Below are 72,089 nucleotides of genomic sequence, written 5' to 3' on the forward strand. Positions count from 1 at the left end.
CCCTTGTCCTGCTGTCACCATAGTTACCCAGTGCCCAGTCAGCGACATGTAACGCCCCTGTCCATGCCTACTCGTCCAAGTGTCTGTGGTGAAATGTACCCTGTCACACACAGAGTTTCTCAAAGAAGCGGTGATGTTGTGTGCGACATGCTGGTGGAGCGCAGGCACACCTTTCTTTGAGAAGTAGTGCCGACTGGGCATCTGGTACTGGGGCACTGCGACTGACATAAGGTCTCGAAAATCCTCTGTGTCCACCAGGCGGAAAGGCAGCATTTCTGTAGCCAAGATCTTGCAGATGGTGAAATTCAACCTCTTAGCTTTCTCATGGCTAGGAGGAAATGGTCTTTTACTTGTCCACATCTGAGGGACCGAGGGCTGGCTGTTGTGCTTAGACGGGGTTGAGAAGGGTGTCCCCGGCAAACTGCCGGTCTGTGAGGACGATGCAGGCGGACATGTTAGGTTGCCTTGATCCAAAGGTGGTGCTATCGATGTCGGACAGCGCTCAACACCAGCTGGTGTTACCACCTCCAAAGAAAATGATGACCTGCCAATCACGCTGGCTGTTGCGGGTAAAGAGGTGGCAGGTCTGCATCCCAAAACAGGTGTGACTGCTGTCCTCCCAGTCACAGAGGATGAAGAGGCCGCAGATGCACAAGATGGGGCAGACAGTGGTCGGCCCGGCCGGCTAGGCCGCATTGTAGCACAGTGAGCTTCCCACTGCAACTTATGCTTCATGTCCATGTGCCGGTTCATGCATGAAGTTCTCAAACTATGTATTTTGTTTCCTCTACTTAGCTTTTGTTGACAAATGTTACAGATAACACGAGTTGGGTCATCTTTATCGATCTGAAAAAATGCCCAGGCTATGCAAGGCTTAGCACCCATGCGACCTGAAGAGCCACCACGACTTGTGGTCAGAGGCAGAGTTGTGTTTGAGGATGCAGTTGTTGACGTGCTTCCAGTGCTACGTCTCTGTCCAGGAAGGCACAACCTGACCTCGTCGTCACTAGCATCCTCCTTCACCTCCTCTGCTGACCTCATCTCTTGGCTGACTGTGGGTTGACAGTAAGTGGGATCTCCAACCTCATCATCATCACCCTGTGTGTTATCACACCCGTCGTCCTCAGAGCCAACCTGTTCCTGCCCTGACAAAAAACTAAAGTTGTCGCTCCAATCAGGTATTTGAGTCTCATCATCGTCTTCCTCATTGTCTCCACCAACAGGAGTTACAGTTTTGGAATGAGGGTCTACATTATGGTCAGAACCTTCTGCGTCTGGTCCTGGATCTGACTCATAAAGATTCTGGGCATCAGTGCAGATCATTTCCTCGTCTGGATTCACAGAAGCGCTGGAGCCGACTTCTGATTCCCAGGCTATAGTATGAGTAAACAGCTCTGCAGACTCAACCATCTGTTCTACCTCATACTCAGACGGGCAGCTGGAGATTTGGGAGCTGTGAGGAAGCAAGTGCGATTGGAGTGACACCTCTGAGGACTGGAGTATTTGTGATGTTGAAGTTGATGTGGAGGAGAGCCCACTTAAAGGAGCACTTGATATCCATTGAAGCACCTGCTGTTTTTGTGCCTCATCTGGAATTTGTAGCGATTGGCGTGGCCATAAGAAAGGGATCTTATCACATTGTCCGCTAAAAGAAGTAGACATTTTAGTTTGGCTGGAAGATGGTCTTTCTTCTGCAGATGTTACTGTTGCTTTAACACGTACCCCACGGACACAACCTTTTTTCCCCTTCCCAACATGCCTATTCATCCTTTCCACCAGCAGCAGGCCTTTTTCCACTCATTTTGGTGGTTAACTAATTCACAACTCTGGAGTTGTTTGCACAAAAAAACAATGGATGGGAACCGAGCAGAGCTGAGTGGCCAAACTGTGGTATTAGGCCAAAACTATTGTCTGGGTTAGATGCAGAAAAAAATTATATTCAATTTGCAATCTGATGGAGGTCAGTATAGATGGACTAATAGAACAAGTCCCACACACTGCTAGAAGGCCAAATATTTTTTCAGAGCTAGATGTATATAAAATTATTTTTAATTTGCAACCTGATGGAGGTCAGTATAGATGGACTAATAGAACAAGTCCCACACACTGCTAGAAGGCCAAATATTTGTTCAGAGCTAGATGCAGAAAAAAATTATATTCAATTTGCAACCTGATGGAGGTCAGTATAGATGGACTAATAGAACAAGTCCCACACACAGCTAGAAGCCCAAATATTTTTTCAGAGCTAGATGCAGATAAAAATTATTTTTAATTTGCAACCTGATGGAGGTCAGTATAGATGGACTAATAGAACAAGTCCCACACACTGCTAGAAGGCCAAATATTTTTTCAGAGCTAGATGCAGATAAAAATTATTTTTAATTTGCAACCTGATGGAGGTCAGTATAGATGGACTAATAGAATGATGCTATGGCCAAAAGGTTTTACTTCACTAGGTGCAGTAAAAAAATTGGTATTCTATACACAGGTGGTGTAGCTTGCAACACAGATAGGCTACTCCACTGACTAACACACTCTGCAATAGGCCAAAATGGATTAGCTTTGCTAGATTTAGCCAAATGCTGTGAAAAAAACTTGCACAGCACTGGCACAGACCTGCCTGGCAAAAACTGATAGGAACTGATCTAACTTAGTCCTGAAAAGGACTGCAATTACAATTAGTCTTTACTCCCAACCTATCTATTTAAGAGCACAGACCTGCCTGATAAAAGTCATAGGAAATGCTGTAATCTAGTCCTTAAAAGGACTGCAATCACAACTATTCCCTACTCCCGAGCTATCTGTAGATTTGTGCGAAAATTGGCTTTAAATTAACAAGGTATAGCTCACACAGCAACAGCTGTGCCGTCTAACATGCAACTACAGCAGTGAGAAAATGGTGGCGACGGGGAAAATGGCTGGGTCTTATAGGGCAAGGACATGTGACATACACTGCCAATGACACATGCCCTTGCTTGTGTGAAAAAAAGCACTTCGCTCCGTGTGTGTGCTGCTGATAGGCTGACAGACTGCAACTCCCCACTGTTAATGCGGGAAAGAGAAAAAAAAATGGAGATCTTCTTTATTCCTGCAGAGATCCATCCTCTGCCCCTCCCCCCGCCCCACTGTACACTCAAACTGCGTATTAACATTAATTTTCAGCATTACTGAGAAAAAATCCAGTTATGATTTTGGTGCACGAACAGTTATCGAACATAACCTCGAACAGCCGAATTTTTTTCAAATCGTTCGTGTTCGCCGAACGGCTCGAACACTGCCCAAAACAGCTCGAATTTGAGATTGGCGAACAGTTCGAATCGAACAACGCTCATCTCTAGTGGTGGCTTAAAAACATTTTTGGCCAAAACAAAAGCTGCTGGCTATGTAGGTGATCTGGTATTCAATGGAACTGTTAATGTGTAATTGGTGAGGATGTGGTGCAGAAAGTGTAGTTTTTCCAAGAGTGAGCGGTGGAACTGTGGAAGGTTTGAGGGGTGGTGGTGGAGCTGGGGTGGAGGCAGAGATGGGGTGGAGCCTCGGGCGAAGTCTCAGGGGGGCCCGAAAATTTTAGCTGTATGGGGCCCTAAAATTCATGGTGGCAGCCCTGCAATGCAGTCAGGCAGGTCACATTCTCCTAGCATTCACCAAACCTAGAGCCATCCATCAGATGCAGGGCTGCCACCAGTAATTTCGGGGCCCCATACTGGCAACATTTTTGGGCCCCCTTGAAACTCCACCCCAGCTCCATCTTCACCCCAGCTCTGTCTCCATCCCTCGAACGTTCCACCGTCCCACCACCCACTCCAGGAAAAACTCTACTTTCTGCACCACATCTTCACCAATCACACATTAATAGTTCCCATCTTACAGCAGATCACATATATAGCCAGCAGCTTTTGTTTTGGCCAAAAGATATTTTAAGTCGCCACCACGACAAGGAGACTCTTCTGGCCGGGCCATACTCTACTCTAACCTATTAACAGTTTCTTATAATATCCAATATACTTTTTAGGTATATTTTTATTTATGGAATGTGTTACATATATTTTTTAAAATGACCAATAATACCACGCATAAGGGACAAATACCATCACACCATGACCAGATCACATAATACAACCACATAGTGACCGAATAATACCACATACAAGGTAAAAAAAATACCACCACACTATGACCAGATCACATATTACCACCACATAGTGACCGAATTCTACAATACTGATTATTAATAAAAAAAAGAAAACTAATAATACCATAAGTACCATTATACACAGGAGCTCTGTACAAAGTATACAGTGTATAGTGTAAGTGTACAGATAACACACTGACTCACCGATGACATCTCTAGTTGAAGTCCTTCATCTTTGCTTTTCCTCTTCATCCAGCGCAGACTGCCATCACTTCTGTCAGCCAGGACTCGTCTCTGCATAAGATAACACAGTTATCAAGAACAACTTCCAGAGCACATTCCCCAATTTTTCCCAAGCTTCCACACTACACAAGATAAAGAAAATAAAGCGACCTAGTGTCGCCTTGCACTGTAACAGGACCCCCCCTCACTGAAAACAGTATCCTCAAAAATAAAATACATCACAGGAGTAAAAATATCCTTTAATTAGCCCCTTCAGTAATAATTTCCTACATCCTGCCCCCATTGTCTCCATCCTGCCCCCATTTTCTCCATCCTGCCCCCCATTGTCTCTATTCTGCCCCCATTGTCTCCATTCTGCCCCCATGTTTCCATTTTGCCTCCATGCCTCCATTCTGCCCACATGTCTCCATTTTCCCCATGTCTTCATTCTGCCCCCCATGTCTCCATCCTGTCCCCCATGTCTCCATCCTGCCCCCCATGTCTCCATCTTGCTCCCCATGTCTCCATTCTGCCTCTCATGTCTCCATTCTGCCCCCCAAGTCTCCATCTTGCCCCCCATGTCTCCATTCTGCCCCCCATGTCTTCATCCTGCCCCCATGTCTCCATCCTGCTCCCCATGTCTCCATTTTGCCTCTATGCCTCCATTCTGCCCCCCATGTCTACATCCTGTCCCCCATGTCTAAATCCTGCTCCCCATGCCTCCATCCTGCCCCCCATGTCTCCATCCTGTCCCCCATGTCTCCATCCTGCCCCCCATGTGTCCATCCTGCTCCCTATATCTCCATTTTGCCACCATTCCTCCATTCTGGCCCCCCTTTGTCAAGGTATCCCCGTGACAGTAACCCCCCCTTCTAAGAGGAATCTTCGGAACTTCAGAGCCATGCATGTTTTTCTGGTGAGCCGCGTGAAAAGACTGGACTGACCTGATTGCATGAACGTCAGATGCTGGTACCTACATTCTCTCTTCAGGACCGTAACCCTTCCAGTGTACCAGATACTGAAGAGACCAATGAACCAAACGACAATTGATTATCTTAGCCATCTGAAATTCCAGATTCCCATCAATAATGACTGGGGAAGGTGGAGGTGGAGATGGTTCGGAGGAAGCAATGTATTTTTTGAGTAGAGATCGGTGAAACACATTATGAATCCTAATAGTGGGTGGCAAAGCAAGGGGAAATAATACTGGATTCACAATTTTATTGGGACCGATGAACCTGGGTCCCAATTTCCAAGAAGCAGCCTTCAACTTAATTTCATCAAGGACAACCACACCGAATCACCAACACACAGGTTCGGACCCACCAAACATCTCCGATCAACCACACTCTTATATTTGGACCCCATCTTCTTCAAATTATCAAGAACACCTTGCCTCACTGATGCAATAAATGAAGAAAACCTCTGAAGAAATATTCCTATTGAAATATCAGAATTGAGGATGAAATTTGTTTGCCCGAAGAACGGGGACTTTCTAGTAGACTCAACGGTTATTCACAGCGAATTCAGCTAGAGGTAAGTAAGAAACCCAATCCTCCTGATTCTCAGACACAAAGCACCTAAGATATGCCCATTAGACTGTGGATGAAAGGAGGAAGAAAATGAAAGATGGACCCCCAAACAAGCACAAAATGCTTTCCAAAGTTTGGAAATAAATTGCACTCTCTGATCAGAAACAATATCAGCAGGAATCCCATGTAACTTCACAATTTTTTTGATAAAAATTAGCGCCAATGTCTTGGCATTAGGAAAAGCGGTTAGCGCAATGAAATGTGACATCTTGCTGAATCTGTCCATCACTACCAATATAACAATATTACCTGTCGACACAGGTAGATCAGTGATGTATTCTACCAACAAATGAGCCCAAGGTCTACAGGGAATTGCCAAAGGTTGAAGAGCCCCAGACGGATGATTATGTGGGGTCCGTCAGCGGTTTGGCTACTACCGAAAAGTTCTTGATGAAGTTCTTGATGAATGGTAGTAATTGGTGAAACCTAAAAACCTTTGTAAAGCTTTTAAGTCTTCAGGATGATCCCAATTCAGTACCAATACCGCCCAAATTTTCGCCGGATTCATGTGAAAACCTGTGGATGATAAGTAATAACCCAGAAAAAGGATCTCCTGGACCGAGAGCATATATTTCTCTGGTTTGACAAATTATTTATTGTCTCTGAGTATCTGTAAGACCTTCCTAACATGTACCTGATGTGACTCGAGGTCAGGAAAAAAAATCATTATGTCATCAAGATAAACCACCATAAATCTACCTGCCAGGTGACTAAAAATGTCATTTACAAAGTGCTGAAAGACGTTAGTCAACCTAAATGACATCACAAGGTTTTCATAGTGTTCTTCAGGTGTATTAAAGGCTGTCTTTCACTCATCCCCCTTCTTAAATCGAATGAGATTATATGCCCCCCTGAGGTCCAGTTTAGAAAATCCTTTTGTCCCGACTATCTGGTTAAAGAGGTCTGGAATAAGAGGGATAGGATATGGATCCCGGATCGTGATCTGATTAGGTTTGCGGAAATCTAGGCAGGGGCGTAACCCCCTCCATCTTTCTTTTTAGCAAAAAAAATTCTTGTGGCTGCGGGAGATCTGATATGGCCCTTTGCCAGACTTTCTGCAATATAGTCCTTCATGGCCTGCCTCTCCGTACCAGAAATATTATATAACCTGCTCTTAGGCTGCTTGGCCCCAACAATAAGATTAACGGCTCAATCTTAGGGACGATGAGAAGTTCTTGTAACCCCTGTTCCAAAAACACATCCCCGAAGTCAGACAGGCATTCCGGCAGAGACCGGGTAACCACCCTGGCTAACCGGGTGCCCAAGCAGTGTTCTTGTCCAATACGGCAGGATTCTCCAACTCCAGTCCTCAAGGCCCAACAACAGGCCATGTTTTCAGGATTTCCTTAATATTGCTTAGATGATAAGTGCATCACCTACTCATGAAATAATTTCATCACCTGTGTAATAGTTAGGAAATCCTGAAAACATGATCTGTTGGCTGGCTTTGAGGACTGGAGTTGGGGAACACTGCACTATGGGATTGTGCAAAGTAAGCCAAGGTAGTCCAAGAACCACAGGAGAGGGCAAGCCCTCTAGCACAAAACAATCAATTAATTCTGAGAACATGGCCCCCTACCTGCAGGTGTATCACTCGAATGACCTGAGTAAAATACCCCTGGCTCAACGGTGCAGAATCAATGGCGATTTATGCGCATCGATCTAGACAGTTTATGTGGCTTGAGACCCTGGTCCTGGACGAACTGGGTGTCAATTAGATTAAACCTCGCCCCACTGTCCAGAAAGGCTGAAGTAACCAACTGACTTTTCCCAACATGGATCTCAGCTGGTAAAAATAATTGTGACTTACCCAAAGAGGATATATGTACACCGTTATGATGCTAACTAGAGATGAGCGTTGTTCTACTCGAACTGTTCGCCAATCTCAAATTCGAGCTGTTTTGGGCGGTGTTCGAGCCGGTCGGCGAACACGAACAATTTGAGAAAAATTCGGCTGTTCGAGGTTATGTTCGATAACTGTTCGTGCACCAAAATCATAACTGGATTTTTTCTCAGTAATGATGAAAATTAATGTTAATACGCAGTTTGAGTGTACAGCGGGGCGGGGGGAGGGGCAGGGGATGGATCTCTGCAGGAACAATGAAGATCTCCATTTTTTTTTCTCTTTCCCGCATTTGCAGTGGGGAGGTGCAATCTGTCAGCCTATCAGCAGCGCACACACGGAGCGAAGTGCTTTTTTTCACACAAGCAAGGGCATGTGTGATTGGCAGTGTATGTCACATGTCCTTGCCCTATAAGACCAAGCCATTTTCCCCGTCACCACCATTTTCTCACTGCTGCAGCTGCGTGTTAGACGGCACCGCTGTTGCTGTGTGCGCTATACCTTGTTAATTTCAAGCCAATTTTCGCACAAATATACAGATAGCTTGGGAGTAGGGAATAGTTGTGATTGCAGTCCTTTTAAGGACTAGGTTACAGCATTTCCTACGACTTTTATCAGGCAGGTCTGTGCTCTTAAATAGATAGATTGTGGGAGTAAAGACTAATTGTAATTGGAGTCCTTTTCAGGACTAGGTTACATCAGTTCCTATCAGTTTTTGCCAGGCAGGTCTGTGCCAGTGCTGTGCAAGTTTTTTTCACAGCATTTGGCTGAATCTAGCAAAGCTAATCCTTTTTGGCCTATTGCAGAGTGTGTTAGTCAGTGGAGTAGCCTATCTGTGTTGCAAGATATACCACCTGTGTATAGAATACCAATTTTTTTACTGCACCTAGTGAAGTAAAATCTTTTGGGCATAGCATCATTCTATTAGTCCATCTATACTGACCTCCATCAGGTTGCAAACTGAATATAATTTTTTTCTGCATCTAGCTCTGAAAAAATATTTGGGCTTCTAGCGGTGTGTGGGACTTGGTCTATTAGTCCATCTATACTGACCTCCATCAGGTTGCAAATTAAAAATAATTTTTTTCTGCATCTAGCTCTGAAAAAATATTTGGGCTTCTAGCAGCGTGTGGGACTTGTTCTATTAGTCCATCTATACTGATCTCCATCAGGTTGCAAATTAAAAATAATTTTTTTCTGCATCTAGCTCTGAAAAAATATTTGGGCTTCTAGCAGTGTGTGGGACTTGGTCTATTAGTCCATCTATACTGACCTCCATCAGGTTGCAAATTAAAAATAATTTTTTTCTTCATTTAGCTCTGAAAAAATATTTGAGCTTCTAGCAGTGTGTGGGACTTGTTCTATTAGTCCTTCTATACTGACGTCCAGCAGGTTGCAAATTGAATATAATTTTTTTCTGCATCTAGCTCTGAAAAAATATTTGGGCTTCTAGCGGTGTGTGGGACTTGGTCTATTAGTCCATCTATACTGACCTCCATCAGGTTGCAAATTAAAAATAATTTTTTTCTGCATCTAGCTCTGAAAAAATATTTGGGCTTCTAGCAGTGTGTGGGACTTGGTCTATTAGTCCATCTATACTGACCTCCATCAGGTTGCAAATTAAAAATATTTTTTTTCTTCATTTATCTCTGAAAAAATATTTGGGCTTCTAGCAGCGTGTGGGACTTGTTCTATTAGTCCATCTATACTGACCTCCATCAGGTTGCAAATTAAAAATAATTTTTTTCTGCATCTAGCTCTGAAAAAATATTTGGGCTTCTAGCAGTGTGTGGGACTTGGTCTATTAGTCCATCTATACTGACGTCCAGCAGGTTGCAAATTGAATATAATTTTTTTCTGCATCTAGCTCTGAAAAAATATTTGGGCTTCTAGCGGTGTGTGGGACTTGGTCTATTAGTCCATCTATACTGACCTCCATCAGGTTGCAAATTAAAAATAATTTTTTTCTGCATCTAGCTCTGAAAAAATATTTGGGCTTCTAGCGGTGTGTGGGACTTGGTCTATTAGTCCATCTATACTGACCTCCATCAGGTTGCAAATTAAAAATAATTTTTTTCTGCATCTAGCTCTGAAAAAATATTTGGGCTTCTAGCAGTGTGTGGGACTTGGTCTATTAGTCCATCTATACTGACCTCCATCAGGTTGCAAATTAAAAATAATTTTTTTCTGCATCTAACCCAGCCAATAGTTTTGGCCTAATACCACAGTTTGGCCACTCAGCTCTGCTCGGTTACCATCCATTGTTTTTTTGTGCAAACAACTCCAGAGTTGTGAATTAGTTAACCACCAAAATGAGTGGAAAAAGGCCTGCTGCTGGTGGAAAGTGGAATAGGCGTGTTGGGAAGGGGAAAAAAGGTTGTGTCCGTGGGGTAGGTGCAGAAGAAAGACCATCTTCCAGCCAAACTAAAATGTCTACTTCTTTTAGCGGACAATGTGATAAGATCCCTTTCTTACGGCCACGCCAATCGCTACAAATTCCAGATGAGGCACAAAAACAGCAGGTGCTTCAACGGATATCAAGTGCTCCTTTAAGTGGGCTCTCCTCCACATCAACTTCAACATCACAAATACTCCAGTCCTCAAAGGTGTCACCCAAATCGCACTTGCTTCCTCACAGCTCCCAAATCTCCAGCTGCCCGTCTGAGTATGAGGTAGAACAGATGGTTGAGTCTGCAGAGCTGTTTACTCATACTATAGCCTGGGAATCAGAGGTCGACTCCAGCGCTTCTGTGAATCCAGACGAGGAAATGATCTGCACTGATGCCCAGAATCTTTATGAGTCGGATCCAGGACCAGACGCAGAAGGTTCTGACCATAATGTAGACAATCATTCCCAAACTGTAACTCCTGTTGGTGGAGACAATGAGGAAGACGATGATAAGACTCAAATACCTGATTGGAGCGACAACTTTAGTTTTTTGTCAGGGCAGGAACAGGTTGGCTCTGAGGACGACGGGTGTGATAACGCACAGGGTGATGATGATGAGGTCGGAGATCCCACTTACTGTCAACCCACAGTCAGCCAAGAGATGAGGTCAGCAGAGGAGGTGGAGGAAGATGCTAGTGACGACGAGGTCAGGTTGCGCCTTCCTGGACAGAGACGTAGTACTGGAAGCACGTCAACAACTGCATCCTCAAACACAACTCTGCCTCTCACCACAAGTCGTGGTGGCTCTTCAGGTCGCATGGGTGCTAAGCCTTGCATAGCCTGGGCATTTTTTCAGATCGATAAAGATGACCCAACTCGTGTTATCTGTAACATTTGTCAGCAAAAGCTAAGTAGAGGCCAAAAAATACATAGTTTGAGTACTTCATGCATGAACCGGCACATGGACATGAAGCATAAGTTGCAGTGGGAAGCTCAGTGTGCTACAATGCGGTCTAGCCGGCCGGGCCAACCACCGTCTGCCATATCTTGTGCATCCGCGGCCTCTTCATCCTCTGTGACTGGGGGGACAGCTGTCACACCTGTTTTGGGGCGCAGACCTGCCACCTCTTTACCCGCAACAGCCAGCGTGATTGGCAGGTCATCATTTTCTTTGGAGGTGGTAACACCAGCTGGTCTTGAGCGCTGTCCGACATCGATAGCACCACCTTTGGATCAAGGCAACCTAACATGTCCGCCTGCATCTTCCTCACAGACCGGCAGTTTGCCGGGGACACCCTTATCAACCCCGTCTAAGCACAATAGCCAGCCCTCGGTCCCTCAGATGTGGACAAGTAAAAGACCATTTCCTCCTAGCCATGAGAAAGCTAAGAGGTTGAATTTCACCATCTGCAAGCTCTTGGCTACAGAAATGCTGCCTTTCCGCCTGGTGGACACAGAGGATTTTCGAGACCTTATGTCCGTCGCAGTGCCCCAGTACCAGATGCCCAGTCGGCACTACTTCTCAAAGAAAGGTGTGCCTGCGCTCCACCAGCATGTCGCACACAACATCACCGCTTCTTTGAGAAACTCTGTGTGTGACAGGGTGCATTTCACCACAGACACTTGGACGAGTAGGCATGGACAGGGGCGTTACATGTCGCTGACTGGGCACTGGGTAACTATGGTGACAGCAGGACAAGGGGCTGCTGTCCAAGTCTTGCCGTCCCCAAGAGTTGTGCGTCAATCCTCTTTATGTCATTATTCCTCCACTGCTTCTGCCTCCTCAACCTCCTCTCGGTCTTCCACCTGCACCCAAAGCCTGTCTGGTCATGCCACAAGCTTTCTAACTGCGCAGAAGGGATCCTGCACACCTCCTTACTATGCTGGCAGTAGGGCTCAACGTCATCAGGCGGTTTTTACATTGAAATGTCTGGGAAATGTGAGTCACACAGCTGAGGAGTTGTGGTCAGCTCTGGAGAACCAATTTCATGAATGGTTGTCTCCACTGGACCTGAAACCAGGGAAGGCCGTGTGCGACAATGCTGCAAACCTGGGTGCGGCCCTTCGCCGGGGCAATGTCACACACGTGCCTTGTATGGCTCACGTGTTGAACCTGGTTGTCCAGCAATTTTTAGCCCACTATCCCAGACTAGATGGCCTTCTGCAGAGGGCACGGTCGCTGTGTGCTCACTTCCGCCGTTCGCATCCCGCAGCTCAGCGACTTACATCTCTACAGAAGTCGTTGGGCCTGCCACTTCACCGGCTAAAATGCGATGTGCCTACCCGGTGGAATTCAACTCTGCACATGTTGCAGCGACTGTGGCAGCACCGACAAGCCCTGGTGCAATACGTTCTGACGTATAGCCTGGGCCAACGAGATTCAGAGGTGGGGCAAATCACGCTTAAGGAGTGGTCTCAGATCAGGGACCTATGCACCCTTCTGCACAGTTTTGAAATGGCGACAAAGATGTTTAGTGCTGACGATGCCATTATCAGCATGACTATTCCGGTGATTTACATGCTGGAGCACATGTTAAACAGAATTCGGAGTCAGGTGGTGGCACAAGAGGAGGTGGAGGAAGTAGAGGAGGAGGAGTTGTATGCGGAACGGCTAACATCTGCAAGGTCCAGACGGTCGGCAGCACCAAGGCGGCAGGCATGTGAGGGTGGGGGAGATGGTTTTACCAGGGCGCATGGTAGCAGCCAAACTAGTGAGGAAGGTGCAGGAGCCCAGGAAGAAGTGGAGGACGAACTGATGGAAGACTCATCAGATGAGGGAGACCTTGATCACATTTCTGTTGTGCGAGGTTGGGGGGAGAGGACAGAGGAAGGAAGCATGATTGTTACCTCGCCACCAACACAACAGGGACTTGGTGCTCCTGGATGCGCAACACACATGAGTGCCTTCTTGCTGCACTACCTGCAACATGACCCTCGAATTGTGAGAATTAGAAATAATCCTGACTACTGGGTTGCCACACTGTTAGATCCCCGGTACAAAAGTAAATTTGCAGAAATTATTCCTGCCATAGAAAGGGATGCACGCATGCAGGAGTATCAGCAGAGACTGTTGCAGAATCTTACATGTGCTTTTCCACAAAATACCAGTGGTGCACGTAGTGAATCTCACAGTTCCAACTTGCCAACCGTGGGACCGTCAAGTGTTCAGCACTCAAACCGTAACAGAACCACAGTATCTGCTGGTAACATCAATTTTGCGGAATCATTTCACCACTTTTTTAGCCCATCCTTTGCAAGGCCACAGGAGACAAGAAGTCTGACACATAGTCAACGCCTAGAGACGATGGTACAGGAGTATCTCCAAGTAAACATTGAAGCCACGACTGTGTCACTGGACCCTTGCTCTTTTTGGGCTTCCAATCTGGATAAATGGCCGGAGCTAGCCACTTACGCCTTGGAGATCTTGTCATGCCCCGCAGCCAGCGTTCTGTCTGAACGTGTGTTCAGCGCTGCTGGTGGTGTGCTGACAGATAAGCGCACGCGGCTCTCCACTGATAATGTAGACAGACTCACGTTCATAAAGATGAACAAATCATGGATCCGAAACGACTTTTCTACCCCTGTGTCATCCTGGGGAGAGTAAAAGCTTGATGATTGGTTAAAATCACCCTACCAACCGTTTTAAGCTTTCAAATTACTAATCATGTTTATCTGTATCTTGACTGGAAAATAATTTGGGCTTTGTAGCAGTGTGCAGCACTGATCCTATTAGGCCATCTATAATAAGCTTCACCAGATTTAAAATTAAAAATAATTTTTAGCTGCATCTAGCCCGGAAAATAATTTTGGGGCTCCGAGATGCGCAAGACACATAAGTGCCTTCTTGCTGCACTACCTGCAGCATGACCCTCATATTGTCAGAATTCGAAGTAATCATGACTACTGGGTTGCCACACTCTTAGATCCCCCAAACTTTTCGATCAACCTTTTCATTTTAATAAAGACCAAAAAAATGGTCATTTTTGAAATTATAAGCATTAGCAGGTTGTTAGAAACTGAAATCAAACAGTTTTCAACTCAAAACTTTATTCTAGGTGATGTTACATTTTCACATAGGACCCCTTGTTCGAAAGGAGCTTCTGAACTCTCTCGTCCATTGAATTTGTCAGGTTTTGGATGGTTTCTGCTTCAATTGTTTTGCATGAGGACAGAATACCCTCCCAGAGCTGTTGCTTAGATGTGAACTGCCTCCCGCCATCATAGACACTCCTTTTAATGATGCTCCAAAGGTTCTGAATGGGGTAGAGGTCAGGGGAGCATGGGGGTCACACCATAAGTTTGTCCCCTTTTATGCCCATATCAGCCAGAGATGCAGATGTTTTATGTGCAGCATGAGATGGTGCATTATCATGCAGAAAAATGATCTTGCTGTGAAATACACGGTTCTTCTTCTTGAACCATGGCAGGAAGTGCTGTTTGAGAAAATCCACATACATTATGGAGTTCATCTTTAGCGCCTTCAGGGATCCTAAAGGGGCCGACAATCTCTCTCCCCATGATTCCAGCCCAAAACATTACTCCACCTCCTCCTTGTTGGCGCTGTAGCCGTGTTTGCGTGGGGTGTCCATCAACCAGCCATCCTCCACTCCATTCATCTGGACCATCGAGCGCTGCACGGCACTCATCCGTGAACAAAACAGTTTTGAAATCAGTCTTCATGTAATGTTTGGCCCACTGGAGCCGTTTCTGCTTGTGTGAAGTGGATAGAGGAGGTCGACAGGATGGCGTATGCACAGCTGCAAACCTCTGAAGGACCCTGCATCTTTTTGTTCGGGGGACGTTGGAGGCACAAGCAGCTTCAAAAACTTGTCTGCTGCTATGACAAGGCTTTTTTGCCGCTGCTCTTTCAACCTGACGTAATTGCCTGTAGGAAAGAGTCCTCAATTTGCCCTTATCAGCACGCACACGTGTGTACTGTGAATCAGCTACATACTTCTTGATTGCCAAGACACTTCATCCTGATCATCGCACAATGTTGATTGTAGTCATGCCTTGACCTAAACACTCCACAATTTGTTGCTTCTCAGCAGCCGACACATCCTTTTTCTTTCCCATTTTGGCAGAAAATGTAGGCTGCTTAATAATGTGAGAGAGCCTTCTTAAGTAGTCTTGCCTTTCATTGGACACACCTGCCAAACTAATTAGCACAGGTGTCTGCAATTGCTTACAGTGATATAAAGAGCCCTGACACACATCACCATCAATGAGTTTAACTGACAAACAAACAAATTCTTCCCTTATCACTCCTAAACACTTTTTGCATAATAATTTGGAACGCGGTGTACATGTGCTTTTCCACAAAACACCAGTGGTTCACGTAGTGAATCTTACAGTTCTAACTTGCCAACCGTGGTCTGTATGGAATTGTTCAATAAAGGGCCCAAAATTAAGATAACATAGATGGGAGAGGTCTCTATGAATAGGAATTCCTAAGTATTTGATACCCTGTGAGGGCCAGGCAAAGGGAAAGTTGGACTGGATGGAATCCTATATGGATTTAGGGAGGGAGACATCGAGGGCCTCAGACTTCGCTGCATTGATTTTAAAATTTTACCATGTAACAAAGTGATCTATTTCAGCCATAACAGCAGGGATAGATATATGTGATTGAGTGATATATACTAGGACATCATCAGCAAATAGAGAGCACTTGTACTCGGTGCCTCCCACCTCAATCCACCTAATATTGGGGTTATGGCGAATTGATGAGAGCAGGTGCTCCGTCACTAGGATGTATAAGAGAGGGGACAGAGGACATCCCTGCCTTGTCCCATTGGTGATTGTGAAAGGTGATGAAAATGTTCTGACGCACCCCCTGGGCCTTGGGACACCCGGAGCCGGACCCTTTTTGGTGGATGCTGGTGGTTGTAGTCTTCGTGGCGGCGATCCGGTTCCGTGGCTCAGGGCGGTCAAACCAGTGGCGGAACTATTTATGTGGTTTTGATGTTTAAATGTCCGACTACGCCACCCGTGGATTGCGGTCAGAGTGAACCGCCGCTACAGGGCAGACCGCTAAGGCTGGTGTTGTGGGTGCAGCAGAGCGTAGCATAACTCCCCACGGGAGGAGTATAGCCTCAGGGCAGTGTATGCGGAGGATGGGGGTGATGGTGCAGGGCAGCAGCAGTAACGACACGGAGTCAGTGATGCAGTTTAGGGCCTTTACTCACAGTTCTTATTATCCAGACCACGTCTGCAGGTAACGGCTGCCCACGTCGTACTGTGCTCACCAGGTGAGGGGCTCAGACAACTCCCAGATAACTTTGGAGCGCTTCACAGGACCCCCTTTGTGTGTCCTTTGTCTGGCCTTTCTTACCAACACTTCTGTCCGGCTGCCTCGGGCCTCCTCTTGGTAAACTTGGCGCCAGTTTCCCTGACCCTATGTGGTGCCTTCCTAGCGGGTGGAGCAAGGGGCCTCGCCACATAAAATGTCAGAGCCTCCGGTTTCTAGCTGAGGGTCGTTTCCTGCCTCCACTAGTTCGGGGACTGGTCTCCCCCTTTGGCCTGACCCCTCCACGCAGGTGGATTCGGGCGTGCGGTGGCGACTCGCCCGTCCGCACCCCTGGGATCCCTTCATTCCTCGTTCCTGGAGCCTTCTCCGCTCCTCTTCCTTCCTTCTCCCTCTTGCAGGCCTGGGCCTCTGTTACTAGGCCCGCCTCCGGAGCAGAGCTCATGCAGAGCCCCTGCTCCCTGCCACTTCTGCTCAGACTTCTCTGCACTGAACTAAGATGGTGCCCACCTTTTATACTCCCTTCTCAATGCACCCAGGAACTGCTTCCTCCCTGCTCCTGCACTGCAGGGTTCCCCTTTCTCAGTGTTCCCTCCCCCCACTCCAGCCAGGGACAGGGACTGTCGTGCCCATCTCAGGGGCATATTGGTCGCCCTGCCCCACGGCAATGTGGTGTAATGCATGCAGGTGTCGGGTCCTGATCCACACTCCATCCTTATCTGAGAGTGAGATATCACACCTCTGGGTGAGGTGCAATACGTCTGTAGCAACCGAGCCCTCGGTGCTACAGTTCCATTTATCTTCAGCCTAGGTGACGTATTGTGATACAGGGCCGTGATTTTGGCTATAAAAGGGTCCCCTAGACCCCTACCCCAAGCTTTTTAAGAGAATCATATATGGCGTGCCAGGAGACTCTATGGAATGCTTTCTCAGCATCCAACGAGAGTATCTAATTACAAATTTTTAACTGCATCTAGCCCAGGAAATACTTTGTGCCTAGTAGCAGTGTCTGCTAGTCAGCGGATTATCCCGGCTGTTAAGCAAGCTACACCACCTGTAGTTTGGACACTTAATTTTTTCAAAGGAAATGCTTCGGGACCACGGGATACTTAGTGAAGAGCATCAGGAGGCACCCCAAGGCATAGGGGCTGCGACTGGCACTAGGATGCCTTGCGGTGGACAGCCGAGCTCGATCCTTATAAAAGCTTTTTAACTGCAGCAGCTTTAGTGGACGCTACTGGAGCTGGAATTACGCGGCTGCTGGCATGAGACTTGCCCTCCAATAGATCCTTGTAAATGGATTTAAAGTGTATTCATTCAAATTAGAGGGACAATTTAAATTAAAAAGCTTAAAGCTGCCTCCACCACAGGGGGGCTCTCTCGACCCACCAGAGGACAGGCACCAGTATTGGGAGAGGGGGGCTGGCCGTCAGGGTTCACCGCGGCTCTGGCACAAACCCGGCGACACGGAGGTGGCACGGGCAGGAGCGGACTGGCCGTCTCGGCTTCTCACTTTTTGGATTTTAGAAGGGCATGACATGCCTATATCTGTGTCTCCCCCTCCTTTTACTCCTCCACCTCTTTTCTTTTCGCATGACTATATGTACTTGTCACTTTTCCATGTGTTAGTTGTGTCTTCTGAGCAGTTTGTCAGCTTTTGGACACCTTTGAAGGTGTTTTCTATGTGTTTCTATGTGTTTTTGTTTGCCTGCCATTGGTTTTAACGGTGTTCGAAGGTGTTCGACGAACAGTTCGACGAACTGTTCGGCGAACACACGGGTGTTCGACGAACCGAACCGAACTCGAACACTACTGATTCACAGTACACACGTGTGCGTGCTGATAAGGGCAAATTGAGGACTCTTTCCTACAGGCAATTACGTCAGGTTGAAAGAGCAGCGGCAAAAAAGCCTTGTCATAGCAGCAGACAAGTTTTTGAAGCTGCTGGTGCCTCCAACGTCCCCCGAACAACAAGATGCAGGGTCCTTCAGAGGTTTGCAGCTGTGCATACGCCATCCTGTCGACCTCCTCTATCCACTTCACACAAGCAGAAACGGCTCCAGTGGGCCAAACATTACATGAAGACTGATTTCAAAACTGTTTTGTTCACGGATGAGTGCCGTGCAGCGCTCGATGGTCCAGATGGATGGAGTGGAGGATGGCTGGTTGATGGACACCCCACGCAAACACGGCTACAGCGCCAACAAGGAGGAGGTGGTTTTGGGCTTGAATCATGGGGAGAGAGATTGTCAGCCCCTTTAGGATCCCTGAAGGCGCTAAAGATGAACTCCATAATGTATGTGATTTTCTCAAACAGCACTTCCTGCCATGGTTCAAGAAGAAGAACCGTGTATTTCACAGCAAGATCATTTTTTTGCATGATAATGCACCATCTCATGCTGCACATAAAACATCTGCATCTCTGGCTGATATGGGCATAAAAGGGGACAAACTTATGGTGTGACCCCCATGCTCCCCTGACCTCTACCCCATTCAGAACCATTGGAGCATCATTAAAAGGAGTGTCTATGATGGCGGGAGGCAGTTCACATCTAAGCAACAGCTCTGGGAGGGTATTCTGTCCTCATGCAAAACAATTGAAGCAGAAACCATCCAAAACCTGACAAATTCAATGGACGAGAGAGTTCAGAAGCTCCTTTCGAACAAGGGGTCCTATGTGAAAATGTAACATCACCTAGAATAAAGTTTTGAGTTGAAAACTGTTTGATTTCAGTTTCTAACAACCTGCTAATGCTTATAATTTCAAAAATGACCATTTTTTTGGTCTTTATTAAAATGAAAAGGTTGATCGAAAAGTTTGGGGGATCTAAGAGTGTGGCAACCCAGTAGTCATGATTACTTCGAATTCTGACAATATGAGGGTCATGCTGCAGGTAGTGCAGCAAGAAGGCACTTATGTGTCTTGCGCATCTCGGAGCCCCAAAATTATTTTCCGGGCTAGATGCAGCTAAAAATTATTATTAATTTTAAATCTGGTGAAGCTTTAGTATAGATCGCCTAATAGGATCAGTGCTGCACACTGCTACAAAGCCCAAATTATTTTCCAGTCAAGATACAGATAAACATGATTAGTAATTTTAAATCTGGTGGAGCTTATTATAGATGGCCTAATGGAATCAGTGCTGCACACTGCTACAAAGCCCAAATTATTTTCCAGCCAAGATACAGATAAACATGATTAGTAATTTGAAAGCTTAAAACGGTTGGTAGGGTGATTTTAACCAATCATCAAGCTTTTACTCTCCCCAGGATGACACAGGGGTAGAAAAGTCGTTTCGGATCCATGATTTGTTCATCTTTATGAACTTGAGTCTGTCTACATTATCAGTGGAGAGCCGCGTGCGCTTATCTGTCAGCACACCACCAGCAGCGCTGAACACACGTTCAGACAGAACGCTGGCTGCGGGGCATGACAAGATCTCCAAGGCGTAAGTGGCTAGCTCCGGCCATTTATCCAGATTGGAAGCCCAAAAAAAGCAAGGGTCCAGTGACACAGTCATGGCTTCAATGTTTACTTGGAGATACTCCTGTACCATCGTCTCTAGGCGTTGACTATGTGTCAGACTTCTTGTCTCCTGTGGCCTTGCAAAGAATGGGCTAAAAAAGTGGTGAAATGATTCCGCAAAATTGATGTTACCAGCAGATACTGTGGTTCTGTTACGGTTTGAGTGCTGAACACTTGACGGTCCCACGGTTGGCAAGTTGGAACTGTGAGATTCACTACGTGCACCACTGGTATTTTGTGGAAAAGCACATGTAAGATTCTGCAACAGTCTCTGCTGATACTCCTGCATGCGTGCATCCCTTTCTATGGCAGGAATAATTTCTGCAAATTTACTTTTGTACCGGGGATCTAACAGTGTGGCAACCCAGTAGTCAGGATTATTTCTAATTCTCACAATTCGAGGGTCATGTTGCAGGTAGTGCAGCAAGAAGGCACTCATGTGTGTTGCGCATCCAGGAGCACCAAGTCCCTGTTGTGTTGGTGGCGAGGTAACAATCATGCTTCCTTCCTCTGTCCTCTCCCCCCAACCTCGCACAACAGAAATGTGATCAAGGTCTCCCTCATCTGATGAGTCTTCCATCAGTTCATCCTCCACTTCTTCCTGGGCTCCTGCACCTTCCTCACTAGTTTGGCTGCTACCATGCGCCCTGGTAAAACCATCTCCCCCACCCTCACATGCCTGCCGCCTTGGTGCTGCCGACCGTCTGGACCTTGCAGATGTTAGCCCTTCCGCATACAACTCCTCCTCCTCTACTTCCTCCACCTCCTCTTGTGCCACCACCTGACTCGGAATTCTGTTTAACATGTGCTCCAGCATGTAAATCACCGGAATAGTCATGCTGATAATGGCATCGTCAGCACTAAACATCTTCGTCGCCATTTCAAAACTGTGCAGAAGGGTGCATAGGTCCCTGATCTGAGACCACTCCTCCAGCGTGATTTGCCCCACCTCTGGATCTCGTTGGCCCAGGCTATACGTCAGAACGTATTGCACCAGGGCTTGTCGGTGCTGCCACAGTCGCTGCAACATGTGCAGAGTTGAATTCCACCGGGTAGGCACATCGCATTTTAGCCGGTGAAGTGGCAGGCCCAACGACTTCTGTAGAGATGTAAGTCGCTGAGCTGCGGGATGCGAACGGCGGAAGTGAGCACACAGCGACCGTGCCCTCTGCAGAAGGCCATCTAGTCTGGGATAGTGGGCTAAAAATTGCTGGACAACCAGGTTCAACACGTGAGCCAAACAAGGCACGTGTGTGACATTGCCCCGGCGAAGGGCCGCACCCAGGTTTGCAGCATTGTCGCACACGGCCTTCCCTGGTTTCAGGTCCAGTGGAGACAACCATTCATGAAATTGGTTCTCCAGAGCTGACCACAACTCCTCAACTGTGTGACTCACATTTCCCAGACATTTCAATGTAAAAACCGCCTGATGACGTTGAGCCCTACTGCCAGCATAGTAAGGAGGTGTGCAGGATCCCTTCTGCGCAGTTAGAAAGCTTGTGGCATGACCAGACAGGCTTTGGGTGCAGGTGGAAGACCGAGAGGAGGTTGAGGAGGCAGAAGCAGTGGAGGAACTTTGACATAAAGAGGATTGACGCACAACTCGTGGGGACGGCAAGACTTGGACAGCAGCCCCTTGTCCTGCTGTCACCATAGTTACCCAGTGCCCAGTCAGCGACATGTAACGCCCCTGTCCATGCCTACTCGTCCAAGTGTCTGTGGTGAAATGCACCCTGTCACACACAGAGTTTCTCAAAGAAGCGGTGATGTTGTGTGCGACATGCTGGTGGTGCGCAGGCACACCTTTCTTTGAGAAGTAGTGCCGACTGGGCATCTGGTACTGGGGCACTGCGACGGACATAAGGTCTCGAAAATCCTCTGTGTCCACCAGGCGGAAAGGCAGCATTTCTGTAGCCAAGAGCTTGAAGATGGTGAAATTCAACCTCTTAGCTTTCTCATGGCTAGGAGGAAATGGTCTTTTACTTGTCCACATCTGAGGGACCGAGGGCTGGCTATTGTGCTTAGACGGGGTTGATAAGGGTGTCCCCGGCAAACTGCCGGTCTGTGAGGAAGATGCAGGCGGACATGTTAGGTTGCCTTGATCCAAAGGTGGTGCTATCGATGTCGGACAGCGCTCAACACCAGCTGGTGTTACCACCTCCAAAGAAAATGATGACCTGCCAATCACGCTGGCTGTTGCGGGTAAAGAGGTGGCAGGTCTGCGCCCCAAAACAGTTGTGACTGCTGTCCCCCCAGTCACAGAGGATGAAGAGGCCGCGGATGCACAAGATATGGCAGACGGTGGTTGGCCCGGCTGGCTAGGCCGCATTGTAGCACACTGAGCTTCCCACTGCAACTTATGCTTCATGTCCATGTGCCGGTTCATGCATGAAGTACTCAAACTATGTATTTTTTGGCCTCTACTTAGCTTTTGCTGACAAATGTTACAGATAACACGAGTTGGGTCATCTTTATCGATCTGAAAAAATGCCCAGGCTATGCAAGGCTTAGCACCCATGCGACCTGAAGAGCCACCACGACTTGTGGTGAGAGGCAGAGTTGTGTTTGAGGATGCAGTTGTTGACGTGCTTCCAGTACTACGTCTCTGTCCAGGAAGGCGCAACCTGACCTCGTCGTCACTAGCATCTTCCTCCACCTCCTCTGCTGACCTCATCTCTTGGCTGACTGTGGGTTGACAGTAAGTGGGATCTCCAACCTCATCATCATCACCCTGTGCGTTATCACACCCGTCGTCCTCAGAGCCAACCTGTTCCTGCCCTGACAAAAAACTAAAGTTGTCGCTCCAATCAGGTATTTGAGTCTTATCATCGTCTTGCTCATTGTCTCCACCAACAGGAGTTACAGTTTGGGAATGAGGGTCTACATTATGGTCAGAACCTTCTGCGTCTGGACCTGGATCCGAATCATAAAGATTCTGGGCATCAGTGCAGATCATTTCCTCGTCTGGATTCACAGAAGCGCTGGAGTCGACCTCTGATTCCCAGGCTATAGTATGAGTAAACAGCTCTGCAGACTCAACCATCTGTTCTACCTCATACTCAGACGGGCAGCTGGAGATTTGGGAGCTGTGAGGAAGCAAGTGCGATTGGGGTGACACCTTTGAGGACTGGAGTATTTGTGATGTTGAAGTTGATGTGGAGGAGAGCCCACTTAAAGGAGCACTTGATATCCGTTGAAGCACCTGCTGTTTTTGTGCCTCATCTGGAATTTGTAGCGATTGGCGTGGCCGTAAGAAAGGGATCTTATCACATTGTCCGCTAAAAGAAGTAGACATTTTAGTTTGGCTGGAAGATGGTCTTTCTTCTGCAGATGTTACTGTTGCTTTAACACCTACCCCACGGACACAACCTTTTTTCCCCTTCCCAACACGCCTATTCCCCTTTCCACCAGCAGCAGGCCTTTTTCCACTCATTTTGGTGGTTAACTAATTCACAACTCTGGAGTTGTTTGCACAAAAAAACAATGGATGGGAACCGAGCAGAGCTGAGTGGCCAAACTGTGGTATTAGGCCAAAACTATTGGCTGGGTTAGATGCAGAAAAAAATTATATTCAATTTGCAACCTGATGGAGGTCAGTATAGATGGACTAATAGAACAAGTCCCACACACAGCTAGAAGCCCAAATATTTTTTCAGAGGTAGATGCAGAAAATTTTTTTATTCAGTTTGCAACCTGATGGAGGTCTGTATAGATGGATTAATAGAACAAGTCCCACACACAGCTACAAGCCCAATATTTTTTCAGAGGTAGATGCAGAAAAAAAATATATTCAGTTTGCAACCTGATGGAGGTCAGTATAGATGGACTGATAGAGAAAGTCCCACACACTGCTAGAAGGCCAAATATTTTTTCAGAGCTAGATGCAGACAAAAAATTATTTTGAATTTGCAACCTGATGGAGGTCAGTATAGGTGGACTAATAGAACAAGTCCCACACACTGCTAGAAGGCCAAATATTTTTTCAGAGCTAGATGCAGAAAAAAATTATATTCAGTTTGCAACCTGATGGAGGTCTGTATAGATGGATTAATAGAACAAGTCCCACACACAGCTAGAAGCCCAAATATTTTTTCAGAGGTAGATGCAGATAAAAATTATTTTTAATTTGCAACCTGATGGAGGTCAGTATAGATGGACTAATAGAGAAAGTCCCACACACTGCTAGAAGGCCAAATATTTTTTTCAGAGCTAGATGCAGATAAAAATTATATTCAATTTGCAACCTGATGGAGGTCAGTATAGATGGACTAATAGAACAAGTCCCACACACAGCTAGAAGCCAAAATATTTTTTCAGAGGTACTGTAGATGCAGATAAAAATTATTTTTAATTTGCAACCTGATGGAGGTCAGTATAGATGGACTAATACAACAAGTCCCACACACAGCTAGAAGCCCAATATTTTTTCAGAGGTAGATGCAGAAAAAAATATATTCAGTTTGCAACCTGATGGAGGTCAGTATAGATGGAGTAATAGAACAAGTCCCACACACAGCTAGAAGCCCAAATATTTTTTCAGAGGTAGATGCAGATAAAAATTATTTTTAATTTGCAACCTGATGGAGGTCAGTATAGATGGACTAATAGAGAAAGTCCCACACACTGCTAGAAGGCCAAATATTTTTTCAGAGCTAGATGCAGATAAAAATTATATTCAATTTGCAACCTGATGGAGGTCAGTATAGATGGACTAATAGAACAAGTCCCACACACAGCTAGAAGCCCAAATATTTTTTCAGAGGTACTGTAGATGCAGATAAAAATTATTTTTAATTTGCAACCTGATGGAGGTCAGTATAGATGGACTAATACAACAAGTCCCACACACAGCTAGAAGCCCAATATTTTTTCAGAGGTAGATGCAGAAAAAAATATATTCAGTTTGCAACCTGATGGAGGTCAGTATAGATGGAGTAATAGAACAAGTCCCACACACAGCTAGAAGCCCAAATATTTTTTCAGAGCAAGATGCAGATAAAAATTATTTTTAATTTGCAACCTGATGGAGGTCAGTATAGATGGACTAATAGAGAAAGTCCCACACACTGCTAGAAGGCCAAATATTTTTTCAGAGCTAGATGCAGATAAAAATTATATTCAATTTGCAACCTGATGGAGGTCAGTATAGATGGACTAATAGAGAAAGTCCCACACACTGCTAGAAGGCCAAATATTTTTTCAGAGCTAGATGCAGATAAAAATTATATTCAATTTGCAACCTGATGGAGGTCAGTATAGATGGACTAATAGAACAAGTCCCACACACAGCTAGAAGCCCAAATATTTTTTCAGAGGTACTGTAGATGCAGATAAAAATTATTTTTAATTTGCAACCTGATGGAGGTCAGTATAGATGGACTAATAGAGAAAGTCCCACACACTGCTAGAAGGCCAAATATTTTTTCAGAGCTATATGCAGAAAAAAATTATATTCAGTTTGCAACCTGATGGAGGTCAGTATAGATGGACTAATAGAGAAAGTCCCACACACTGCTAGAAGGCCACATATTTTTTCAGAGGTAGATGCAGAAAAAAATATATTCAGTTTGCAACCTGATGGAGGTCTGTATAGATGGATTAATAGAACAAGTCCCACACACAGCTAGAAGCCCAATATTTTTTCAGAGGTAGATGCAGAAAAAAATATATTCAGTTTGCAACCTGATGGAGGTCAGTATAGATCGACTAATACAACAAGTCCCACACACAGCTAGAAGCCCAATATTTTTTCAGAGGTAGATGCAGAAAAAAATATATTCAGTTTGCAACCTGATGGAGGTCTGTATAGTTGGATTAATAGAACAAGTCCCACACACAGCTAGAAGCCCAATATTTTTTCAGAGGTAGATGCAGAAAAAAATATATTCAGTTTGCAACCTGATGGAGGTCAGTATAGATGGACTAATACAACAAGTCCCACACACAGCTAGAAGCCCAATATTTTTTCAGAGGTAGATGCAGAAAAAAATATATTCAGTTTGCAACCTGATGGAGGTCTGTATAGATGGATTAATAGAACAAGTCCCACACACAGCTAGAAGCCCAATATTTTTTCAGAGGTAGATGTGTGGCACCCCAGGGGTCTGGTTTCCACAGTAACAGCAATGTTATGTCTGAGAGCAGGTGGGAGGTCTCTTGGTCAGGGATCCGATGCATGCCACACCTCCTGCTCAGTCCTGGGAGGGGAAGAACTTCCCCTATATAAACCTAGGGCTGAGGCAGGGTTAGTGAGTAGAGAAGAAGTAGAGACAGAGAAGAGCAGCAGATATAGGAGAAGAACATCAGGAGCTCTGTGGGAGCAGTGCTATAAGGAGTCAGGGGCTGGCAGCTGCAGAGCTCGCCCTGACTGAGAAGCTATCACCGGACCCGGAGTCCGAGGCTGTGGGGACTAATCTTTACCCAGCAGCAGAAAACGCCCGGCAGGGGATTTCAGGTCCTCTGGCCAAGAGACCCGAAGGCACGGTCACACGCATGGGACCAGCACCGCCGTCGTGGAGCGGACGCCACTAGAAGGCCCCGAGTCACCGGCCATACGGGTGAGCACCACACGGTACACTCAGGGACGTGGGCTACTTATACCCGCCTCTAGCAAGGTAGCCAGAAGAGTACAGTCAGTTTGGGAGGCCTACAACTCCGCCTGGCCAGGGGAGATCCCATCTGCTCAAGGACTGACCAGGCCCCGATCGCTAGCCAGTACTCCGGGAGGGTCTATCTTTATCACCAGTAAAGACCCTGAACTACACCGCATCGTCTCTGAGTGATTCCTGCTACCTTCATCATCCACGTCGGCTGCCCTGAGGCCATACCCCTCCCGTTGGGGGTGATACTACCACGCTGCACAATCCTACCACCGGCCTCAGCGGTCTGCCCTGCAGCGGCAGCTCCTTCGCTGCATTCAACGGGTGGCGTAGTCGTCCAACATCTACCGCTAATACAACGCCACTTAGTCTGACTCCCTGGGCACGGACCGGGTCACCGCCACGAGACTACAACCCTCAACAGATCCGGCTCCGGGTAAGCTCCTGCATGCGCAACGCTGTGCGACACAGGCCCAGGGGTGCGTCAACTTTTGGCGTAGTCGGCAGGATTTTGTGCCCGCAACCACCGGGTACTGCGTGCCTGAAAAAGACTGTTCAAACTTACCAGTGGTGAAGATTCCCGCCATCCGTGGAGGTTTCCCGCCATCCGGCGCCATCTTCTACCTTCTTCCCGCCATCCGTGGAGGTTTCCCGCCATCCGGCGCCATCTTCTACCTTCCTCCCGCCATCCGCGAAGTTTTCCCGCCATCCGGCGCCATCTTCTGCCTTCTTCCCGCCTTCCGTGGAGTTTTCCCGCCGTTGGACGCCATCTTGAAGACGCCGCGCGGGAAGAAGAGGGGCGTGGACTCCGAAAGCGCGCGAGAACTGAAGCCCCGCCTCACGTCCGGACGTTGCGTAAGGTCCTGGAAGGAGCCCAGCAGACGCCGACGTCACAGGAGCGCGACGGAAGGTCCTCAACCCTGATGATCCACTGCGGAGCCGCGGCCTACGGAAGAGGATCATCGCAAGGTAGGCCACGGTCCACTAGGGGGGAGGAAGATGTCGGATACGGAGGAGAGCTTCACTGCCTCAACCCCCGCCAGCGCCACCGCTGCTGCAGTCATGCCTTTCACCATGCCCTATATCCCGGGAGCGGCCTGGCTACCCCAGTACTCAGGGGAGTCACATACCCTGCATGACTTTAGAGAAAAGCTGGATAGCCTCTTCCAGGTGTATCCCCTCACAGAAGAGCAAAAAGTGAGCATCCTGGTGGCCCAATTAACCGGGGCAGCCCAAAGGGAGGTAAAGTCCTGGCCACCTGGGGGGAGGACTGTTGCAGGGATACTAACCTGGCTGAGGGACACCTTTGATACCCGCACCTCAGCCGAGATCAAGCTTAGATTCTACGGGTGCAAGCAGCGAGCACACGAGAGTATAAGGGACTATGCCCTGAACCTACAAGAGGCCCTGAGAGCTATTAAGCAGACCGACCCTGATGGCGTGGGAGACGAGGACAGGCTGTTGACTGAACAATTTATAGAGGGTTTATATTGCAATGCCCACCGAACCCAGTTGCGGGCAATGGCCTTACAGGACCCTCATCTGGGATTTGCACAGTTCAAGGACAGAGCCATCCGGGTGCTCCGAGAACCGGCACCAGGTGGCATTGTGACCCACAGACGCCCCACTACCACTTAGCACCAGGAGGCGGCGCCCTTGTCGGCAGGGCCTGTGGGAGCTGATGCGCAGACTTTGAACAATGACCCGGCTCCAGACCTGCACCATCAGGTCCAAGAGCTAGCTAAAAGCGTTGCCGCGCTAACCCGAACTGTGCAGTCTTTACAGGTTTCCACTCCAGGGAAGATCCAGCTGGCATCCGGACCGGAGGACATCCCGTGGCGTTGACCAAGGAGGACCCCACCGGCCAGAGGAAGACCCAGCGACCGATACAACGAGGACGGACAACCCACCTGCCGCCGCTGCAATCAACCCGGACATATGGCAAGGTACTGTCCTTTAAACTGGCACAACCTGGGGTAGAGGGCCAAACCCCAGGAAAAAGATCATCAGGCCCATCGAACTGGCGCGACAAATATGTGGGAGGACGTCCAGTCTTGCCTGTGGTACTGGATGGCATCCCTATGAGTGCCCTACTGGACACCGGGTCACAGGTTACCACTATCCCGTACGTGCTCTTCAAGCAGTACTGGAATGACTCGGATATCACCCGCTACCCTGACGACGATTTGAGTATCATCGCCAGCAATGGTCAGCCCGTGCCACAGATTGGATTTAAAGAGGTGACCATTAAAATCGGTAGAGTTGAACTGGCGGCACAGGGACTGATCATTGTAGACATTGACAAGCACGAGAGTCACCCAAAGATAACTCTAGGAACTAATGTAATTGAAAATTGTCTTGCAGAGGTGATTTTCCTTTTACAGCAGGTTGCCAAGAACGCCAGCTCCGGCCAGCAGCGAGTGCTCCAGAAAGAGATCCGGGCACTGATGCGACGGCAACAGATAGAACTCTCCGGTGGTGAGATTGGTAGCGTAAGAATGTGTGACCATTTCCCTATTGCCATGCCCCCAAAAAGTGAAATGATGATTTGGTGCCGGGCAGCTATTGGTCTGAGAGGTAGGGATTACCAGGCAGTGGTAGAACCAGTTTACTCAGACAGTAGGCCCACCATTTTGACAGCACGGGGGGTGGTCAATGTACGCCATGGGAGGGTGCCCGTTCGCATAATATATATCGGGAAGAGGGAAGTGTACCTGCCCCGGTATGCCACGCTAGCCAAATTGTATACCATCAATCAAAATTCCATACAGTCCGTAGAACCCTTGCCTCCATCTTCCCCGGAGGAAAGTAACGGCTCTAAGGAAACAATGGAGGACTGGTGTCAGCAACTACATTTGGGTACTGACTCCACTCCCTCACACCAGAGACAGGGAGTCTATCGGGTGGTTCAAGAGTACGAGAGAGTGTTCAGTAAACACCCGTTAGACTTCGGGCGAGTCAAGGGGGTAGAACACCACATCCCCACGGGAGACCATCTTCCCATAAAAGAGAGGTATCGACCCGTACCCCCTGCACACTACCAACACGCCAAGGGGATGCTTAGGGACATGAAGGAGGCTGGGGTGATCAGGGATAGCTGTAGCCCCTGGGCAGCTCCACTAGTCTTAGTCAAAAAGAAAGACAACACCATGAGGATGTGTGTAGATTACCGGAAAATCAACCGTATCACACACAAGGATGCGTACCCCTTACCAAGGATAGAGGAGTCTTTGGCTGCTTTAAGATCTGCTAACTTCTTCTCTACCTTGGATCTCACTAGCGGGTACTGGCAGGTTCCTGTAGCAGAGGCGGACCGGGAGAAGACCGCATTCACCGCCCCGATGGGACTTAGCGAGTTTACCTGCATGCCGTTCGGACTCTGTAACGCACCAGGAACCTTTCAACGATTAATGGAGTGCTGTCTGGGCCACAGAAACTTCGAGACGGTCCTGTTGTACCTGGACGATGTCATCGTATATTCCAAGACTTATAAGGACCACCTGAAACACCTGGCGGAAGTGTTCGAAGCTCTGGCAAACTACGGCCTAAAGGTAAAACCCTCCAAGTGTCACCTCCTAAAACCAAAGGTGCAGTACCTGGGACACGTGGTGAGCGCTGACGGAGTGGCTCCCGACCCTGATAAGATCACCGCAATTAAGGAATGGCCAAGTCCCTCCAGTGTAAAGGAAGTGCGGCAGTTCCTCGGGTTGGTAGGCTATTACCGCAGATTCATCCCCGGTTTCACCAAAAAGGCAGCTCCTATGCAGGACCTCCTGATAGGCCAGTCCCGGAAGGCCAAGAACCAGAAGCCGCCCTTCAAATGGGAGAAGTTAGAAGAAGAGTCCTTCCGCCAGCTGAAGATGGCCCTCACGTGGGATGAAATCCTGGCGTACCCTGATTACAGCCAGCCCTTTATCCTCTACACCGACACAAGTAACATCGGGCTAGGAGCCGTACTGTCCCAAATCCAGCAGGGGAAAGAACGAGTAATCGCTTACGCCAGTCGAAAACTGCGACCCACCGAAAGAAACCCTGAAAATTACAGCTCATTTAAGCTAGAGTTCCTGGCAGTGGTGTGGGCAGTCACCGAACGCTTTAAGCACTACCTCGCTTCTTCCCGGTTCACCGTGTACACGGATAACAACCCGTTGACACACCTGGACACGGCAAGACTTGGTGCCCAAGAGCAGAGATGGATGGCCCGTCTGTCCAACTACGAGTTCACAATCAAATACCGGGCAGGACGCTCCAATACCAACGCGGACGCCCTGTCCAGGATGCCAAACCTACCGGACGTAGGAGAAGATCCAGAGGGACTGGAAGAAGTCGAACTCCCCGCGTTCCACCGTCATGGGACTATCCAGTATTCCCATCGGGTAAGGAGTAAGCAAGCCGCTACGTTTAACCCCTTGCCTCACTACAACTGGGAGGAAACGCAAGACAGTGACCCTGCCGTCCGACTGGTGAAGGAGATGCTGACTCGGCCAGAGGCTCGCCTTGACCCAGACGCTCCGGAGGAAGCCAAACAACTGTGGGCTGAGAAGAGTCGACTGTTCCTTTACAAGGGGAAGTTGTGCCGCAGAATGGTTAACTCCTGGACGCATGAACTAATCTGGCAAGTAGTGGTGCCACGAAGAGACGCAGCCATGGTGATGGAGGCATACCACGACGGGGCTGGACACTTCGGGTGGAAGAAGCTGGAGTTCCTGCTGTGCGGGCGGTTCCACTGGGTAGGCATGAGGGGAACCATCGAGAGGTGGTGCAGAGACTGTGGCCCGTGCAACCTAAGAAGGAAGGACCGTGCCAGCCAGAAGACCCCCCTTCAGTCCATCGTCACCAAGCAGCCGTTGGAACTGGTAGCCTTGGATCATGTAAAACTGACCCCAAGCAGAAGTGGCTACGTCTACGCGTTAACCATTGTGGATCATTACTCCCGGTTCTTGGTTGTCGTCCCCGTTAAGGACTTAACAGCTCAAACAGCAGCTAGAGCCTTCCAGCAGCACTTTTGCCGTCCACACGGGTACCCGGACCAAGTGCTGACGGACCAGGGACCTGCCTTTGAAGCGGAGGTCTTCCAGGAATTCTGCAATCTGTATGGCTGCTGGAAGATAAGGACGACACCCTATCATCCGCAAACTAATGGACTTTGTGAGAAAATGAACCAGGTGGTAATGGATCTTCTGAAAACGTTGCCCCTGGAAGAACGCAGTCTGTGGCCTGAGAAGCTGCCCGACCTGGTGGACCTATGCAACTACATCCCTGTAGGTTCCACCAACTGTACCCCGGCTTACCTAATGAGGGCAAGGCCTGGTAAGCTACCTGTTGACCTGGAGATGGGAGTCCTGACACCCGAGGACACTTCACCGGAAGCAGACTGGGACACAGAGAGGCAGCAGCAGTACCGGAAAGTACAGGAGAGCGTGGAGCGAAGTCTCTGTCTCGCTAGGGAAAGACAAGAGAAAACTTACAACCAGTATGCTCCCGCTGTTCCCCTGGTACCCGGAGAGCAGGTCTTGAAGAGGAAGAGACGGCTCCACAAGTTGGACGACCAGTGGGAGAAGGACCCGTACACCGTACTGCCCTCAAGCCACGACAACCCAAAGGTTTGTACCATCAGTAAAGACGGAGGGGAAACCACAGCCATTGTATCCCGGGATCACCTGAAGAAGTGTCCCGAACAGCTACGGAACCCAGAAGGAGAGCAAGAAGACCCTCGACCCGTAGAGGAAAGGGAAGATATGGTTAGTACTGTGCTCGGAGACTTCCCTCGGTCCTGGACTCAAGTCAATGGTGCAGTTGTGGTACCCGTCCTCACGTTCCTCCAACCAGCATCCCAAGTGCCTACGGAGCAACAGGTAGAGCTGGAAGAGCAGCCGGTCCAGGAGGCAGCAGACTCCACACAAGCAGAACAGGAGGATCAACCCTCTGCTCATAGTGAGCCTGCCGTACCCCTAGTGAGCCAAAGAGCCCGTAAACAGCTGCCCAGTTTACCCTTGACAGCTCCTACACCCTGTAGTTCAGGGCCAGACAGTCAGCTCCGTAGGTCCACTAGGGCCACTAGAGGCCAGTTACCCGCACGTTGGAGGATTTGAAGTGTTTAAATTGTTTTATTGAGGTCACCTGTCTGTTACTTGTAAATAATTATGTGTTTCTAGTTATTTTTAGGAGTCCTTGGTGGGTTTACCGGGAATCCTTGTACAATTGGTTGGAGCGTAACCTAGGAATGGACTAAAGACTGTTAAGGACTCGGGGCAGGACAGACCCCTACCTGGTTACGTCTCCCTGTTTTGGTGAAATGGACACCTTGCTTATCTTCAAAATTGCACCCGGTTGCGGACACGCCGTAACCATCTTTATGTGTTTTTCTTATTGTATTATTATTGTTTATACCTTGTTATGTTTTTCTAAAAATATGTTTAGTCCCGGAGTACTAAATTTCACTAGGGGGGAATGTGGCACCCCAGGGGTCTGGTTTCCACAGTAACAGCAATGTTATGTCTGAGAGCAGGTGGGAGGTCTCTTGGTCAGGGATCCGATGCATGCCACACCTCCTGCCAAGTCCTGGGAGGGGAAGAACTTCCCCTATATAAACCTAGGGCTGAGGCAGGGTTAGTGAGTAGAGAAGAAGTAGAGACAGAGAAGAGCAGCAGATATAGGAGAAGAACATCAGGAGCTCTGTGGGAGCAGTGCTATAAGGAGTCAGGGGCTGGCAGCTGCAGAGCTCACCCTGACTGAGAAGCTATCACCGGACCCGGAGTCCGAGGCTGTGGGGACTAATCTTTACCCAGCAGCAGAAACCGCCCGGCAGGGGATTTCAGGTCCTCTGGCCAAGAGACCCGAAGGCACGGTCACACGCGTGGGACCAGCACCGCCGTCGTGGAGCGGACGCCACTAGAAGGCCCCGAGTCACCGGCCATACGGGTGAGCACCACACGGTACACTCAGGGACGTGGGCTACTTATACCCGCCTCTAGCAAGGTAGCCAGAAGAGTACAGTCAGTTTGGGAGGCCTACAACTCCGCCTGGCCAGGGGAGATCCCATCTGCTCAAGGACTGACCAGGCCCCGATCGCTAGCCAGTACTCCGGGAGGGTCTATCTTTATCACCAGTAAAGACCCTGAACTACACCGCATCGTCTCTGAGTAATTCCTGCTACCCCCATCATGCACGTCGGCTGCCCTGAGGTCATACCCCTCCCGTTGGGGGTGATACTACCACGCTGCACAATCCTACCACCGGCCTCAGCGGTCTGCCCTGCAGTGACATAGATTATATTACTGAAGTAATAATGTAATAATAATAATTGGAATCTAAAGTAATAATGTTCCCCACTGGCCACCATAAACTAATAAAGTATGTTCCTCAATCTGGCCCCCAAACAGTAATTAAGTCCCTTGTCCAGCCAGGCACCCCCATATGTCCCTTCTGGCCCCCATATGTCCAGGGTGGCCTCTCCATATATTTATCCTAGCCCACATGTATCGAGCCTGCCCTCCCCCCTCCATATATCCATCCTAGTCCCCATGTGGCCAGACTGCCCCCCCCACATATCCATCCTTGCCTCCATGTTTCCAACCTGCCCCTCCATATATCCATCCTGGACTCCATGTATCCATCCTGACACCCCCTGCATATATCCCTTCTGGCCCCCATTTGTCCAGTTTGACCCCTCCATATATTTATCCTAGCACACATGTATCGAGCCTGCCCCCTCCCATATACCCATCCTAGCCCCCCATGTGGCCAGCCTGCCCCCCCCACATATCTATCCTTGCCTCCATGTTTCCAGCCTGCTTCCCCATATATCCATCCTGTACTCCATGTGTCCAGCCTACCCTCTATATATCCATCCTGCCCCCCTGCATTATTCCATCCTGACACCTCCCCATATATCCATCCTGCCCCCCCATATATCCATCCTGGACTCCATGTATTCAGCCTGCCCCACCCATATATCCATGTGTCCAGCCTGCTCCCCCTACATATCCATCCTGGCCTCCATGTGTCCAGCCTGCCCCCTCATATATCCATCCTGACACCCCCCATATATCCAGCGTGCCCCTCCATATATTTATGTTAGCCCACGTGTATCAAGCCTGCCCATCCACATATCCATCCTAGCCCCCATGTGTCCAGCCTGTCCCCCCCCATATATCCATCCTGGCCTCCATGTGTTCAGCCTGCCCCCCCCATAGATCCATCCTGGCTTCCATGTGTTCAGCCTGCCCCCCCTCCATAGATCCAACCTGGTCTCCATGTGTCCAGATTGCCCTCTCCCATATATCCATCCTGGCCTCCATGAGTCCAGCCTGCCCCCCCATGTATCCATCCTGGCCTCCCATGTGTCCAGCCTGCCCCCCCATATATCCGTCCTGGCCTCCCATGTGTCCAGAATGCCCCCCATATATCCATCCTGACCTCCATATGTCCAGCCTGCCCCCCATATATTATCCTGGCCTCCATGAGTCCAGCCTGCCCCCCCATATATCCATCCTGCCCACCCCCCCCCTTTGCCTGGGTCCAGCCAGGGTCCCCCCTTGTGTGTCCAACCAGGGTCCCCCCTTGTGTGTCCAGCCAGGGTCCCCCCTTGTGTGTCCAGCCAGGGTTCCCCCCTTGTGTGTCCAGCCAGGGTTCCCCCCTTGTGTGTCCAGGCAGGTTTCCCCCCTTGTGTGTCCAGGCAGGGTTCCCCCTTGTGTGTCCAGATGGGGTTCCCCCTTGTGTGTCCATACGGGGTTCCCCTTTGTGTGTCCATCCGGGGTTCCCCCCTTGTGTGTCCAGCTGGGTTTCCCCCCTTGTGTGTCCATCCAGCTGGGCTTCCCCCCTTGTGTGTCCGTCCAGCTGGGCTTCCCCCCTTGTGTGTCCATCCAGCTGGGATTCCCCCCTTGTGTGTCCGTCCAGCTGGGCTTCCCCCCTTGTGTGTCCGTCCAGCTGGGCTTCCCCCTTGTGTGTCCGTCCAGCTGGGCTTCCCCCCTTGTGTGTCCGTCCAACTGGGCTTCCCCCTTGTGTGTCTGTCCAGCTGGGCTTCCCCCCTTGTGTGTCTGTCCAGCTGGGCTTCCCCCCCCTTGTGTGTCTGTCCAGCTGGGCTTCCCCCCTGGTGTGTCTGTCCAGCTGGGCTTCCCCCCTTGTGTGTCTGTCCAGCTGGGCTTCCCCCCTTGTGTGTCTGTCCAGCTGGGCTTCCCTCCTTGTGTGTCTGTCCAGCTGGGCTTCCCCCCTTGTGTGTCTGTCCAGCTGGGCTTCACCCCTTGTGTGTCTGTCCAGCTGGGCTTCCCCACTTGTGTGTCTGTCAAGCTGGGCTTCCCCCCTTGTTTGTCTGTCCAGCTGGGCTTCCCCCCTTGTGTGTCTGTCCAGCTGGGCTTCCCCCCTTGTGTGTCTGTCCAGCTGGGCTTCCCACCTTGTGTGTCTGTCCAGCTGGGCTTCCCCACCTTGTGTGTCTGTCCACTGTCCAGCTGGGATTCCCCCCTTGTGTGTCCAGCCAGGGGCCCAGACCATTACATACACACACACACACACACACACACACACTTCTTACCTTCCAGCGATCCCGTGCGGCGTCCTCCTTCTCCTGAGTTGCGCGCCTCCTTCACAGCAGGCGCATGACGATGATGTCATAAGCCGGCCGGCGAAGGGAGACGCGCAGCTTCTGCTGCTTCACAGGGACGTGCGCCGCGGTGGTTCAGGTAATGAACGCCGCGTGCGCGCATCCCTGCATACACTGTGCCTGCGCTTTTAAAGGGCCCGTGCCCCTTAAAACCGCAGGATTTTTTTTTTTGCTCTCTTCTCCCCCTCTCCTCTGCAGCAGGGGGCGGGGCCCACCGGGAAAATTCCCGGTATCCCGCCAGCCCAGTCAGACCCTGCGGAGGACGCAAGGTACTCCCTCACCATCTTTTGAAACTTTCCACTCCTTGTGAGAGTACCCCGCGCCTCAGGGCCTGTAAGCTGGGCGGGTGTCAGAAAACTGTCCCAGAACGTTGACAGTGTTCCCCTGCCTCTGCTGGATTGGAGTTGCATCTCTCTCGCCTGTACGCCTTGGCTGGGCAACGAACTGTGACCTCTGCCGCTACCGTGTTCAGATGGGAATTTTTTTAAGAGCTCTGCAGCAAGGGCCTTCTGGTATTGCCCCATTTTTGTAGACCTCTCCACCTCAGGAATAAGAGAGTGAAAGTTCTCCTTGTAGCGGGGGTCTACAAGTGTCACCAACCAGTAATGACTGTCACCCACCATTTTGACAACGCGAGGGTCACGGTTAAGGCAGCGTAACATAAAGTCAGCCATGCGTGCCAGACTGGTAACGGGCAAGATTTCCGTGTCCTCACCAAGATGACGACTGACCATGCTCTCCTCCTCCTCCTCCTCCTCCTCTTCCTCCTCCCCCCTGTCCTCAGGCCACCCACGCTGAACCGACAGTATGACACTTGTACAGGTACTACCGTCTACAACGCATGATAGCAGCTCCTGTTCTTCCTCCTCCTCCTCCTCCTCTCCCTCATTGTCCCCCAATGCATGTTGGGATGAGATGAGGCTGGGCTGTGTGTAATCGCCCGCTACGGCTTCTTGATCCATCTCATCATACTCTGGCTGCAATGCCTCCTCTTTAATTCTCTGCAGAGAGCGTTGCAAAAGACAGACAAGTGGGATGCTGACACTAATGATGGCGTCATCGCCACTCACCATCTTGGTGGCCTCCTCAAAGTTTGTCAGGATGTTACATATGTCAGACATCCAGGTCCACTCCTGAGGTCTTATGTGTGGAGTCTGACCTGAATATCGACGGCCTTGTTGCAGCTGGTACTCCACAACTGCTCTCTTCTGCTCACAAATCCTTTGCAACATGTGGAGGGTAGAGTTACAACGTGTGGGGACATCACACACCAGTCGGTGTGCCGGAAGCTGCAAACGCTGTTGCGACACAGCAAGGGTGGCGGAAGCTGTAGCCGACTTGCGAAAATGAGCTGACAGGCGGCGTACTTTCACTAGCAGATCTGGCAACTCGGGGTACGATTTAAGAAACCGCTGAACCACTAGGTTAAGCACATGAGCCAGGCATGGTACGTGTGTGATCTCACCTCGCCTCAGAGCCGCCACCAGGTTACGGCCATTGTCACACACGACCATGCCGGGATGTAGGTTCAGCGGTCTCAGCCACAGATCTACCTGCTCTTTCACAGCTGTCCACAACTCACAAGCAGTGTGAGGTTTATCACCTAAGCTTATGAGTTTCAGCACAGCCTGTTGCCGCTTGGCGGAGGCAGTACTGCAATGCTTCCAGCTTGTAACTGATGTGGTGATATCTGAGATGGAGGCTGAACATGAGGAGGAGGAGGAGGAGGAGGATGCGCAGGAGCTGTACACTGTGGGGGCAACTCTGACTGACATAGGGCCCGCAATCCTCGGTGTGGGGAGGATGTGTTCTGTCCCAAGGTCCGACTGGGTCCCGGCTTCCACTATGTTTACCCAGTGTGCCGTCAGAGAGATGTACCGTCCCTGGCCACAAGCACTTGTCCACGTGTCCGTTGTCAGGTGGACTCTCCCAGTAACTGCGTTGTTGAGGGCACGGCAGATGCTTTGGGACACGTGCTTGTGTAGTGCGGGGATGGCACACCGGGCAAAATAGTGTCGGCTGGGGACCGAGTACCGAGGGACGGCCACCGCCATAAGATTGCGGAAGGATTCCGTCTCCACCAGCCTAAAAGGCAGCATTTCCAATGCAAGCAGTCGTGAAATGTGCGAATTTAGGACTGTGGCCTGTGGGGCGTTAGCTGCGAATTTCCGCTTTCGTTCAAAGGTCTGGGATATGGACAATTGAACGCTGCGGTGGGAAGTGGACGTGGACGTTGATGCTGTTTCTTGAGAAACTGCCATAACAAGTGAAGACTGAGAGGAGGGGGCATCTTTACATGCAGTATGGACAGGGGATTGCCTTGCACACTCAACAGGGGATTCTATTGCACGCACAACAGTGGAAGAAGCAGTGGTGACACCCGCTGACACTGATCGTGGACCCTGGGTTTCGCCCTACAAAATCGGGTGCTTTGCTGCCATGTGCCTGATCATGCTGGTGGTGGTCAGGCTGGTAGTTTTGTCACCCCTGCTGATGGTGGCATGGCAGGTGGAACATATGGCCTTTTTGGGGTTATCAGCAGAGTCTTTAAAAAAATTCCAGACTCTGGAAGACCTACCGCTTGTACTGGCAACGTCCCTCATGTTGATGTTACGAGGAACGGTTGCCTGCCTTCTGTCTGCGGCCACCACACTGCTTCTTCCTGCCTGTTGGGGTACTCTGCCTCCCTCCCCCTGTGTGCTGCTGGCCTCACTCTGCATGTCCTCCTTCCACTTATGTCTAGTGGGAGCACCGTTGAGCTGTCCCTGGGAAATGGGGTGTGTGTGCTGCATGCAGCTAACTGAGCCCTGGTCCATTCTCCATCCTTACCCGGGAGTGGAATATCACACCTCTGGTCTGAGGTGCAATACCCCTGTAGCGGCCGAGCCCTCGGGGCGCTACATTCCCCCCTGGTAAAGCACAGCACGTCCTCGGGCTGGAAAAGAGCAAAAACAGATAATTATAGGACATGCAAAACTTTTTCAATAACAATTCACATCAGAAAACAGGCAACATGGTTCAATTCCCTTTATGGGAAACACTCCTCTTCTCTTGCCACTACCACAAAACACTTTGCTAATGCCTCTGGAACTCTTTTGTCACTTATCATATAAAACGGTCTCAAAATTATGTAAAACATTTTCTAGCAGCATATAAAACTTTCTCATGTAACACATTTTTAAGTAAAGCACATTCTTGGATTCTTGGCTGCGGTGCAACTTGCAACCAGGTAAAGGTGCAACAGTCCAGTAAATCTTGAGGTAGACGTTGCGGTTTTTGTATAAAACCAGTAGGGGGCGCTTTAGGAAGCGCAACTATATACAAGGGGTTGACCGCTCTCAGTCCTCGGCCAGTTTTGGGAAGGGAATGGCTGCTCACAGTCCTCAGCCTGGTAGGGGATGAGGGGCACACAGGTATCAGTTCAATATTTGTCCCAACGGGGACCACACTTTCAAGAAGGGAACAGTCCCAAAAACAGTTCTGATACCCTGACGGGTAACTATGTACACGGGTACTTTGCTACTTACTAGTAGCGGTGTCCTCCATATGCTCCTTCTTCCTCCTCATATGGTTCTTCAGACCCGTCCGGGTCCTCTTGGCTCTCCTCATAGCCGCGGTATTGTAGCTCCTCCTCGGTGAGCCGATGGACGTGTAGGGCGTATGGTCCTTTTGCACCTACGTGGCGGGTAAAGGTGACCACATCACCAGGGTACAGGTCACGGCCACGATGCCCCTCAGGTAGATGACTTTCGACGTCCCTGCGGGTCACAAAGACGTCGCCTGCTGTTTCTGGGCCCCTGATGAAGCCCCAGCCGTTCTCCATGTGGAACTTGACTATGGTCCCGGTGATTCGGGGACCACGGGCTGCTTTGGGGTCTTGGCGGGCCTTACGTTTTTGTTCAGCACTCTGGGCTTGGAGCCGTTCCTCCCTGACGCGCCTCTCTCGTCGCTCCCGCTCAAAGGTCGCCAGTTGCTGGTGACAGGCCTCCAGACGACGGACCGCGTCTGCCCGGGTCTCTTGGGAGAACCCCATCAAGTTCTCGCCGGTGGGGTCCCACGCAAATTGGATGTCCTCCAGTGGGGGTAGGGGGACCTCCACGGGTTCTGGAGCCGGTAACAGAGGCTCGCGCGGGGGCTGGGCCTTCCATGGCTGATTGCTGATGACTTCGGCCGGCCACTCCAGGGGCAGTCCATCTGGACCGGTATGATGGGCAATCAAGTCCACACCCAGTCGTGGTATGGTAGAGGGACTTGATCTGGGGGCAGCGCCCGGGGGCACTCGGCCTTGCGACCAGGCCAGGGGTCTCTCGGTCGCGCTAGGTGGTAGTCCCGTCCGGGACAGGGGCGCAGGCTCAGCGATGGCGCCCGGGTCATCCAGGCCTTGCGACCAGGCCGATGACGCTTCTCGCTTTACGGCGCCCGGGGTCAAGGGGCGTGGCGACAGGCGGGGCGTGGCCGCGGCGATCACCGCTTGAGGCCTAGCTGGAAGTAGTGGCGGCGCGGCAACAGGCGCGGTTAGTGGGGCTTCGGGTGCCGCGACTGGGGGCTGGGGCAGGCTTGCGGTTGCTGGGCTTGGGGTGGTGACGTCCCCTTCACTTGCCTCAGTCCTCGCGGCTCCCTCCGCGATGTCGCCTCCAGTCCACTCTCCTCTTGCGCCGTCCTCCGAGGCAGGCAAACCGCGGGGTGCGGCTGAAGTCTGTCGCTGGTGGGTCTCGGCCTGCCGGGCCAGTTCTTTTCTCCACTCTGTGAGTGCATCTTGCTGCGCCCGGACCATCCTCCGCTCCAGGTCCTCCAGTGCAGCTTGCGCATGCTCCGGATCTCTGGGGAGCTGCGCCAGGACTTCTGCTAGGCTGCAGAGCGGTTCGGCCTGCAGCAGGCTTCGGGCCAGGAGACTGGTGCTGCTCAGGGCGTCCATTCCCGGGTGCGGTCTGTCTGGACTGATCCAGACCACCCCCTGCCCCGCAGTTTTCTTCTCTTCCCACCCCCATTGGGGACGGCCCCGGGGCAACTTGGTGACAATCACTTTCAGGGGCAGCCCCCCCATGTTGATAGACATCTCCACTGCTGCATTCATGGCTGGTGGGGGCGGGCCCCTTCTTTGGCGCCATTCTGGGATCTGGCCCACGATGGGAGGTGGCTTCCTGCTGTCTTTTGGTGCACACATAATGGCGTCCGCTCTGCCAGGGCGGGAAAAACGGATGAAGACGGCGGGAAACGGTCCAAGATGGCGTCTGATGGCGGGAATCGGCTCCGGATGGCGGGAAACGACTCCGGACGGCGGGAAACTTCTTTTTAAGGTACATGTGCAATTTTCTCCAGGCACGCAATACCCGCTTGTGGCGGGTTGGTCACGATCCTGCCGACTGCGCCAAAGCTGACTCGCCCCCTGGGCCGTGGGGCACGCGGATCCGGGCGATAGGGGAACGACGGGGGTAGTAGTAGTGGCGGCCCGGTCCCGCGGCTCAGGGTGGTCAGGCCATTGGTAGTCTGCTACGTACTTGAGATAATGTCCGACTACGCCACCCGTGGATTGCGGTTATTAGGAACCGCCGCTGCAAGGCAGTCCGCTGGGGCTGATGATGGGTGCAGCTGAGGTGATGTGACTCCCCACGGGAAGAGTGCAGCCCCAGGGCAGTGTAGTGGATGGTGGGAGTGATGGTAGTGCGAGTCCCGGTGCTGATAGTGCTGGAGGCGCGAAGGAGCACACAGAAAACAAGTTACAGTCCAGGGTCTTTACTCACAGTTCGTTTGTTCCGGGTCACTTCTGTCAGCAGTGACCGCCCGAACCGTGCTGCGTCCACCAGGTGAGGGGCTCGGTCAACTCCCAGGCAGCTCAGGAGCATGGCACAGGACCCCCTTTAATCCTTTCTCTGGCCTGCCTCACCAGTGACCCACTTTTGTCCAGCTGCCGCGGACTTGTGTGGTTAAACGTGGGCCCCGTCCTCCGCTGTCCTATATGGTGCCTTCCTAGCAGGTTTGATGAGGTGTCGCACCAATAGATGATCACGACGACCGGTCTTTGGCTGAGGGTTGTTTCTCCTCCACCAACTTGGGATCCGGTACCCTTAATCTGCCTGACCCTGCACCCTGGATTCTCGTGGGTTCTTAGGGTCCCTTCCACCTTCTTGTTCCTGAGCCCTTCTGTTTCTCTGTCTCTCCTTCTCTTTCTCTGTTCCTTTCTGTTCCTTTCTGTTCCGTTCTCTTGGAGCTGAGATGAGCCAGAATCTCAGCTCCCCTTCACCTCCTCCTCGGCCTCTCACTAGGCCCTTCTGGAGTAGAGCTCCTACAGAGCCTCTACTCCCTGTCTTCTCCTCTGACTGAACGAACTTCTCTTCTCTCCTAGAGCTAAGATGGTGCCCACCTTTTATACCTCCCTCTGACCATGAGCCCAGGTGACCAGCAACCAATGGGCTCCTTCCTATGCTCAGGAACCAACCCCTATCTGCCCCTACAGCACTGGGTGTTCCACCCCCCTCCCCACTCCAGGCAGGGACATAGTCGGTCGTGCCTGCACTTCTGTCTAGTGGGAGCACCGTTGAGCTGTCCCTCGGAAATGGGGTGTGTGTGCTGTATGCAGCTAGCTGAGCCCTGGTCCATACTCCATCCTTACCTGGGAGTGGAATATCACACCTCTGGTCTGAGGTGCAATACCCCTGTAGCGGCCGAACCCTCGGGGCGCTACATTAGCATCCGACTTGCCCTCCAATAGATCCTTGTAAAAGGATTTAAAGTGTACTCATTCAAATTAGAGAGACAATTTAAATTAAAAAGTATAGACCTGCCTCCACCACAGGGTGGCTCTCTCAACGCACCAGCGGACAGGCACCAGTATTAGGAGAGGGGGGCTGGCCGTCAGGGTCCATCGCAGCTCTGGCACAAACCCGGCGACACGGAGGTCGCACGGGCAGGAACGGACTGACGGTGTCGGCTTCGCACTTTTTCGGTTTTAGAAGTGCATGACATGCCTATTAGAGATGAGCGTTGTTCTACTCGAACTGTTCGCCAATCTCAAATTCGAGCTGTTTTGGGCGGTGTTCGAGCCGGTCGGCGAACACGAACAATTTGAGAAAAATTTGGCTGTTCGAGGTTATGTTCGATAACTGTTCGTGCACCAAAATCATAACTGGATTTTTTCTCAGTAATGATGAAAATTAATGTTAATACGCAGTTTGAGTGTACAGCGGGGCGGGGGGAGGGGCAGGGGATGGATCTCTGCAGGAACAATGAAGATCTCCATTTTTTTTTCTCTTTCCCGCATTTGCAGTGGGGAGGTGCAATCTGTCAGCCTATCAGCAGCGCACACACGGAGCGAAGTGCTTTTTTTCACACAAGCAAGGGCATGTGTGATTGGCAGTGTATGTCACATGTCCTTGCCCTATAAGACCAAGCCATTTTCCCCGTCGCCACCATTTTCTCACTGCTGCAGCTGCGTGTTAGACGGCACCGCTGTTGCTGTGTGCGCTATACCTTGTTAATTTCAAGCCAATTTTCGCACAAATATACAGATAGCTTGGGAGTAGGGAATAGTTGTGATTGCAGTCCTTTTAAGGACTAGGTTACAGCATTTCCTACGACTTTTATCAGGCAGGTCTGTGCTCTTAAATAGATAGATTGTGGGAGTAAAGACTAATTGTAATTGGAGTCCTTTTCAGGACTAGGTTACATCAGTTCCTATCAGTTTTTGCCAGGCAGGTCTGTGCCAGTGCTGTGCAAGTTTTTTTCACAGCATTTGGCTGAATCTAGCAAAGCTAATCCTTTTTGGCCTATTGTAGAGTGTGTTAGTCAGTGGAGTAGCCTATCTGTGTTGCAAGATATACCACCTGTGTATAGAATACCAATTTTTTTACTGCACCTAGTGAAGTAAAATCTTTTGGGCATAGCATCATTCTATTAGTCCATCTATACTGACCTCCATCAGGTTGCAAACTGAATATAATTTTTTTCTGCATCTAGCTCTGAAAAAATATTTGGGCTTCTAGCGGTGTGTGGGACTTGGTCTATTAGTCCATCTATACTGACCTCCATCAGGTTGCAAATTAAAAATAATTTTTTTCTGCATCTAGCTCTGAAAAAATATTTGGGCTTCTAGCAGTGTGTGGGACTTGGTCTATTAGTCCATCTATACTGACCTCCATCAGGTTGCAAATTAAAAATAATTTTTTTCTTCATTTATCTCTGAAAAAATATTTGGGCTTCTAGCAGCGTGTGGGACTTGTTCTATTAGTCCATCTATACTGACCTCCATCAGGTTGCAAATTAAAAATAATTTTTTTCTGCATCTAGCTCTGAAAAAATATTTGGGCTTCTAGCAGTGTGTGGGACTTGGTCTATTAGTCCATCTATACTGACCTCCATCAGGTTGCAAATTAAAAATAATTTTTTTCTGCATCTAGCTCTGAAAAAATATTTGGGCTTCTAGCAGTGTGTGGGACTTGGTCTATTAGTCCATCTATACTGACCTCCATCAGGTTGCAAATTGAATAAAAAAATTTTCTGCATATAGCTCTGAAAAAATATTTGGGCTTCTAGCGGTGTGTGGGACTTGGTCTATTAGTCCATCTATACTGACCTCCATCAGGTTGCAAATTAAAAATAATTTTTTTCTGCATCTAGCTCTGAAAAAATATTTGGGCTTCTAGCAGTGTGTGGGACTTGGTCTATTAGTCCATCTATACTGACCTCCATCAGGTTGCAAATTAAAAATAATTTTTTTCTTCATTTAGCTCTGAAAAAATATTTGGGCTTCTAGCAGTGCGTGGGACTTGTTCTATTAGTCCTTCTATACTGAAGTCCAGCAGGTTGCAAATTGAATATAATTTTTTTCTGCATCTAGCTCTGAAAAAATATTTGGGCTTCTAGCGGTGTGTGGGACTTGGTCTATTAGTCCATCTATACTGACCTCCATCAGGTTGCAAATTAAAAATAATTTTTTTCTTCATTTATCTCTGAAAAAATATTTGGGCTTCTAGCAGCGTGTGGGACTTGTTCTATTAGTCCATCTATACTGACCTCCATCAGGTTGCAAATTAAAAATAATTTTTTTCTTCATTTATCTCTGAAAAAATATTTGGGCTTCTAGCAGCGTGTGGGACTTGTTCTATTAGTCCATCTATACTGACCTCCATCAGGTTGCAAATTAAAAATAATTTTTTTCTGCATCTAGCTCTGAAAAAATATTTGGGCTTCTAGCAGTGTGTGGGACTTGGTCTATTAGTCCATCTATACTGACCTCCATCAGGTTGCAAATTAAAAATAATTTTTTTCTGCATCTAGCTCTGAAAAAATATTTGGGCTTCTAGCAGTGTGTGGGACTTGGTCTATTAGTCCATCTATACTGACCTCCATCAGGTTGCAAATTGAATAAAAAAATTTTCTGCATCTAGCTCTGAAAAAATATTTGGGCTTCTAGCGGTGTGTGGGACTTGGTCTATTAGTCCATCTATACTGACCTCCATCAGGTTGCAAATTAAAAATAATTTTTTTCTGCATCTAACCCAGCCAATAGTTTTGGCCTAATACCACAGTTTGGCCACTCAGCTCTGCTCGGTTACCATCCATTGTTTTTTTGTGCAAACAACTCCAGAGTTGTGAATTAGTTAACCACCAAAATGAGTGGAAAAAGGCCTGCTGCTGGTGGAAAGGGGAATAGGCGTGTTGGGAATGGGAAAAAAGGTTGTGTCCGTGGGGTAGGTGCAGAAGAAAGACCATCTTCCAGCCAAACTAAAATGTCTACTTCTTTTAGCGGACAATGTGATAAGATCCCTTTCTTACGGCCACGCCAATCGCTACAAATTCCAGATGAGGCACAAAAACAGCAGGTGCTTCAACGGATATCAAGTGCTCCTTTAAGTGGGCTCTCCTCCACATCAACTTCAACATCACAAATACTCCAGTCCTCAAAGGTGTCACCCAAATCGCACTTGCTTCCTCACAGCTCCCAAATCTCCAGCTGCCCGTCTGAGTATGAGGTAGAACAGATGGTTGAGTCTGCAGAGCTGTTTACTCATACTATAGCCTGGGAATCAGAGGTCGACTCCAGCGCTTCTGTGAATCCAGACGAGGAAATGATCTGCACTGATGCCCAGAATCTTTATGAGTCGGATCCAGGACCAGACGCAGAAGGTTCTGACCATAATGTAGACCCTCATTCCCAAACTGTAACTCCTGTTGGTGGAGACAATGAGGAAGACGATGATAAGACTCAAATACCTGATTGGAGCGACAACTTTAGTTTTTTGTCAGGGCAGGAACAGGTTGGCTCTGAGGACGACGGGTGTGATAACGCACAGGGTGATGATGATGAGGTCGGAGATCCCACTTACTGTCAACCCACAGTCAGCCAAGAGATGAGGTCAGCAGAGGAGGTGGAGGAAGATGCTAGTGACGACGAGGTCAGGTTGCGCCTTCCTGGACAGAGACGTAGTACTGGAAGCACGTCAACAACTGCATCCTCAAACACAACTCTGCCTCTCACCACAAGTCGTGGTGGCTCTTCAGGTCGCATGGGTGCTAAGCCTTGCATAGCCTGGGCATTTTTTCAGATCGATAAAGATGACCCAACTCGTGTTATCTGTAACATTTGTCAGCAAAAGCTAAGTAGAGGCCAAAAAATACATAGTTTGAGTACTTCATGCATGAACCGGCACATGGACATGAAGCATAAGTTGCAGTGGGAAGCTCAGTGTGCTACAATGCGGTCTAGCCGGCCGGGCCAACCACCGTCTGCCATATCTTGTGCATCCGCGGCCTCTTCATCCTCTGTGACTGGGGGGACAGCAGTCACACCTGTTTTGGGGCGCAGACCTGCCACCTCTTTACCCGCAACAGCCAGCGTGATTGGCAGGTCATCATTTTCTTTGGAGGTGGTAACACCAGCTGGTCTTGAGCGCTGTCCGACATCGATAGCACCACCTTTGGATCAAGGCAACCTAACATGTCCGCCTGCATCTTCCTCACAGACCGGCAGTTTGCCGGGGACACCCTTATCAACCCCGTCTAAGCACAATAGCCAGCCCTCGGTCCCTCAGATGTGGACAAGTAAAAGACCATTTCCTCCTAGCCATGAGAAAGCTAAGAGGTTGAATTTCACCATCTGCAAGCTCTTGGCTACAGAAATGCTGCCTTTCCGCCTGGTGGACACAGAGGATTTTCGAGACCTTATGTCCGTCGCAGTGCCCCAGTACCAGATGCCCAGTCGGCACTACTTCTCAAAGAAAGGTGTGCCTGCGCTCCACCAGCATGTCGCACACAACATCACCGCTTCTTTGAGAAACTCTGTGTGTGACAGGGTGCATTTCACCACAGACACTTGGACGAGTAGGCATGGACAGGGGCGTTACATGTCGCTGACTGGGCACTGGGTAACTATGGTGACAGCAGGACAAGGGGGTGCTGTCCAAGTCTTGCCGTCCCCACGAGTTGTGCGTCAATCCTCTTTATGTCATTTTTCCTCCACTGCTTCTGCCTCCTCAACCTCCTCTCGGTCTTCCACCTGCACCCAAAGCCTGTCTGGTCATGCCACAAGCTTTCTAACTGCGCAGAAGGGATCCTGCACACCTCCTTACTATGCTGGCAGTAGGGCTCAACGTCATCAGGCGGTTTTTACATTGAAATGTCTGGGAAATGTGAGTCACACAGCTGAGGAGTTGTGGTCAGCTCTGGAGAACCAATTTCATGAATGGTTGTCTCCACTGGACCTGAAACCAGGGAAGGCCGTGTGCGACAATGCTGCAAACCTGGGTGCGGCCCTTCGCCGGGGCAATGTCACACACGTGCCTTGTATGGCTCACGTGTTGAACCTGGTTGTCCAGCAATTTTTAGCCCACTATCCCAGACTAGATGGCCTTCTGCAGAGGGCACGGTCGCTGTGTGCTCACTTCCGCCATTCGCATCCCGCAGCTCAGCGACTTACATCTCTACAGAAGTCGTTGGGCCTGCCACTTCACCGGCTAAAATGCGATGTGCCTACCCGGTGGAATTCAACTCTGCACATGTTGCAGCGACTGTGGCAGCACCGACAAGCCCTGGTGCAATACGTTCTGACGTATAGCCTGGGCCAACGAGATTCAGAGGTGGGGCAAATCACGCTGGAGGAGTGGTCTCAGATCAGGGACCTATGCACCCTTCTGCACAGTTTTGAAATGGCGACGAAGATGTTTAGTGCTGACGATGCCATTATCAGCATGACTATTCCGGTGATTTACATGCTGGAGCACATGTTAAACAGAATTCGGAGTCAGGTGGTGGCACAAGAGGAGGTGGAGGAAGTAGAGGAGGAGGAGTTGTATGCGGAAGGGCTAACATCTGCAAGGTCCAGACGGTCGGCAGCACCAAGGCGGCAGGCATGTGAGGGTGGGGGAGATGGTTTAACCAGGGCGCATGGTAGCAGCCAAACTAGTGAGGAAGGTGCAGGAGCCCAGGAACAAGTGGAGGACGAACTGATGGAAGACTCATCAGATGAGGGAGACCTTGATCACATTTCTGTTGTGCGAGGTTGGGGGGAGAGGACAGAGGAAGGAAGCATGATTGTTACCTCGCCACCAACACAACAGGGACTTGGTGCTCCTGGATGCGCAACACACATGAGTGCCTTCTTGCTGCACTACCTGCAAAAGTAAATTTGCAGAAATTATTCCTGCCATAGAAAGGGATGCACGCATGCAGGAGTATCAGCAGAGACTGTTGTAGAATCTTACATGTGCTTTTCCACAAAATACCAGTGGTGCACGTAGTGAATCTCACAGTTCCAACTTGCCAACCGTGGGACCGTCAAGTGTTCAGCACTCAAACCGTAACAGAACCACAGTATCTGCTGGTAACATCAATTTTGCGGAATCATTTCACCACTTTTTTAGCCCATCCTTTGCAAGGCCACAGGAGACAAGAAGTCTGACACATAGTCAACGCCTAGAGACGATGGTATAGGAGTATCTCCAAGTAAACATTGAAGCCACGACTGTGTCACTGGACCCTTGCTCTTTTTGGGCTTCCAATCTGGATAAATGGCCAGAGCTAGCCACTTACGCCTTGGAGATCTTGTCATGCCCCGCAGCCAGCGTTCTGTCTGAACGTGTGTTCAGCGCTGCTGGTGGTGTGCTGACAGATAAGCGCACGCGGCTCTCCACTGATAATGTAGACAGACTCACGTTCATAAAGATGAACAAATCATGGATCCGAAACGACTTTTCTACCCCTGTGTCATCCTGGGGAGAGTAAAAGCTTGATGATTGGTTAAAATCACCCTACCCACCGTTTTAAGCTTTCAAATTACTAATCATGTTTATCTGTATCTTGACTGGAAAATAATTTGGGCTTTGTAGCAGTGTGCAGCACTGATCCTATTAGGCCATCTATAATAAGCTTCACCAGATTTAAAATTAAAAATAATTTTTAGCTGCATCTAGCCCGGAAAATAATTTTGGGGCTCCGAGATGCGCAAGACACATAAGTGCCTTCTTGCTGCACTACCTGCAGCATGACCCTCATATTGTCAGAATTCGAAGTAATCATGACTACTGGGTTGCCACACTCTTAGATCCCCCAAACTTTTCGATCAACCTTTTCATTTTAATAAAGACCAAAAAAATGGTCATTTTTGAAATTATAAGCATTAGCAGGTTGTTAGAAACTGAAATCAAACAGTTTTCAACTCAAAACTTTATTCTAGGTGATGTTACATTTTCACATAGGACCCCTTGTTCGAAAGGAGCTTCTGAACTCTCTCGTCCATTGAATTTGTCAGGTTTTGGATGGTTTCTGCTTCAATTGTTTTGCATGAGGACAGAATACCCTCCCAGAGCTGTTGCTTAGATGTGAACTGCCTCCCGCCATCATAGACACTCCTTTTAATGATGCTCCAAAGGTTCTGAATGGGGTAGAGGTCAGGGGAGCATGGGGGTCACACCATAAGTTTGTCCCCTTTTATGCCCATATCAGCCAGAGATGCAGATGTTTTATGTGCAGCATGAGATGGTGCATTATCATGCAGAAAAATGATCTTGCTGTGAAATACACGGTTCTTCTTCTTGAACCATGGCAGGAAGTGCTGTTTGAGAAAATCCACATACATTATGGAGTTCATCTTTAGCGCCTTCAGGGATCCTAAAGGGGCCGACAATCTCTCTCCCCATGATTCCAGCCCAAAACATTACTCCACCTCCTCCTTGTTGGCGCTGTAGCCGTGTTTGCGTGGGATGTCCATCAACCAGCCATCCTCCACTCCATTCATCTGGACCATCGAGCGCTGCACGGCACTCATCCGTGAACAAAACAGTTTTGAAATCAGTCTTCATGTAATGTTTGGCCCACTGGAGCCGTTTCTGCTTGTGTGAAGTGGATAGAGGAGGTCGACAGGATGGCGTATGCACAGCTGCAAACCTCTGAAGGACCCTGCATCTTGTTGTTCGGGGGACGTTGGAGGCACAAGCAGCTTCAAAAACTTGTCTGCTGCTATGACAAGGCTTTTTTGCCGCTGCTCTTTCAACCTGACGTAATTGCCTGTAGGAAAGAGTCCTCAATTTGCCCTTATCAGCACGCACACGTGTGTACTGTGAATCAGCTACATACTTCTTGATTGCCAAGACACTTCATCCTGATCATCGCACAATGTTGATTGTAGTCATGCCTTGACCTAAACACTCCACAATTTGTTGCTTCTCAGCAGCCGACACATCCTTTTTCTTTCCCATTTTGGCAGAAAATGTAGGCTGCTTAATAATGTGAGAGAGCCTTCTTAAGTAGTCTTGCCTTTCATTGGACACACCTGCCAAACTAATTAGCACAGGTGTCTGCAATTGCTTACAGTGATATAAAGAGCCCTGACACACATCACCATCAATGAGTTTAACTGACAAACAAACAAATTCTTCCCTTATCACTCCTAAACACTTTTTGCATAATAATTTGGAACGCGGTGTACATGTGCTTTTCCACAAAACACCAGTGGTTCACGTAGTGAATCTTACAGTTCTAACTTGCCAACCGTGGTCTGTATGGAATTGTTCAATAAAGGGCCCAAAATTAAGATAACATAGATGGGAGAGGTCTCTATGAATAGGAATTCCTAAGTATTTGATACCCTGTGAGGGCCAGGCAAAGGGAAAGTTGGACTGGATGGAATCCTATATGGATTTAGGGAGGGAGACATCGAGGGCCTCAGACTTCGCTGCATTGATTTTAAAATTTTACCATGTAACAAAGTGATCTATTTCAGCCATAACAGCAGGGATGGATATATGTGATTGAGTGATATATACTAGGACATCATCAGCAAATAGAGAGCACTTGTACTCGGTGCCTCCCACCTCAATCCACCTAATATTGGGGTCATGGCGAATTGATGAGAGCAGGTGCTCCGTCACTAGGATGTATAAGAGAGGGGACAGAGGACATCCCTGCCTTGTCCCATTGGTGATTGTGAAAGGTGATGAAAATGTTCTGACGCACCCCCTGGGCCTTGGGACACCCGGAGCCGGACCCTTTTTGGTGGATGCTGGTGGTTGTAGTCTTCGTGGCGGCGATCCGGTTCCGTGGCTCAGGGCGGTCAAACCAGTGGCGGAACTATTTATGTGGTTTTGATGTTTAAATGTCCGACTACGCCACCCGTGGATTGGGGTCAGAGTGAACCGCCGCTACAGGGCAGACCGCTAAGGCTGGTGTTGTGGGTGCAGCAGAGTGTAGCATAACTCCCCACGGGAGGAGTATAGCCTCAGGGCAGTGTATGCGGAGGATGGGGGTGATGGTGCAGGGCAGCAGCAGTAACGACACGGAGTCAGTGATGCAGTTCAGGGCCTTTACTCACAGTTCTTTTTATCCAGACCACGTCTGCAGGTAACGGCTGCAGACGTCGTACTGTGCTCACCAGGTGAGGGGCTCAGACAACTCCCAGATAACTTTGGAGCGCTTCACAGGACCCCCTTTGTGTGTCCTTTGTCTGGCCTTTCTTACCAACACTTCTGTCCGGCTGCCTCGGGCCTCCTCTTGGTAAACTTGGCGCCAGTTTCCCTGACCCTATGTGGTGCCTTCCTAGCGGGTGGGGCAAGGGGCTGCGCCACATAAAATGTCAGAGCCTCCGGTTTCTAGCTGAGGGTCGTTTCCTGCCTCCACTAGTTCGGGGACCGGTCTCCCCCTTTGGCCTGACCCCTCCACGCAGGTGGATTCGGGCGTGCGGTGGCGACTCGCCCGTCCGCACCCCTGGGATCCCTTCATTCCTCGTTCCTGGAGCCTTCTCCGCTCCTCTTCCTTCCTTCTCCCTCTTGCAGGCCTGGGCCTCTGTTACTAGGCCCGCCTCCGGAGCAGAGCTCATGCAGAGCCCCTGCTCCCTGCCACTTCTGCTCAGACTTCTCTGCACTGAACTAAGATGGTGCCCACCTTTTATACTCCCTTCTCAATGCACCCAGGAACTGCTTCCTCCCTGCTCCTGCACTGCAGGGTTCCCCTTCCTCAGTGTTCCCTCCCCCCACTCCAGCCAGGGACAGGGACTGTCGTGCCCATCTCAGGGGCATATTGGTCGCCCTGCCCCACGGCAATGTAGTGTAATGCATGCAGGTGTCGGGTCCTGATCCACACTCCATCCTTATCTGAGAGTGAGATATCACACCTCTGGGTGAGGTGCAATACGTCTGTAGCAACCGAGCCCTCGGTGCTACAGTTCCATTTATCTTCAGCCTAGGTGACGTATTGTGATACAGGGCCGTGATTTTGGCTATAAAAGGGTCCCCTAGACCCCTACCCCAAGCTTTTTAAGAGAATCATATATGGCGTGCCAGGAGACTCTATGGAATGCTTTCTCAGCATCCAACGAGAGTATCTACTTACAAATTTTTAACTGCATCTAGCCCAGGAAATACTTTGTGCCTAGTAGCAGTGTCTGCTAGTCAGCGGATTATCCCGGCTGTTAAGCAAGCTACACCACCTGTAGTTTGGACACTTAATTTTTTCAAAGGAAATGCTTCGGGACCACGGGATACTTAGTGAAGAGCATCAGGAGGCACCCCAAGGCATAGGGGCTGGGACTGGCAGTAGGATGCCTTGCGGTGGACAGCCGAGCTCGATCCTTATAAAAGCTTTTTAACTGCAGCAGCTTTAGTGGACGCTACTGGAGCTGGAATTACGCGGCTGCTGGCATGAGACTTGCCCTCCAATAGATCCTTGTAAATGGATTTAAAGTGTATTCATTCAAATTAGAGGGACAATTTAAATTAAAAAGCTTAGAGCTGCCTCCACCACAGGGGGGCTCTCTCGACCCACCAGCGGACAGGCACCAGTATTGGGAGAGGGGGGCTGGCCGTCAGGGTTCACCGCGGCTCTGGCACAAACCCGGCGACACAGAGGTGGCACGGGCAGGAGCGGACTGGCCGTCTCGGCTTCTCACTTTTTGGATTTTAGAAGGGCATGACATGCCTATATCTGTGTCTCCCCCTCCTTTTACTCCTCCACCTCTTTTCTTTTCGCATGACTATATGTACTTGTCACTTTTCCATGTGTTAGTTGTGTCTTCTGAGCAGTTTGTCAGCTTTTGGACACCTTTGAAGGTGTTTCTATGTGTTTCTATGTGTTTTTGTATGCCTGCCATTGGTTTTAACGGTGTTCGAAGGTGTTCGACGAACAGTTCGACGAACAGTTCGGCGAACACACGGGTGTTCGACGAACCGAACCGAACTCGAACACTACGGGGGTGGCTCAACACTAATGCCTATATCTGTGTCTCCCCCTCCTTTTACTCCTCCACCTCTTTTCTTTTCACATGACTATATGTACTTGTCACTTTTCCATGTGTTAGTTGTGTCTTCTGAGCAGTTTGTCAGGTTTTGGACACCTTTGAAGGTGTTTTCTATGTGTTTCTATGTGTTTTTGTTTGCCTGCCATTGGTTATAACAGTGTTCGAAGGTGTTCGACGAACAGTTCGACGAACAGTTCGGCGAACATACGGGTGTTCGACGAACCGAACCGAACTCGAACACTACGGGGGTGGCTCAACACTAGTTGCAGGCGGAGCACGATGAGATGGAGCAAGGAACCATACAGGGTGATTAAACACAGCCCAGCCTGATCTCATCCCAACGTGGATTGGGTGACAATGAGGAAGAGGAGGAGGAGGAGGAAGGACAGGAGCTAGTTTCCTGCACTATAGACGGTACTACCTGCACAGCTGTTATACCGTCTGTTCCACGTGGATGGCCAGAGGACAGAGAGGAGGAGGAGAGCATTGTCAGTCATCCTCTTGGTGAGGACACAGAAGTCTTGCCTGTTAGTAGTCTTGCACTCATGGCTGAGTTTATGTTACGCTGCCTTTCCCATGACCCTCACATTCTCAAAATTTTGGGTGACCGTCATTATTGGTTGGTGACACTTCTAGACCCACGCTACAAGGAGAACTTTATATCTCTTATTCCTGAGGCGGACAGGTCTACAAAAATGGGGTTGTACCAGAAGGCCCTTGTTGCATAACTATTAAAAAAATTCCCATCTGAAAACGCTGGCAGCAAAGGGCACACTTCGTTGGACAACCAAGGAGTACAGGCGAGAGAGACACAACTTCAATCCAGCAGAGGCGCAGGGGAACACTGTCAAAGTTCTGGGAGAGTTTTCTCAGCCCCTCCCATCGCACAGGGCCTGAGGTGCGGGGTACTCTCCCAAGGAGTGAAAAGTTTGGGAAGATGCTGAGGGAGTACCTTGCTGACCATACCAACGTCCTCCATGATTCCTCTGTGCCTTATAATTATTGGATTTCCAAGATGGATACGTGGAATGAACTGGCTCTCTATGCCTTGGAGGTCCTGGCCTGCCCTGCCGCCAGCGTTTTATCAGAACGGGTTTTTAGTGCCGCTGGTGGAATTATAACTGATAAGTGCATCCACCTGTCAACTCAAAATACTGACAGGCTGACTCTTATAAAAATGAACCAGGGCTGGATTGAGCCAGACTTCTTAACACCACCAAATGATAGCAGCGTAACATAAACTCAAATCCAGTGTCTTTTCTTGTGAGGTGTATTCCCATGCACCTTTTCACACCCAGACATGGGTATACACTTCCTGATTTTGACTATTTGCTCTTGTCCTCCTCCTTCTCCTCATCCTCCACCACCATATCACCAGGGTGACCGTGGTCCGTGATGCAACACCCACATAATTTTTTTAAACGGTGTTTATGATGCTCGTAAAAAAAAAAATTATACATTTTGGTTTTGTTTTTGTATGTTTTATTGTGAGTCCGTAAAAGTGACGTAATACTCTGACAACGTTGTTGACAGCAGTGACCTGGGAGTCAGAAATGCTTCCAGGGGTCTTCCCCATGCTGTTCCCATGTCATTTGAGCACTGTTCCCGTCGATTTGGGCAATTTTTAGGCCCTCTGCAGACCGCCAGGGGGAGCCGCCTATAAAATACTTGAGTTTCCCATAGACTTACATTGGGCTCGTTGCTCGGGTCGAGCACCCGAGTGTTCCAATTTGCTCGACCCGAGCAACGAGTACCCGAGCATTTAAGTGCTCGCTCATCACTAGATTTTATGCTAAAGATTCTACTGTGTTCTTAATTTTTTTTTTTTTTTACACCTCTTCAAATGTTAATTGGAGTGCGTTCTAATTTTTGGACGCCCTTGAAATTGCTGCATATTCAATAACAGTATAGGAGACCCACTCCTTAAAACTGTGAAGGACAATTCAAATAGATTCTGTATTCTAGAATATTAACTGTCTTATCTGAAATTCGTTTACGAGTGAGATATCGCAGTATGAATATCGTATTACGCTGATCCAGCCAGGTATTATTGCCTTATACCGCGTGCTGCTGGTGCTGCCCAAAAAAATGTAAAATCTATTATATTCCCTATCGATAACACTGTTAGATGCATTTACAATAGAGACAGGTGCCAAGTGGTATCATCAGCTACAGATGAGTGTTCATTCTGTTCGCATAAAACTTTTTTTCTTATTATTTCTTTGGCCTTATATGCAAGTCATTACCCTGTAAAGAATGTTTCTTAACATTTTTTCCATTTTAGCTTGATTTTTGTATGTTTTTTTTATTGTCAGTCCGTAAAAGTGGCGTGATACTCTGACAACATTGTTCACAGATATGCTATTTGTCAGCGACCAACTGTGAACAGGTTTGAACCCACAACTGTAATACTTTCAATGGAGTGTAATATTTAACACGCTCACAAAAATTGCTGGATATTAGGGCAGTCATATGGGATCACGTCTGATGACCATGGTTTCAGGCAGTTGCCTAATAGTATGGTATTTGTCAGCAACCAAGTGTCAATAGCTTGGAACAACATACACCTGGCAGACTTTAAATGCAGTGGAATATGTGACACATTCTAAAAAAATTCTGTATTATTACGGTAGTTATATGGGATCATGTCTGACGTCCACAATTTCACGCAGTCTCCTAATAGTATGGTATTTGTCAGTGACCCAGTGTCAATTGGTTCAACAAAACATGGCTGGCTGACTTGAAATTCAGTGGAATATTTGGCACGCTCCACAAAATTTCTGTACTATTATGGCAGTCATATGGGATTACATCTGATGGCCACGGTTTCATGCAGTCGCCCAACAGTATGGTATTTATCAGTAACCAAGTGTCAATAGTTTGGAACAACATACACCTGGCAGACTTTACATGCAGTGTAATATGTGACACAGTCCCAAAAATTTCTGTACTATTATGGCAGTCATATGGGATCACGTCTGATGTGCACAATTTCACGCAGTCACCTAATAGTATGGTATTTATCAGTGACTAAGTGTCAATTGGTTCAACAAAACACAGCTTGCTGACTTTAAATTCAGTGGAATATTTGGCACACTCTGTCAGGGAAATATTGAGAAATATTGAAAATATTCTTTCTCCCCCCTGTCATAGATATTAAGAAGTCTTTCTCCCAAGTCCCTTTTTAACCCTTCCCTTATCCCCCGTTTGTCATAGGAGAGCTGACAGTCCAGCATCTGTCTTTCTGCCAATTATCCCCTGCAGTAGAAGTGATTTGTAAAGCTACAACTTAATTAAAATGTGAGGGTCTTTCTCCCTGGCAGAAACAGGGGGTGATTAGACACAGGCTGGCGATCAATTTACGCGTAACTGTTGGAGCTTGATTCCCGGGACGTCAAAGGGAGTTTTAGCCAAAGCCCCAGTCCGACCGGAGCCAATATGAAATATGGAATAACTGAAGTTCCATAATTCTATTAATAATGGGACCTATACATTTAGTGGCAGGGTCAGCCAAGGAGCAATATGCTTATCTTTTCATAGCCGTAACCCCCTCCAGGGGGCTGTGGGGCAAAAGGAACAAAATAGCAGAGCACAGCTATGCCATGCGTGGTCTCTACGGAAAGGCAAATTCATAATGGAAAAAATGGTTTAGTTTGCAAGCTTCTGCAAGCAACCAGGGATAAGTTATCGCAGAAGTTAGCGTTTTCAATAAAAATGTGCAGGCTGGAGACCAGCCCTGTGATGTCAGCACAGGGGTTGTGGACAGGTCTCTCCCTTCAGCATAAAATAGTTTTCTGAGGTTGGAGCAGTACTCGTTGCAGGGAGCATATGTATCATAAGCAAGGGGTCACATTTGCTGAACGGTCATAAAGAGAGCTCCCCTCTGGCTATATTGAATCATCGCAGCGATCTTTATAGAGTAAGTTTCTTCTTTATTCCTTATTATTTTGTGTAACTGCTTATGTATTGAAATGTCTCCTTTGTAAAATCTTGTATATTTTTCTTAAACACTGCTTCCCTTTTGGATTCAATATAAAATTTAATAGTTCTGCTTTTTTTGTCCTGCAATCGTTCCCTCCCCCAAAGCCATACGCTACCAGAACGCAGGTGTCCGGCCAGGCCTTGATTACATTTCAAACTCGGGCGGTGGTGGCAGCGAATAATATTAATAATCGGGCTATCATGAAGCTGACAGTGACCGTATGGAGGGCGAAAACACGTATTTCATGCGTTGGAATCCAGAGGTGTGACGCAATACGCTCACTGGTTGCTTGCCGATACCTACGTAGAGAGTAGTGGGAACCGTGTGCTCACGGATCCCTGACAAAATCCTGACAGAGTGACAGCAGCGGTGAGATATTGTGTGATCTCCCCGGTGTCATCTCTGAGGGATCCCTGACACGCTCCACAAAATTTCAGTATTATTACGTCATACGTCATATGGGATCACGAATGATCATTGAAAAAAGTTTCTCTGCTTCCACAAAACAGTAATGTGAATAAAATAAAAAAGAATCTAGCTGTATGCTGCTAACAAGCAAATGGAGCAGTAAAATTGTGTACTCTGGATTGTTTTTTAAGAAAATAATCAGGATTAAGATAAAAAAAAAATTAGCTCTGGCCCCTGGTATCTGGGGCTATGTCTACAGATATCTGTAACAGCAGCAGCAGACAGAACGTGCAATGGACCCTCTTGTGCTGTATACACTGCCACAAACCCTGCTCGCCTGCCTAACTCCTGCTATCACCACTGAATATATGCAGCTGGATTAGTCCTCAGAAGGACTGTTAGTTCAAATGGATATATAGATATTTTGTGGAATACCTATACTAACTAATAAGCAAGCAAATCTCTCCCTCACTTAGCAACAGCTCTCCCTACTCTGCCTGTTTCTACGGTAGACTGTGACGAGCATAGGGTTACCAGGTCTTATATAGACCCAATGACACTACACAGTCAGCCAATCACTGTAATGCCACAACCAACATGGCTACGGCATTACCGTATGTGGCAAGCAATCCCTGCATGTTCATTGGCTCTCTAAAGAGCGCCAAACATGCAGGGCGGGGACCCGAGCTCCCACCCGAGCAACCCGGAAATACTCGCCGCGCATGTCGGGCAGTGAGATGCTCGGGCGAGTACCTGGCAGTGTCGAGCACGCTCGCTCATCACTATCTACTATCAATAAAGAGAAGGTTACAGCTTCACAGCCTCTTTTCTTAAGAAGAGGGCTTAGCTACATGTATCACTACACACCATGCTAACTTGTATGAGGACAGTATAGCAGGAGTTCATGAAACCAGACGCCACGATAGTCTGGCCCCTCTCTGTCCTGGTATCCCAGTGACACCATGTTTTAACCCCTTAAGCCCCGAGGGTGGTTTGCACGTTAATGACCAGGCCAATTTTTACAATTCTGACCACTGTCACTTTATGAAGTAATTACTCTGGAACGCTTCAACGGATCCCCCTGATTCTGAGATTGTTTTTTCGTGACATATTGTACTTCATGATTGTGGTAAAATTTCTTCGATATCACTTGCGTTTATTTGTGAAAAAAACGGAAATTTGGCGAAAATTTTGAAAATTTTGGAATTTTCAAAATTTTAATTTTTATGCCCTTAAATCAGAGAGATATGTCACACAAAAGAGTTAATAAATAACATTTCCCACATGTCTACTTTACATCAGCACAATTTTGGAACCAAAATTTTTTTTGTTATGGAGCTATAAGGGTTAAAAGTTGACCAGCGATTTCTCATTTTTCCAACAAAATTTACAAAACCATTTTTTTAGGGACCACATCACATTTGAAGTCACTTTGAGAGGTCTTTTTGACAGAAAATACCCTAAAGTGACACCATTCTAAAAACTGCACCCCTCAAGGTGCTCAAAACCACATTCAAGAACATGAATGTGCAACGAGTACTGCTCCAACCTCAGAAAATGCAACATGGTATCCGTTAACAAATTGTCGGCTCAAATTGTTAGCGGACATCATGTTGCGTTTGGAGAGCCCCTGTGTGCCCAAACATTGGAGCTCCCCCACAAGTGACCCCATTTTGGAAACTAGACACCCCAAGGCACCTATCTAGATGCATAGTGAGCATTTGGAACCCCCAGGTGCTTCACAAATTGATTCGTAAAAATGAAAAAGAGAAAAAAAAAACACTTTTTCATATTTATGAATCAATTTGTGAAACATCTGGGGGTTCCAAGTGCTCACTATGAATCTAGATAGGTGCCTTGGGGGGTCTAGTTTCCAAAATGGGGTCACTTGTGGGGGAGCTCCAATGTTTGGGCACACAGGGGCTCTCCAAACGCAACATGATGTCTGCTAACAATTTGAGCCGACAATTTGTTAGCGGATTCCATGTTGCATTTGGAGAGTCCCTGTGTGCCCAAACATTGGAGCTCCCCCACAAGTGACCCCATTTTGGAAACTAGACCCCCCAAGGCACCTATCTAGATGCATAGTGAGCACTTGGAACCCCCAGGTGTTTCACAAATTGATTCATAAATATGAAAAAGTGTTTTTTTTTCACTTTTTCATTTTTACGAATCAATTTGTGAAGCACCTGGGGGTTCCAAGTGCTCACTATGCATCTAGATAGGTGCCTTGGGGGGTCTTGTTTCCAAAATGGGGTCACTTTTGGGGGAGCTCCAATGTTTGTGCATGCAGTAGCTCTCCAAACGCAACATGGCGTCCGCTAACAATTTGAGCCGATTTTCCATTCAATTTGTTAGCGGACACCATGTCGCGTTTGGAGAGCCCGTGATGTGCCTAAGCAGTGGAGCTCCCCCGCAAGTGACCCCATTTTGGAAACTATACCCCTCAAGGATTTTATTAAGGTGTATAGTGAACATTTTGAACCCAGAGGTACGACACAGAATTTGTTTACATTAGGTCATCATATTGAATAAGTTGTCATTAGTCTTGAGCGCAAGTGCTCGCTACTTGAGTTTGCATCGGGTACTCAGGTATGCACCATGTACAGCGTGTGCTCGAGTGACAAGCTCGAGTCCCTGCTCCGCATGTTTCACGGTTATTAGACACCCAAAAAAAAACATGCGGGGATCGCTCGTGCATGGCAGGCAATCCCCGTAAAGTTTTTTTGGCCGCGAAGCATATGGGGCAGAGACTCGAGCATGTCACTCAAATACCCACGATACTCAATGCATACCAGAGCACCCGATGCAAACTCAAGTAGCGAGCACTTGCGCTCAACACTAGTCACCATATCGTCATCTTTTTTCTTACTTTTGAAAAAAATCACAACCTCATCACAACCCTAACCCCAACCCTAACCCCAACCCCAGCCCTAACCGTAGCACAACCCTAACCGTAGCACAGCCCTAACCGTAGCACAACCCTAACCCTAGCACAACCCTAACCCTAGCACAACCCTAACCCTAGCACAACCCTAACCCCAAACCCAGCCCTAACCCTAGCCCAATCCTAACCCAAGAGTTTATTTTTGACGCCGTTCCTCGTGCGGTATAAGTGATTAGACGACTTTATTCTTCGGGTCGGTGTGATTACAGCAATACCAGAATCATATGGGGTTTTTATGACTAACAGCTGTCACACACAAAAAGACGCATTTTTTGTAAAATCTAGTTTTTGCATCGCCATATTTTGAGAGCTATAATATTTCCAGATTTTGGCAGACAGTCATGTGACGGCTCGTTTTTTGCGGGATGAGTTGACGTTGTTATTGGTGCCATTTTCAGGCACGTGACATTTTTTGATCGCTTTCTATTCCGATTTTTGGGAGGCAGAAAAAACAAAAACCAACAATTCAGGAATTGTTTTTTTTTTTTTTTATTCTGTTCCGCGTGTGGTAAAAGTGATAAGGCAGCTTTATTCTTCAGGTCAGTACGTTTACAGCGGTATCACATTTATATCGGTTTTCTATGTTTTGCACTTTTACATAATAAAAGCAATTTTATAGAAAAAAATATTTTTTAGCATAGCTTTATTCTGAGAGCTATAACTTTTTTATTTTTCGGCTGATGGAGCTGTATGTCAGCTTGTTTTTTGCGGGACGAGATGATGTTTTCAGCGGTACCATTTTTATTTATATTTGTCTTTTTGATCGCGTGTTATTCCATTTTTTATTTGGCGGTATGGTGATAAAGCATTGTTTTTTGCTTCGTTTTTTTTTTTTTTTTTTTACCGTGTTCACTGAAGGGGTTAACTAGTGGGACAGTTTTATAGGTCAGGTTGTTCCGGACGCGGCGATACCAAATATGTGTACTTTTATTGTTTTTTTTGTTTTTTTTTATAATAATATTTATTGATGGGTACATTATATTTTTATTTTTGGTGGATTATTTTATTTTATTTTTTTTTATATTTTTGCAATTTTTTTTTTTTTTTTCACTTACTGACAGTTTTTATACTTTATTACTTTGTCCCACTATGGGACTTTCACTTTTTTTTCTCTGATCGCCTGCATGGCACAGGAATACATCCCTGTGTCATACAGGCTATCAGCGCTGCACAGTGAGAAGATTGTTTGGAGATGCACTGCGCATGTCCAAACAATCTTCCTGCTGTCTGGTGACCCGGATGTTGTCATGACGACATCGGGTCGTCATGGCAACACCCGGGAAGCCTTTGCAGACAGCGCTGGAAGCCAGAAGAGGAGGTTAGTATCTGCGATCACCTCCCCTTGCCCCCGCAATGCTGCGATCGGCTGCATCGCAGGGGTTAATGTGCTGGGAGTGGTGCAGGACTGCTCCCTGCACATAGTACCGGGTGTCAGCTGTGACAATCAGCTGACACCCGGCGGCGATCGCGCCCGCACAGCCTGTGTGCGCGCGCGATCGCGATGACGTACTAATACGGGTCTGGCTCTTAAGTCCCAGGGCACAGACGCGTATTAGTACGTCAGATGTTATTAAGGGGTTAAATTTATTCACACCATTGTTTTATCTGGATGTCAGCCTGCATCTCATCTTGTTGCATGATTACCACACACCAACTGATTGATCAATAAAGTTTACATTATCATCACCATATCCTATATTGACCTGTTTTCTCAGCTTTGCAGCTGAGGTGTATATTACGCTTTTCAGCAGCAGCTTAGGTGTGTTTTGTGCGGTTTTGCAGCAGCTAAGTTGTTCTTAATTTGCATCTAAGAATAATGTAACTATATGAATAGAAAATGATATAGATACATATTTACTTACAGTGAGTACTGTAGCAAAGCCAGGTAGGAAATCCTAGCTCTACAAGTTCTGATTATTTGCACCTGGCTGGCTCTCCATATAATCGGGCTAGTTGCTCACCTTAGTTAGTCTGTTGAGGGAAGCTGACCAGTGTGGGTGAGAGTGGAGCTGAAGAGAAACTGCACAGGCCGGGTGCACCAAAGTGCAAGTATCACTGGAAGCTATGGACAATTGCTGTTTTGTTTGACAGAACTGCGACTAGCTCAGCTGTCAGCTGTGTCTGAGTAGCCAGGGTCTATATTGTGTAGTTAGCACCTGGCAATGCTAGGAATGTTTGATTTTCAGTGCTGTACAACCTGTGGAAATCCAGTGTGAATGCTACCTAATGTTTACCTGAGAGTGAAACCCTATAGTGTTTGTGTGTAACTATCTGTATGTATATATATATATATGTGTATATATATATATATATATATATATATATATATATATATATATATATATATATATATATATATATATATATATATATATATACACAGGTGCATCTCACTAAATGACTTTTGTGTTTTCATTGGCTGTAAGCCATAATCATCAACATTAACAGAAATAAACACTTGAAATAGATCACTCTGTTTGTAATGACTCTATATAATATATGAGTTTCACTTTTTGTATTGAAGAACTGAAGTAAATTAACTTTTTGATAATATTCTAGTTTAGCGAGATGCACCTGTATGTGTGCACTCTTGCATATGGAGATCTACTGAAGCTCTATCTATTTATCACTATAAGGCTGTGTGCCCACGTAGCGTTTTTCAAGCGTATATGCTGCGGAATTTCCGCAGCGTAAACGCTTGAAAAACGCATGTATATCCGCACCCCATGGTCCCCAATGGCATTCCGCAATGTCAATGCCCATGCTGCGGATTTTTCCGCAGCGTATATGCTGCAGTCAAAAATCCGCAGCATGTTCATTAATTTTGCAGAAGCGCAGCGGAATCAATGTGCGGATGGTACCCAAGTCTGGATGAGAGGAGACTCTCATCCAGACCTGGGTACCAAAGAACCTGTAAAAAAAAGAATAAAATAAAGTTTATACTTATCTTCTGATGTTTTCCCTCCGTCGCGCTGTTGTCTGAAGGACCTGCCACGTCATTGAGTCATGTGACCCACCACATGACTCAATGACGTCACCGCAGGTCCTGCACACAACAGCGTGAGTCGCTCAAGACTCCGGACGGGGCAGAGGATGCATCAGAAGGTGAGTATAAAGTTTATTTTTTTATTTTTTACCATTCTGAACAAGTTGTCAAGCACTTTTCCAAGTGATGCTTGGAGAAGTGCTTGATAACCCGCATGCGGAAATGCATGCAAAGACGCCTCACAAACGCTTCTACCTGGCGGGAAAACCGCATGTAATATCCGCATGCGATTTTCCCGCCAGGGAGAAGCGTAAAAAATATGCTTCAGGTCCGCAACGTGGGCACATAGCCTTAATATCCTCTAAAGTAAGCAGCACTACACAAAACTGATATAGCAAATGGGTGCAAGCCTCAGAGTACTGACCCAGCATCCTCCATATACATATGGCCCCTCCTTTGTCACACCAGGGGGACGAGAGACCCATAGATGGGTTTCTGTCGATTTGGTAGACGGCACAAAGTTGTAATACATATGGGTGAGATATATATACAACCATCTGGAGATGAACTGATAGTCTGCCATGAAGGGCACATTTTTCTTCTTATACAAGAAACATACTGGATTATCAATGTACTTGCAGTTTCCATCTGCTATGTGGCCATTGCCCTTGGTTCACATAGGTCCCTGTTCAAACAAGGTGGTTCTGCTTCCTATACTATTATTTAATACTAACTCCTCTACAATTATCTTACATATATGTATACCCCACAGGGGTAACTGCTTTTCAGCCCTTGCACTTAGTGCTTAGGTTTTACCAGTCTAGTAGTCCCATTCCTTAACAAATGGGAAACAAATGTTTTGTGAGTCCCTCCTCTATGTGTATTCAAGGTTGTATTGCAGGCCCTCCTTCTAATTGTTGGCAGCCCTTGCACTTAGTGCATAGGGTTTGAGTCTAGGAGTCCCACTACCTAACAATTTTAACAGAATGTGTATGAGGCCCTCCTTTATGTGTAATACAGAGTGTATTGGAGTTCCTCTTCCTTCTAATTTTTGGCAGTTCTTGCATTGTCTACATAGGCTTTGAGACTTTCAGAGTCCCTCCTTCATGAATTAAACAGGATATGTCTGACCATGTCTCACACATCATATGCCCTGATAAGGTAGTAAAATATTAAAATTACATTTACCGGTGGGTGTAGTTTTATTTCCCGCTCTACTATGTCATATACTGTAGTCATAGGTGACGGGGAAATATGTTAAGAGATGGAAGGAAGCGTTTTCTTTTTTTTTCTTTTTTTTTACATTTTGCCTTATATACAAGTCATAATACATGAATGTATGACGCACCCCTGGACCTGTGTCGCACAGCGTTGCGCATGCAGGAGCTTACCCGGAGCCGGATCTGTTGAGGGTTGTAGTCTCGTGGCGGTGACCCGGTCCGTGCCCAGGGAGTCAGACTAAGTGGCGTTGTATTAGCGGTAGGTGTTGGACGACTACGCCACCCGTTGAATGCAGCGAAGGAGCTGCCGCTGCAGGGCAGACCGCTGAGGCCGGTGGTAGGATTGTGCAGCGTGATAGTATCACCCCCAACGGGAGGGGTATGGCCTCAGGGCAGCCGACGTGGATGATGGGGGAGCAGGAATCACTCAGAGACGATGCGGTGTAGTTCAGGGTCTTTACTGGTGATAAAGATAGACCCTCCCGGAGTACTGGCTAGCGATCGGGGCCTGGTCAGTCCTTGAGCAGATGGGATCTCCCCTGGCCAGGCGGAGTTGTAGGCCTCCCAAACTGACTGTACTCTTCTGGCTACCTTGCTAGAGGCGGGTATAAGTAGCCCACGTCCCTGAGTGTACCGCGTGGTGCTCACCCGTATGGCCGGTGACTCGGGGCCTTCTAGTGGCGTCCGCTCCACGACGGCGGTGCTGGTCCCACGCGTGTGACCGTGCCTTCGGGTTTCTTGGCCAGAGGACCTGAAATCCCCTGCCGGGCGGTTTCTGCTGCTGGGTAAAGATTAGTCCCCACAGCCTCGGACTCCGGGTCCGGTGATAGCTTCTCAGTCAGGGCGAGCTCTGCAGCTGCCAGCCCCTGACTCCTTATAGCACTGCTCCCACAGAGCTCCTGATGTTCCTTTCCTATATCTGCTTCTCTTCTCTGTCTCTACTTCTTCTCTACACACTAACCCTGCCTCAGCCCTAGGTTTATATAGGGGAAGTTCTTCCCCTCCCAGGACTGGGCAGGAGGTGTGGCATGCATAGGATCCCTGACCAAGAGACCTCCCACCTGCTCTCAGACATAACATTGCTGTTACTGTGGAAACCAGACCCCTGGGGTGCCACATGTATGTTTCCTAACATTTTTCCTGTAAAATCCATTTTATCTTCGATTTTGTTTTATTGTCAGTCCATTAAAGTGGAGTAATACTCAGACTACGTTGTTCCCAGCTGCGACCTGTAAATCAGAGATGCGTCCAGGCATACAGTGTCCGTTTTAGGACATGATCAGATATTAAAATCAAACATCAGAATGATGTCAGTTTGAGGCTAAATACCCTGTCTGACAAGTGATTCTGACAATTGACTTTGATAAGTGACTTTTACAACTGTAAAAATAAAAAAAAGTCACTGTTCGCTGATGGGACTTGAACCCAAAATTCTATGTCCAGAAACCAGTCCACTAACCACAGGGCCATTAACTCAGTTGAAGAAACCTTTGGTTCTATTTGGTTATATCTTTTTGAGTGCAAACCTCTCTGAAACTCATTGGGACTTATGCACAGACTGCAAGCAAGCCAAATTCAAATGATGTTTGATTTTGATGTGTGAGTCTGATGTGTGACTTTCTTCAAACGTCAGAATCAGAATCACAATGACTTTTTATCACCCTGAGTATTTTCATAGTTGATCTCATAAGACAAGAAAAGCTGCAAATTGCTATCACTAGACTGGGTAGCTCAATGGAAAGGCATCAGCCTCTGAAACTGTAGTGTTATGGTTCAAGTCTAATTAGGAATATTATTGTAATTTTTTTTTTAAATATGCCTGTTTAGCACACAAACTACAGGGGTGTTTTACTTTTAATATTTGACATTCTGATTGTCATCCTGACATGTTAAGAGTTTCAGACACGCTGTCTATTTGCATGGTAAATTACATAGCCAAAGTAATTTACTACATATCTATTTCCAAGTGACTGTACATTTGCATAATTTAACAAAATCCTACAATTTTTTAGCATTTGTTGGCTTTGCCTCAGAAACCGCATTTTTGATGCCATTCCACAAGTGTTCTATCGGATAAAGATCCGGGGATCAGTTTATATTTTTAATGGTGCGTGGCTGATTATATATGTGGGATACATATTTGTATTCAGGGGAGCAATGTGATGGAGACATGTGTGTGTGTGTGTATATATATATATATACATATGATATATGTGACCTTATTATTTTCAGGGCTGCGGTGATCAGTGTGACAAGACGCGTCGTGGGTGGAAGATGTCGACATGAAGGTCTGACCAGATTGAGAAGAAACAACAGAAAATGGCTCTAATCAGACGAGATGTAAGTATTTATTCTGGTGTGTATGACTTGGAGTAATAATGTTCTTTGTAAAATTCCTTTGGTCACTTTCTCACATTTGTGTGAAATGTCTGTGAGCTGCCAGATTTTTTTATTGGATGGCACATGGACTCAGGGTTTCATAGATCCATTCACTTATCTGTGAAAATCATGGATCCGAGAATGAGGTCTGCGAGACTCGGGGCATACACTGTTTCTGATCTGATTTTGAAGATCAGAATAGGACTTACTCAGTGGGTCTGTGTGCTGTTCGAGAGAAAAATAAAATTGAGCAGCACACTGATACAGAAATGTAGCCTTATTATACAGTACAGACCAAAAGTTTGGACACACCTTCTCATTTAAATATTTTTCTGTATTTTCATGACTATCAAAATTGTACATTCACTCTGAAGGCATCAAAACTATGAATTAACACATGTGGAATTATATACTTAACAAAAAAGTGTGAAACAACTGAAAATATGTCTTATATTCTAGGTTCTTCAAAGTAGCCACCTTTTGCTTTGATGACTGCTTTGCACACTGTTGCCATTCTCTTGATGAGCTTCAAGAGGTAATCACCGTAAGTGGTCTTCCAACAATCTTGAAGGAGTTCCCAGAGATGCTTATCACTTGTTGGCCCTTTTGCCTTCACTCTGCGGTCCAGCTCACCCCAAACCATCTCAATTGGGTTCAGGTCTGGTGACTGTGGAGGCCAGGTCATCTGGCGTAGCACCCCATCACTCTCCTTCTTGGTCAAATAGCCCTTACACAGCCTGGAGGTGTGTTTGGGGTCATTGTCCTGTTGAAAAATAAATGATGGTCCAACTAAACGCAAACCGGATGGAATAGCATGCCGTTGCAAGATGCTGTGGTAGCCATGCTGGTTCAGTATGCCTTCAATTTTGAATAAATCCCCAACAGTGTCACCAGCAAAGCACCCCCACACCATCACACATCCTCCTCCATGCTTCAGGGTGGGAACCAGGCATGTAGAATCCATCCGTTCACCTTTTCTGCGTCGCACAAAGACACGGTGGTTGGAACCAAAGATCTCAAATTTGGTCTCATCAGACCAAAGCACAGATTTCCACTGGTCTAATGTCCATTCCTTGTGTTCTTTAGCCCAAACAAGTCTCTTCTGCTTGTTGCCTGTCCTTAGCAGTGGTTTCCTAGCAGCTATTTTACCATGAAGGCCTGCTGCACAAAGTCTCCTCTTAACAGTTGTTGTAGAGATGTGTCTGCTGCTAGAACTCTGTGTGGCATTGACCTGGTCTCTAATCTGAGCTGCTGTTAACCTGCGATTTCTGAGGCTGGTGACTCGGATAAACTTATCCTCAGAAGCAGAGGTGACTCTTGGTCTTCCTTTCCTGGGGTGGTCCTCATGTGAGCAAGTTTTGTTTTAGCCCTTGATGGTTTTTGCAACTGCACTTGGGGACTTTTTCAAAGTTTGCCCAATTTTTCGGACTGACTGACCTTCATTTTTTAAAGTAATGATGGCCACTCGTTTTTCTTTTCTAACAGTCTATTCAGTAGGAATATCAGCTGTGTATCCACCTGACTTCTGCACACCACAACTTATGGTCCCAAACCCATTTATAAGGCAAGAAATCCCACTTATTAAACCTGACATGGCACACCTGTGAAGTGAAAACCATTTCCGGTGACTACCTCTTGAAGCTCATCAAGAGAATGCCAAGAGTGTGCAAAGCAGTCATCAAAGCAAAAGGTGGCAACCTTGAAGAACCAATAATATAAGACATATTTTCAGTTGTTGCACACTTTTTTGTTAAGTATATAATTCCACATGTGTTAATTCATAGTTTTGATGCCTTCAGTGTGAATGTACAATTTTCAAAGTCATGAAAATACAGAAAAATCTTTAAATGAGAAGGTGTGTCCAAACTTTTGGTCTGTACTGTATATAGCGCCGTCCCTTATTGTATAATGTACTCCCTTATGTATAGCACACTCATTAAAGGGGTATTCCCATCTCTAAGTTCCTATCCTAATATGTAGTAGGTGTAGTAATATTAGCAAATGGCCACAAATATAGTGACAGTTAGTCAGCTGTTAGTGGTCGTAACTAGTGATGAGCAAGCGCGCTGTTAACCCTTTCACCGAGCATGCTTAGATACTGACCGAGTATTTTCGGCGTGCTCGACAACTATGTTCAAGTCGCCGTGGCTGCATGTATTGCGGCTGTTACAAAGCTGCAACACATGCAGGGATTGCCTGTTTGTTAGACAATCCCTGCATATGTTATTATGGATAACACTGTTGTAGCATCGGCGTCTCTGCCCTCTGCCAGGCAGAGACGCTGTCCCCCTTACCGCCGCGCTCCTGCCCCGGCGTCTTCCGGCTCCGCTGCTGCTGCTGCCGGCGCGCGCAGCTTCCTGGGTACTGTGCTTATGGCACGCGCGCTCCCTCCCTCTTAAAGGGTCCGCGCGTGCCGTCCTAAGGAGTCCCCGGCCAATGGCCGGAGGACTTCCCATGTAAGGCACCTCCTCCAAAATGGAGGTGCCCGTGCAAGGTTGTTGCTCTGTGTATTAAACTTTGCTTCAGGCCTCAGGTCCCGCTGACAGTCCAGTCCGCCAGCCTGACTACCAGTCCAGTCCGCCAGCCTAACTACGAGTCCAGCCCGACAGTCTGTCTATGGGCTTGGCCAGTCCGCCTATCCGGAGCCTTTACCTGCTACCTGTCTCCGCCAGCCGGAACACACTCCAGTCCAGTCTGCCTACGGTCCAACTCGCCAGCCTGTCTATGGGCTCAGCCAGTCTGACTACTCAAAGAACTTACCAGTAACCTGCCTGTTACATGCCGTGCCTGCCTACCTGGAGGCTCCAGCCTGTTCCCTGCCGTGCCTACCAGCCTGCCTACCTGGAGGCTCCTGCCTGTTACCTGCCGTGCCTACCAGCCTGCCTACCTAGCGGCTCCTGCCTGTTGTCTGCCGTGCCTACCAGCCTACCTATCTGGAGGCTCCTGCCTGTTATCTGCCGTGCCTACCAGTATGCCTACCTGGAGGCTCCTGCCTGTCACCTGCTGTGCCTACCAGTCTGCCTACCTGGAGGCTCCTGCCTGTTACCTGCCGTGCCTACCAGTCTGCCTACCTGGAGGCTCCTACCAGTTGCCCATGGTGTCCACCAGTTTGTCTACCTGGACCACCCGTCAGCCTGCCTACCGTGCTCATCTTCTGTACCGGTCAGTTCCTGCCATCTGACCCGTGGGAGACACCTGCTCTCATACAAGGTCTGGCCCAGAGTGGCATCTGGTCGCTCTGCCCCGTCCCTCCCTGGTTCACGGAGTCAATTGAGCCGCCGTGCGACCTTGGTCAGTCCGAGTAGATACTTAGTCACGCCCCTCTGGTCCCTCCTTGCACCGCAGCACAGAGGTTCCACGACCCGGATCCGTAACAGTTTGCACGGGCCATGGAACCATGTGGCCCCCAGGCCCCCTCACTCTCTGACCTGTACTCGGAGGTCTCACATCAGAGATTCCAACAGGAAACCATCCTGTCTTTTCTACAGACTGTTAACTCACGCCTGGACATGCTGTCCACCACGTCAGTGTCCGCCTCTAGCCGATCGGCACCCACTCCGGTGGTACCTCAACTCAGTGGTGCTATGGCATCCGGCTATGGACCCCGGCTCTCGGCACCTCCACATTTTGCTGGTGACCCCGCATTATCTCGGGGCTTCATATACCAGTGCACCCTGCACTTTGAGCTCTTGGCACACCAGTTCATCTCTGACAGAACCAAGGGGGTCTTCATCATGTCTCACCTCACTGGAGAGGCACTGGCATGGCTAAACCCCCTGTGGGAGAAAGGGAACACCATGGTGTCTGATCTACCGACCTTCCTCGCTGCTTTCCGGAAGGTCTTCGATGAACCAGGACGAAAATCCTCTACTGCCTCCTCTCTTCTCCGTCTCCGCCAAGGGAGTCTCATTGTGGGTCAGTATGCCATACACTTCCGGACTCTCGCATCTGAACTGGCCTGGAACAACGAGGTCCTGGTGCCCGTCTTCTGGGAGGGTCTTTCCAGGCGGATTAAGGATGAGCTAGCCGGTCGTGACATTCCTTCCACCCTGGACGACCTGGTGTCATTGGCCACCCAGATTGACGTCCATTTTCTGGAACGTGCCAAGCAGACAACCCAGGAGAGAAGATTTCCGCGTCTCGTGCCAACTTTCCAAAAGCCAGTCCCACAACCCACAATTACCCAGACACGCTCGCCCGAGCCCATGCAAGTTGACCAAACCAAGATGGCCAAGTCTTGCCTGGAGACACGTCGAGCGGAGGGGAGTTGCTTCTATTGCGGCAGTAAAGAGCATCTGAT

The sequence above is a fragment of the Phyllobates terribilis genome, unplaced genomic scaffold, assembly GCF_046119375.1.
Source record: "Phyllobates terribilis strain yellow unplaced genomic scaffold, ASM4611937v1 Scaffold_3__8_contigs__length_932513732, whole genome shotgun sequence".
In the NCBI taxonomy this organism is placed as follows: Eukaryota; Metazoa; Chordata; class Amphibia; order Anura; family Dendrobatidae; genus Phyllobates; species Phyllobates terribilis.